Source organism: Suncus etruscus, chromosome 20 (genome assembly GCF_024139225.1).
Source record: "Suncus etruscus isolate mSunEtr1 chromosome 20, mSunEtr1.pri.cur, whole genome shotgun sequence".
Lineage (NCBI taxonomy): Eukaryota > Metazoa > Chordata > Mammalia > Eulipotyphla > Soricidae > Suncus > Suncus etruscus.
Genome location: NC_064867.1, coordinates 43315161 through 43375991, shown reverse-complemented (window position 1 = coordinate 43375991; position 60831 = coordinate 43315161). Strand labels below are relative to the sequence as shown.

Genomic DNA, 60831 nt, shown 5'->3' with positions numbered 1-60831 from the left:
ACACTACATAGAATGCTGAGGAGGAAGGATCCTCAAAAGAGGGAACATTTCAGGGGTTGGAGAGATGACAGCGAGTATGATGCTTGCCTGGCAGGCAACTGACCCTGTTTCAATCCTCAGCATCTCATATGGTCCCCTGAGCAACACTAGGAATAACTGAGTGCAGAGTCAGGAGTGACCCCTGCCTGAGCATGCCAGGTGTGGCTCCAAAACAAACAAAAAGAGAGAACATTTAACCCAGACAGGAAAATGCCAAAATACTGATTACAAAGTTTGAAGTCTATAAGAATATTAACTTCTTTTTAACTCAAGAAAATACACAGTACTTGAGAAGTACATACAAAGTCTTCCAATTTCTTCAACAATACAATGTTACTTTAAACTCTTCAAAATAAAGTTCAGTTTTTTATTCCAGTATTTCTCACTGGGGGTCCTCAGGATGAAAATTCCACAAATGGGCACCTATGGCATGAATAAGGGGTCAGTAGGACAGGGATCCACAGGAAGGAAACAAGATTAAAGGTGGGTAAGGGCTGAGAAACACTGATTTATACTGACTTTTGGGGGATTGGGGATATTGAAAGGTTGGGGGGGGGGTCCTCAGCAGTGCTAAGGACTTATTCCTAGCTCTGTACTCAGTGATTAGTCCAATCAGGGCTTGGGAAACCATGTGGCACTTGGGATCAAATCTGAGCTGACTGTACAAGGCAAGTACCTTACTTGCTGTACAAACTCTCCTGTCTGTAAATGGCCTTTTGGCAGATGGAGTACACTCAGCTGTGCTTGAAACCATGAAGTACTTGGGATCAACCCCACATAAAAGTATGTGCTCTGGCCCTTTGAGGCATCTCCCTGATCATAACAACTGCATTTTAAATAGTCCACCAAGAGATGATAATGTCCTAGTGCCTAGGACCTGAACCAATGCCTCTTAATTTTTTTCTTTTGGATTTTTGGGCCATATCCAGTGGTGCTCAGGGAATTCTGATTGAGGGACTTTGAAGTCCATTTCTTAAATTCTATACTTAGACAAGTTCCCAATAATACTAATGTTGCTGGTCTCTGATTATATCAATGTAAGATAGAGGATTGAACAATAGAAACTATGTCATAAAATACTAGATACCTGATTATGAAGCACAAGTTAAAATTGTATGATTTTTTTGTTAAAGTATGTTTCCATAAAATAAAGAAAACCAAGATAGCAAAAATTTGGAACCTTTGGTTATTGGGATAGCACAGGGGTTAAAGGATTTGCATTGCACATGGTTGGCCCTATATATGGTTGGCCCTGAGCAAACTAGTTGTGGTCAAAAAATTAAAAAATAAATAAAAGCTTAAGAGTTTAAGGAGGCCCCAGCAACAGTACAGTGGATAGAGCTCTTGCCTTGCATGTAGACAACCAGGGTTCTATGCCTGGTACCTCATGTGGTCCCTGGAGAATGCCAGCAGTGATCACTCAACACAGCCTGGAGTAAGCCCTGAACATTGCTGTGTACCCAGCCCTGCCCTCCCTTAAATATTACCGAAAAAGAAAAGAAGGAAAAAATATTTTTAGGCCTACAATTTTTTTTGGTGCCTTTATCTTTTATCACTGAGAATGCTTCATGAATGCCCTTTGGGCCTTCTGTTATATTCCCTACGAGGTTGAAAGGGTGATTCTGAAATGAAGCAAAACACCTAACCTCATAGAGATGCAATAATTTCAAGAACATAGCTTGGCGATAACTGTAGGGACTCTTCCCCACCCCAGATTGGAAGAGAAGTTAGAGGAGGCATCCCTGCAAGAACAGGCATCAAAATAAACTTTTTTCAGCTCTTTCACATGCTGGGGGCGGGGGGGGGGGGGAGATGAACTTAAACACGGAAACTAGCTTTCCATCTTATGAAAAAGAAAGGTACCGACACAATTGCTAAAATGCGACCTGTTGATCGCACACAGAGAGCTTCCCTGGACAAAAAGCCGAAAGTCACAGCCATCTTCCCCAGCAACAGAGAGGGGCCCATCAGCCTGGGCATCCAGGGATATGGTAGTAAGTGGTAATAAGGGTAATGAATATGTTAAGTCAGGCACACACAGCCCATCAATGAATTCAAAAAAAGTTTAGAGAACCTAAACTTTTTTTTGTTTGTTTTTTGGGTCACACCCGGTAGTGCTCAGGGGTTCCTCCTGGCACTATGCTCAGAATTCACTCCTGGCAGGTTCTGGAGGACCATATGGGATGCTGAGATTCGAACCACCATTCTTCTGCATGCAAGGCAAACACCCTACTACCTCCATGCTATCTCTCCGGCCTGGAGAACCTAAACTTTTTAGCATCAGTACCCCTCCAGGCAGGCATCCCCTCCTGTCTAGGCTCAACTGCCCCATCAGCCAACCTGGGGTACAAAGGTAGACCTCTGCACTTGATCTCAGCCCCAAGACCAAGTAGCCATTGAGGGTTGGTGGGGGGCATCCTTCAGGTCTCTGTCATCTGTCCATCTGAACAAAGCAGCTCCTAAAAACCTGCCTTGGGCCTTGACATTCTTCCTGCTGGCTCCTCCATTGGGTCTGTCAGGTTCTGTCACAGCGTGCAGCGCGTCATGTGTTGGGCCAAGTCCTTCATCTCGGGGCAGTAGAGCACTAAAGGAGGGAAGAGAGAACAAAAATGAAGGAATAGTTGAGTGGATGCAACCTCTCTTGCACCAGGCCTTTAGTCCCCCCCACACACCATGGCAGGGCAGAGGGCGTCTCCAGCGTCTTGAGGAGGCCTGGAAGCTGCCCCAGAGTCTCCTCAGGGCGCGCCAGCCCGAGCTCCTGGGCTCTGTGGGCTCTGTGGGCTCCTCAGGGCCATGCACTCCTTCTCCTGCTCCTTCCAGGGATCTCCCTTCTGCATCCTGCAGTTCCCGCTGCACCCTGGCATACACTTCCGGGTCGACGTCGACGTCCTCAACGCTGCCTCCGCGTGGGAGCGGCGTGACGGCGCGGCAGAAGGGGCACGTGACCACACGGCGCATGCGCACAACGCGCGCCGCAGGCCCACTTCCGGCCGCCATTTCGCGCAGGCAGGCAGTACAGAGCGTATGGCCGCAGCGTGCCCTCGCAGTGCCGGGCAAGCGACGGGGCGCGCGGCCTTCCAGGTCGTAGGGCCTGTAGCAGATGCTGCAATCGAGCTCGCCGTGTTCAGGCACCGAGGGCACCCGCATGAGGAGCTGCATGCTTGCACACTCAAGTCTCTCCTCAGGACTGGCTCTGCTTGCTTGCTTGCTTGCTTGATGCCTCAGTCCCTCCCTGAGGGCGAAGGCCGCCGCCTCCCGCCTCTTTTTATCATGGAGGCCCCGCCCCTAGAGGCGTAGGACTGTGAGGAAGGCTGTGTGTGAGGGGCCACTCCCTTGGGTGGCATGTGTGGAGGTGGCCAACCTGGAATGTGCGCCATGGCCAAGCTGAGGAGGAGGCCCAAAGGGTCCCTGACCAGGACTGAGGCTGGACAGTACAAGCCACTCAATGGCGGCCAGCCTCCATGGAATTGTGCGCCATAATCAAGCTGAGGAAGAGGCCCAAGAGGTCCCTAACCAGGCCTAAGGCTCGACAGGACAACTGAGGAAGAAGCCCAAAGGGTCCCTGACCAGCCTAAGGCTGGACAGGACAACTGAGGAGGAAGCCCAAAGGGTCCCTAACCAGGCGTTAGGCTGGCAGGACAACTGAGGAAGAAGCCCAAAGGGTCCCTGACCAGCCTAAGGCTGGACAGGACAACTGAGGAGGAAGCCCAAAGGGTCCCTAACCAGGCCTGAGGCTGGATAGGACAAGCCACTCAGTGGTGGCCAGCCTCCATGGAATGTGCGTCATGGCCAAGCTGAGGAAGAGGCCCAAAGTGTCCCTAACCAGGCTTACGGCTGGACAGGACAACTGAGGAAGAAGCCCAAAGGGTCTCTAACCAGGCCTTAGTCTAGCAGGACAACTGAGGAGGAGGCCCACAGGGTCCCTAACAAAGACTGAGGCTGGACAGGACAACTGAGGAGGAGGCCCAAAAGGTCCCTAACAGGCCTGAGGCTGGACAAGACAACTAAGGAGGAGACCCAAAGGGTCCTTAACTAGGCCTTAGGCTGGCAGGACAACTAAGGAGGAGGCCCACAGGGTCCCTAACCAGGACTGAGGCTGGACAAGACAACTAAGGAGGAGACCTAAAGGGTCCCTAACAGGCCTGAGGCTGGACAAGACAACTAAGGAGGAGACCCAAAGGGTCCCTAACCAGGCCTTAGGGTGGCAGGACAACTGAGGAGGAAGCCCAAAGGGTCCCTAACAGGCCTGAGGCTGGACAGGACAACTGAGGAGGAAGCCCAAAGGGTCCCTAACCAGGCCTAAGGCTGGAAGGACAACTGAGGATGAAGCCCATAGGGTCCCTAACCAGGCCCAAGGCTGGACAGGACAACTGAGGAAGAAGTCCAAAGGGTCCCTAACCAGCCCTGAATCTGGACAGAAGCCACTCAGTGGCGGCCAGCCTGGAATGTGCGCCATGACCAAGCTGAGGAGGAGGCCCAAAGGGTACCTAACCAGGCCCGAGGCTGGACAGGACAACTGAGGAAGAAGTCCAAAGGGTCCCTAACCAGCCCTGAATCTGGACAGAAGCCACTCAGTGACGGCCAGCCTGGAATGTGCGCCATGACCAAGCTGAGGAGGAGGCCCAAAGGGTACCTAACCAGGCCTGAGGTTGGACAGGACAAGCCACTCAGTGGTTCCTTCACACCTTCCTTTGAGGAACACACCTTGCTTCTACTTACTGTGTGAAAATCCCCAGCTCCCTTCCTGCTCCTCCTTTGTTTGCCCTCAGTCTCTGGTACATACATGTGTTCTGCTGCCACCTACGCCCCCATTGCTTCAGAACATCCATTTCACAACCCAAGTGAAGACGCTTCCACCCAGATTTCAGTGGGAGGTCTTGACATCTTTTAAAACCGACGCTAGCTAGCAATGAGTAGTTATCCTCAATTCTCCTTCCTATGCTTCCATTAGCTTGCCCTAATGCTCAACTCCAGGAACCTAGAATCCAGAATCAAGGCTTTAGGTATGTTGGGAATCCTTTCCTTCCAGAATGGTCAGGCCAGGACACCCACACACTGTGATGGTTTCAACAAAGCAGCCCAGCATGAATTCTGACTCAGGGGTCTGACTTCCCCCACAGGTAAACAGGACATAATATTCACAGCCCACGTTGCCTCATTAGGCCACACCTAACCCAAGCTATCTCCTCCTCTCTTCTTCCAGATCTGCAGGTCAGGTTCTGTTGTAGAGAGTCAAAACACAGACTCCAGAGCCAACAAATCTATCCTCTTGTTGTGACATTTGTGAGCAACTTACTTAACATTGGTTTCCTAATCTCTACAATATAGATAATAATAGGATTGAATTAATTTATATATGTAAGAGCTTAGAATGATGCCTAGTACAAGTAAACATCAGATAAGTCTTATATTAACCTGTGTTTTATTAACCAGACTATATACAGAGTTCAACCAACTCCTCAAGAGCCAAAATTTCAGCACCCACTTTCTTGGTCAAGATGTGTCTCTGCCATAAAATCTGTATGTTATAATAGGCAATCATGTGCTTATTTTGTTTTTTAAATATCATTAAAACCTTACAGGGTAAATTTTATGATGAAGTATACCATCACTGTTATTTGTTTAACATATAATTCTTTTTTATTTGTTAAATTTCTGTCACTATTGTTTTTTTTTTTTTTTTTTTTTTTTTTTTTTTTTGTGGTTTTTGGGTCACACCCAGCAGTGCTCAGGGGTTATTCCTGGCTCCAGGCTCAGAAATTGCTCCTGGCAGGCACGGGAGGACCATATATGGGACGCCGGGATTCGAACCGATGACCTCCTGCATGAGAGGCAAACGCCTTACCTCCATGCTATCTCTCCGGCCCCAAATTTCTGTCACTATTGTTATGGGGCCACATCACGCAGAGCTTGAGCTTGTGCCCTTAAGTCACTTAAGTCTCATATCTGGCCTAACGCATGCTTTTCTTTCTTTAATTAATATTTTTTTTATTTAAACACCTTGGTTACCAACATGATTGTGGTTGGGTTTCAGTCATATAAGATGACACCCCCCATCACCAGTGCAACATTCCCACCACCAATGTCCCAAATATCCCTCCTCCCCTCCCCGCCCCCACCTGTACTCTACACAGACCTTCTATTTCCCTCATATATTCTCATTGTTAGGATAGGATAGTTCTCAATGTAGTTATTTCTCTAACTAAACTCATCACTCTTTGTGGTGAGGTCCTTGATGGGGGCTCCTCTCTTTTTGTCTCTGAAAATTGTTGAGAAATGTCTTTCATTTTTCTTAAAACCCATAGATGAGTGAGACCATCCTCCGTCTCTCTCTCTCTCTCTCTCTCTCTCTCTCTCTCTCTCTCTCTCTCTCTCTCTCTCTCTCTGACTTATTTCACTCAGCATACTAGATTCCATGTACATCCATGTATAGGAAAATTTCATGACTTCATCTCTCCTGATGGCTGCATAATACTCCATTGTGTATATATACCATAGTTTCTTTAACCATTCATCTGTTGAAGGGTATCTTGGTTGTTTCCAGAGTCTTGCTATGGTAAATAGTGCTGCAATAAATAGAGGTGTAAGGAAGGGGGTTTTGTATTGTATTTTTGTGTTCCTAGGGTATATTCCTAGGAGTGGTATAGCTGGATTGTATGGGAGCTCAGTTTCCAGTTTTTGGAGGAATCTCCATATCGCTCTCCAGAAAGTTTGAACTAGTTAGCATTCCCACCAGCATGCTTTTCTTTCTAAGCAAAAATTTTAGAAAAATTGGAGTCAGAGCAATAATGGCACAGCGGTAGGGTGTTTGCCTTGCATGCAGCTGACCCAGGACAGACCTCAGTTCGATCCTCGATCCTCGGCGTCCCATATAGTCCCCCAAGCCAGGAGTGATTTCTGAGTGCATAGCCAGGAGTAATCTTTGAGCTTCACCAGGTGTGGCCCAAAAATAAAAAAAAATAGAAAAATTTTCTTTTCTTGGGAGTAAGGGTTCTAGGTTAGATCACTTTATCCTTATGGCTTACTCTTGACTCTGTGCTCAATGGTGCCAGGGATTGAACAGGTTAGCCTTATGCAAAACCTTAACCACCTGAACTACCATATTTTTTGCTCTATAAGATGCACTGGACCACTAGATGCACATAGTTTTTAGATGCTCTCCTCCAGGCTTCAGCTCCAGGCAGCATTCACTCCATTAGATGCACTTTGGTGGGGGGGGGGAGTGTGTATGTACGAAAAATGGTATCTCTCCAGTCCCTCTGAATCTGTGTTTTATTATTGTCTTGCTCACTTGGGGGAAGTTATGTAATTCCTTTGATGATGTCATAATTTAGCACGTTTTTAATCTTGTCTTTGTAATGTGTTAGGATAACTCACATTTACATGTTTTTCACTTGGTGATGAGTATTTTAAGGCATATATGATTATATAAATACTACCAAAGTGTTTGACAGTCAGGGCTTCTAAGCCCAATGGCTGCTATCAAGTTGCTTGCTCACTCTCCTTATTTAATTATCTTCAAGAAGCCAAACAACATGATCTACCTGGACAAATGAACATTTCTTTTAGTACTTCTTTTCTCGGGATCCACAGTATCATCCAAGGTTCCTTCCACTTATCCTCTCTTACCAACTTCTATGTTCATATGCCTTCTAAATATTTCTCTATTTTATTCATTTTTCTCAACATCTAGTTCAAGCTGCCATCATTACTTGGTTATATTCTGGTAGAACCATGTTTCCCAACTGGAGCCTGTGTGTCCACCCCTATGATATTCCAAAGGAGCAACAGATGAAAGTTACAGATGAGTGACCATGATATGAGACTAGGTGTTATACCGGTAGGGGTGGAGGCCCAGGAAGGAAAGCAGGTTGGAAAGGGGCCATGATTGAGAAAAAGTTGAGAAACACTGGTTAAAGTTTCTTAACCAGATAGCCCAGAGACATTCTGACTTTCTATAGTCTTCTCTCCATGCTGCTTACAGTGGTCCTTCTAAAAACAATAATTTTTTACTTCTGATTCCTTTTTTAAATAATCTAATGCCGTGGTAATTAATTGCCTCAAGTTCTCATGCAATGTAATGTTGCTGCTTCTATAAATATTGGAGTTATAGAGGAATTGGGAGATAATTCTGACTAGAGTGCCTGCCTTGCAAGCTTGAGGCTGTGAGTTTGGTCCTGACCCTGCCAGCCTGTGTTGAGTATGAACCTGGCAGCTATGCAGAAAGAAATTTCAGGCGACAGCATAGCCAGGTGTGTATGAACACTTCAACTGAAGGGTGTGACGCCGGATGAGCATAACAACTAACATATGTGCACAGCCAGAAGTATGACCCCTGGAAGCAGCAGGTGAGCATCACAATCTGATATGTCACTCCATGTGAACACAGCTAAGCATGTGTGGGACTCTTGTCATCATAACAATAGGAGCAGAAGGAGAATAATGGGAAATAATTTTTGGTTTTGTGTTTCGGTTTTGATTTTTTGGGCACTCAGAAACACTGTCAGGCTCTGGGGGAACCATATGGAATATCAGAGATCAAACCCAGGTTAGTGGCCGGAGTGATGGCATAGCAGTAGGGCATTTGCCTTGCATGCAGCTGACCCAGGACAGATGGTGGTTCGATCCCCCCATGTTCCATATGGTCCTTCAAGCCAGGAGTGATTTCTGAGTACACAGCCAGGAGTAACTCCTGAGTGTCACTGCATGTGGCCCAAAAACCAAAAAAAATAAAAACAAACAAACAACCCTACCCAGGTTAGCTGCTTACAAGGCAAACACCCTACCCACTGTTTTATTGCTCCAGCCCCAAGGACAATAAAATTTAAGTTTCAAAACATAGGGGATGGGGTTAGAGCAGAGAGGTGAGAGGGCCGAAGCCTGGATTGGATCCCCCAGCCACCATGGAGAATAATCCCAAAGCATCGCTAGGTGTGACCCAAAAACAAAATAATTAGGGTCTAGGGCCCAGGTATGTGGCTTAGAACATGCCTGCATTACTTGCCTTCCTTGGCATCATCTCACATTATCAAGTGCAATTTTTGGCATCACAACAAGCATTCGATCCTATTTACACAAAGGGAAGGGAAAGAAGAAAACAAAAAATTGGTGTCTATTGCCATGCATTGGTTTGTTGTTGTCATTGTTGTTGTTGTCATTGTTGTTGTTGTTTTGGTTTTGGGGCCACACCTGGCATCGCTCAGGAGTTACTCCTGGCTCTGTGCTCAGAAATTGCTCCTGGCAGGCTTGGGGGGCCATATGAAATGCCAGGGATTGAACCCAGGTCCATGCTGGGTCGTCTGCGAGCAAGGCAGATGTCCTAGCACTGTGCTATCACTCCAGTCCCATTGATTTGTTTTAGTTTTGTGGCCAGACCTGGCTGTGTTCACTCCTATCTCTGTGCTAAGCTATTACTTCTGAAAGTGTTTGGGGGGAACCATGTAGAGTGCCAGGGATCAAACCCTGGTCAGCTGTCTGCAAGGCAAGTGCTTTACCTGCTGCTGTATACTCTAATCCTCACTGTGCTTTTTATCTAGAAACCTTGTGACTTGGATTAATACGGCAGAACTGATGTGTGAGTTCTGGATTCTAGTCCTTTAGAGGCCTTGTAGTTTCTGCTAATGTCCTTTTGGAACATTGCGCCGGAACCACTGTGAAAGGAATTCTACTGGTCTGTACAAAGAGCAAAGCACGTCAGTGACGCCATCTTGGTTTTTCTGCCTTTTGTTGATCTGACAGCTGAATATAATGACATGTATGAGCACAGGTTAAAACAGGAAATTCTCACCCAATTTACAGAATCATAGGAAAAGTAAAGTTAAAAAAAAAAACAACAAAAACCATACTATTGGACCAGAGAGATAGCACAGTGATAAGGCGTTTGCCTTAGATGCAGGAGGACGGTGGTTCAAATCCCGGTCTCCCATATGGGCCCCCAAGCCTGCCAGGAGTGATTTCTGAGCATAGAGGTAGGAGTAACCCCTGAGCGCTGCCAGGTGTGACCCAAAACCACACACACACACACACACACACACAACTATTTGGGGGCTGAAGAGATAGAACAGTGGGTCAGGCATTTGCCTTGCATGCTGTCAACATGGGGTCTCCTGAGCACTACCAGCAGTGGTTCTTGAGCCAGAGCCAGTCCTGCTGGGAGAGCTCTGCAACTGAGCACAGCTGAACAAATCACCACACCCACACCCCCAAATTTTTGTTTCAAGTCATATTCAAGTTACTAGATTTAGGTGGTGATATGATAAAATTTACGTAATAAATAATCTAGACTGTTTCCTACTGTCTTTATGAAAAAGATACTTTTCTAAGGTGCCCTAGACTGCGGTCAACCTGAGCTCAATCCCTGGCATTACATATGGTATTCTGAGAACTACCAGAAATAATTCCTGAGGGCAGAGACAGGAGTAACCTTTGAGCACAGGCAGGTGTAGCTCAACCAACAAACAATAGTGTCCTGGACTTTCCTGAGTGTTCTGAAACTACCCGTCTCAACTTTCTGTTTCTGTTAGGTACTTAACTTTGAGGCTTTTGATTTGCACCTTTCTTCCTGCTACCAGGATTTTTGTGCGCTGTTCCCCTTGTTCCTGCTTTAATCTTCAGTACACCAACTTGATATTCACTTCAGTGCAACCTCACCATGTCAAATAACCTGTTGTGACTTCACTAACACTGTGCACTTTCCGATGGCTTTTTTTTAATTATTATTTTGTAGCTTTATTTAAGCATTATGATTACAAACATGTTATTTTTTTAACTTTTGTTTTGTTTTTGTTTTTTTGGGTCACACCTGACTGCGCTCAGGGGTTACTCCTGGCTTTGAGCTCAGAAATCACTCCTGAGCCGGAGCGGTAGTGCAAGCGGTAGAGTGTTTTCCTTGTACACGCTAACCTAGGATGGACCATGGTTCCATACCCCGACGTCCCATATGGTCCCCCAAGCTAGGAGAGATTTCTGAGCTCATATCCAGGGTTACCCCTGAGCATCACCAGGTGTGGCCCAAAAACAAAAGAAAGAATAAAAGAAAAGAAGAGAAGAGAAAAAAGAAAAAGAAAAGAAAAGAAAAGAAATCACTCCTGGTAGGAATGGGGGACCATATGGGATGCCCGAATTCAAACCACTTTCTGTCCTGAATGTTTGTAGTTGGATTTCAGGTATAAAAAAAAGGACACCCCCTTTCACCAGTGCAATATTCCCACCATCAATGCCCCCACTTCCCTCCTCCACCATCCCTGCCTGTCTTCGAGACAGGCATTCTATTTCACTTTGTCACCACCATTGTCATGATAGTTGTCACTGTAGTTATTTCTCTAACTGCACTCACCACCCTTTGTAGTAAGTTTCATACTATGGGCCAGTCCTTCCAGCCCTTATCTCTATTGTCTCTGGGTGTTATTACAATAATGACTTTTATTTTTCTTAAATCCCAGAGATAAGTGAGACTATTCTGTGTCCTCTGGCATTTGTTAGGCTGAATATGGGTCGTTTGTCTCTTTCATATGTAAATTCCACAGAGGTTCATTCACCGTTGTGTCTATGTGTCTATATTACATTAGTCTTCAATAAGTAAATACTCTCAGGTATCTCCATGATTGACCAATACTTAAAATTTTTATTGGAAAGGGGACACCATGTAATGTCAGGGATCGAGCTTGGTTCTCCCATTGCAAAGCATACACTCAAACTAAATATATTTTTAATGAATGAACAAGATTAATAAGAAGATATGGCAATAAAGGTTTATCTTTTACCCCCTCCCTTTTTTGTTTTTGGGTTGGTAGCACTCAGGGCTTACTCCTAGCTACTCAAGGATCACTGTTGGCAGGGCTGGAGTACTATTTGGGGTGCCGAGGACAGAGCACAGGTTGGTTGTATGCAAGGCAAATGCCCTACTCATACTATCGCTCCAACCCAAGAAAAGTTTTTTTAACAGGGGTTATCTAAGCTGCCTCTGAAAGTAATTCTAAGGGGAGTTTTTTTTTTTAAAGTGATTTGAGCAACGGGGCTGGCATCATTAAAAATAAGTGCATTACACTAATGTTTGCACTCATTTAAAGAGTACTATTTTGAATTTATAAGTTCTTTATGCTTGCTACAGAATACCTAGTCATAGTTTAGTCACATATTTTACCTCTTTGTTTCCTCCAGTCTTTCAAAATGAGTGGGAGATGATCGGAGAGAAGTGGATGTAAGTATTCATTAGTTTATCCGGTTGTTGCTAATCTAGTAAATGGCATACTGCTGACTATTCTCTTTTAGAAAACAGTTTTACTCTGCTCTTAAAGTTTCAGGGCCAAGGAAAAATTAGAATAGAACAGAGAGAAGGAAAATGGTGTGGTTGTATTTTAAGGAAGGCAAGGCTCATCCTTCTCTGTCATGTGATCTTTAAAGATTGTAACTTTCCACCCACTTTCTGTTCTTGGAAAATTAATACTTTGGGGAAGAATAAATGGCAGTATCTGACATAACTGTTGAGTTTCTTTCTCTACTATTCTGACATCACTGGTTTTGTTTGTTTGGGGGTTACATCCAGCGATTCACAAAGGTTACTCTTGGCTTTGCACTCAGGAATTACTCCCCTGGTGCTCAGGGAACCATATGGGATGCCAAGGATCCTGGGTTGGCTGTGTACAAGGCAAATGCCCTTCTCACTATGCTATCTCTCCAGGCTCCTCTCATTTGTTTTAAAATAATTTCTTTCTGTGTGTGTGTTTGTGTGTGTGTTATTTTAATCCTTTTCACTTTATCTTTCAACAAATCCCAAAGCTTTAATCAAGCTCAGAGAAGTCCCATCCACCTCAGCCACAAGAAAACCATCCAGACAGTTCCTCGGCATAAGTGTGGGCATCAAGTAAGAGGAAAGAAGAAGTATAAAGCAATATAACCAATACTACTTTAAAAAATCATGCAAGGGCAAGTACCAGAAGGAGGAGCAACAAACTATGAAGCCACATCTTTAGGTTCTCAGGAATATGACTACTGATGGAAGCAAGAAAACCGGGGCCTTGGATGTCTAGGTGTAAAACACTGAGGCAAGTGAGTATGGACAGAATGTTGGTAAATCTAACAGTAGGGATAGTCTGAAACTAAGATTCTTAGATCCTAACCGCCAAAGTCTTCTAGTCTGACACAGGTGAGTGAGGATCAAATTGAGATTTTATTTACAGTTCCAAACAGGGACCACTGTTATTGCTTTAAGATTATTGCCAAGAGGAAGAATGCAGTCCTCTACTGCCAGGTAGGAAATTCAGTTCAAGGATCCAAAGTCTACCTCCCATTTTTTGCCAGCAGCATTATACGTTTGCTTTCTTGTCATTCTGCAGAACAAAACTTGAACACTGCATGGCATTTTAACCACTCCTCACCTCCTGGCTGGGAGGCAGGGTCCTACTGGTTGATGAAAGAGTCATTCATTTACTTGTTGCCAGGACCAGCCTGGCTTCCTTCAACAGGGTTAACTTCAAAGCTCCATTTCTTTTGTACTGTAATGACATCTTTATCACTTCTTAGCTGATGAATCCTTGCTAGTTCAAGGACTCCTTTGGAGGTTTCTAACATGACTCTTTTACCCCTCAACACCACCACTTTGATCCCTCCAATTCCCTGGGCCTTGGCCTTGATTGGTTGGTTGGTTGGTTGATTGGTTGGTTGGTTGGTTGGTTGGTTGAAGGGAGTGAGACCAGGTGGCAAAGAGGTGCGATCCAGTAAGTAGCTCATGCCTGGGAGAGAGCAAAGAAGGCCTAGGACTACTTTCTCTGCCAGCCCCACTGCGGAAGGATATGGCTTTGTTTGGCTCATGCGCATCGCTACTCGAAGCCGGGACTCTTTAGGGGCGGGGCCATCCCCGCTGCAGGCTCCTCAGTGGGGACGAGGCTGCACGGGAAAGCGGGTCTCTCTTCTCTCAACGGGCTATTTCTTGGGGTGCGGCTTGTTGCCCAGAAGCGCATCGATCTCCATCACCGTCTGAGGGGTCAGCTGGCTCAGCACCTGAGGGGAAAAGAGCGAGGAGAGCTCAGGCTTGGAGTTGGAGGACACATAGAGCAGGCCTCAGAGAGAGGTCAATGGCAGACACAAGGAGTCTTATGGTTGGTGGCCCCACTGGCCCTAGAGAGACTGACTGACTGGAATCCTGGGGGATGCAACTCGGCAACTCTCTATCCCCAGAATCACAGCTGTATGAACTTGAACTGCGCATTCCCCAAAGGAAAGCCTTGTGGTGGGTGACCCCACTGGCCCTTGAGAGACTGACTGACTGACTGGAATCTTTGGGGATGCAACCCTGCGACTCGCTCTCCTCAGAGTCACAGTTGTGTGAACTTGAACTTTGCATCCCCCAAAGGAAGACCTTGTGGTTGGGGACCCCATTGGCCCTGAGAGACTGACTGGAATCTTTGGAGATGCAACTCTGCAACTCACTTTCCCCAGAATCACAGCTGTATGAACTTGAACTGCGCATCTCCCAAAGGAAGGACCTTATGGTTGGTGACCCCACTGGCTCTTGAGAGATTCACTGACCGAATGGAATCTTTGGGGATGCAACCCTGCAACTTGCTCTCCTCAGAGTCAAAGCTGTATGAACTTGAACTGTGCATCCCCCAAAGGAAGGGTCTTGTGGGTGACCCTGTGGGCCCTTGAGAGACTGACTGATTGACTCCTGAGGGATGCAACCCTGCAGCTCACTCTCCCCAGAGTCACAACTGTGAACTTGAACTGTGCATCCCCCAATGGAGGGGCATTGTGGTTGGTGACCCCACTGGCCCCTGAGAGACTGACTGACTGGAATCTTTGGGGATGCAACCCTGCAACTCATTCTCCTCAGAGTCACAGTTGTGAACTTGAACTGCGCATCCCCCAAAGGAAGGCCTTGTGGTGGGTGAGCCTGCTGGCTCTTGAGAGACTGACTGACTGAATGGACTCCTGGGGGATGCAACCCTGCGACTCGCTCTCCTCAGAGTCACAGCTGTGAACTTGAACTGTGCATCCCCCAAAGGAAGGGCCTTGTGGTAGGTGAGCCCGCTGGCCCTTAAGAGACTGACTGACTGACTGACTGACTGACTGACTGGACTCCTGGGAGATGCAGTGTTGCAACTCACTCTCCCCAGCTCACCTGGAGGGCGCCCAGGTGTTCTACCAGCTGCTCAGCACTGGACACCCCCAGCAAGACTGAACTGACTCCTTCACTGCGGAGACACCAGGCTGGGACCAAGAGGAAAGAGAGAAGGAAAGAGGAAAATGTCTCTTGAGAAAGATGTCTTCCCAGCCATGAGCTAGTGTGAAATTTCCGAGCAGTCTTACCAATAGCTAGCTGGGCTACCGTGCAACCCAGCTGGTGAGCCATGGGCAGAAGGTCCATGATTTTGGCTTGTTGTTTCTTTCCATCTTCACTCTGCACTTTTTCTTTGAGCCACTGGTAGCCCTGGAGGCCAGACACAGTGAACAAAACCTCTTGACCCCTCAACTCCCTACTCACACCCCAGTATCACAGATAGTCTGGTCCTGCTATCCTGAGCTTCCAGATCTCTCACCTTGATGGTGGTTCTGCAAGTGTCTGGGACTCGTCCATCATATTTGCTAGTGATCAGGCTGTAGGCCACTGGAGACCAGGTGACTGAGCCAACACCTAAGAGAAATGGTATTGGATTTGGAGGAAGAGATATAAGAGATGGAGAGGCTTAGGGGGATATAGGCTTGTGAAGGCTGCAAACCAATCTTGTGGTAGAGCTCTGGCAGTTGCATCTCCACCTTTTCTCTCTGAAACAGGTGATGCTCAGCTTGTTCACACACCGGAGGAATCAGATTGAACTGTCTGGCCATGGAGTAAGCCTCCTGCATTGGATTGGAAGAGACAGGTTCAGAATACTCCTTTCTTTTTCTTCCCCACACCTCCCACAATAAAGTGGGGTTTGGAGTGGCCGTGTGACAAGTGGGAACCAGATGGGGCAGGGCAATGTAGGGTGGCACACTCACCATGATTTCTGCAGCCCCCCATCGGGATGTCCCCCAGTATAGGGCCAGGCCCTGGTTGATGACATAGGTCATGGCTCGCACAATCTCTAGGCACATGGGAGAAGGAAAGCCTCACTTTCAGACCCCTGGAATATAGTGCTCCAAATTTTCTGATTTGCCTACCCCACCAAAACTCGAGGCATCTTTAAAGGGCCAGTGGGGCTCGTTTTGTGCTTTACCACCCTTCCTATCCAAGTCCTGGTAAGGTCCAAGTCTCCACTGTGCAGCTTAGGAAACCTCCTGAGTGTAGACTTCCTCTTTGAGAGCATGAGGAATGTGCTGAATTTTAAAGGACTATAGGAGCTGGGGTACTATTTTTACCCTCCATAGGACTGTTAGGGTCTGAGCGATTGGCGAAGACAATGTCCACATATCCAAGCTGGAGACGTTCCAGGGAGCCTCGTAAGCCTAGGAAGGGTTGGAGAGAGGAAAGAAAACACCTCAGCTTCAGTTTTCTAGAATTTAAGATCAACCCCCCCCCCCAGATGTTAGATGTTCCCCAGATCTTTGATTTCCTACTCAAAGCATCTAACTCAGATGTTCCCAACTTCTCTAGCTCTCATACCCAGACATTTCTTTTTTTTTTTTTTTTTTTTTTTTTTTTTTTTTTTTTTTTTTTTTTTTGGTTTTTGGGCCACACCTGGCGGTGCTCAGGGGTTACTCCTGGCTGTCTGCTCAGAAATAGCTCCTGGCAGGCTATGGGACACCGGGATTCGAACCAACCACCTTTGGTCCTGGATCGGCTGCTTGCAAGGCAAACGCCGCTGTGCTATCTCTCCGGGCCCATACCCAGACATTTCAAGTTCCCAGTCTCTAGCTCTCACCCTCAATGATGTGTTTGCGGCTCAAGCCTCGTTCAGTTTCTGCCCTGTAGGAAAAGGTAAGTCAAGAGTGAGAATTGATTACGATAGGTGATCAGGACTGACCTGGTGATATTAGAAAGAGGGATTACACAAGTCGTCATAGGTAAGATGCAAAGCTGAAGTAACAGATGAGGGGACAATTGTCTCTATTCCTACCCCATGTGCCTTCACACATTAAGTGTAGCTGTATAGTGCGAAACTCACTTACTGTCCTCCCCAAAAAATCTTTGTGGTGATGACATAACTTGACCTCCTGCAAAATAGAGAAATGGCAGAATCAACACAAAGGATTTCTGGATGACTGTCTCCAGAATCCCACCTAAACACAGTCTTACCTCCAGCCTTTGCTTTTGAGGATATTGCCTAGAGTTCTTTCAGCCCTGGAAAAAAAGACAACATAGAGGTACTCATACCTCCAAGATAGCTTAGAGCTTAGTTCCTTCCTCTACTCCCCACTATTTCCTTCAATTAATTTCCCCTTAATTAATTTACTGTCTTGTAGAGTATAAACCATTACACACATCCATCACAAAACAATGGGTGTAGATGTATAATTTTTATTATTAAACACATATCAATTATGCATCAACTATGCTATTTTCTGGGTGCTGAAAGGATAGACTGGGCTGAGAGAAATGGGACAAAAACACTTCCTTGTCTGGTTCTGACAATATGTGTTGCCTCTCTATTTTTAAACTTCAAAATCCTCCCCGCTTCCCAAACTTAGCACAGATGCTCCCTCATTTTATGAAAAATATTCTGATGCCATAGTCATCTTCAGCTCTTGTTTGCTACACAGGATTGGGAAAACCTCCTTCCTTGGAACATGTCCACTTAAACATGTCCACTTGGAACATAACCACTTAAAATGAATTTTTCAAGAGCATGTTTCTGGCACCTCATAAGAAATGCCTACTCTGGGTCCGGAGAGATAGCACAGCGACGTTTGCCTTGCAAGCAGCCGATCCAGGACCAAAGGTGGTTGGTTCGAATCCCGGTGTCCCATATGGTCCCCCATGCCTGCCAGGAGCTATTTCTGAGCAGACAGCCAGGAGTAACCCCTGAGCAATGCCGGGTGTGCCCCCCACCCCCCAAAAAAAAGAAAAAAAAAAGAAATGCCTACTCTGTACTAGTCTTTGTGTAGTTATTTACACAGGGAAGACATGATGTGGGGAAGAGCAAGACATGTTTCAAGGAGTGTGGATTTCCCAACTAAGCAGAAAATATGACTACAAAAACCATGAATTAATGATCATGTATCAGAGTACTTTGGCAGGAGAGATGATTTCTGACCACCTTTGTGAAGACACAGGTCTCATGAAAAGCTGTTATTTGGGTCAAGTGTTAGGTAATTATCTAAGAGTTTGCAGAAGGAAAAGAGGCAGGGATAATTCACTTTCTGTTTTAACTAATTCCATTGTGAATCTATGGGTGTGCAATGATGTATTTGAATAATCTGTTCTGCAATCGTCACATAGTTGTACATAATTGACATCCAGCATACATCTGTTGGTTTGATTTTAATTTGCACAGTATGCCCATTGCCATACTGGAGGGGGACCGATGTTGAGACTCCAATTTCCATAAGACTTAGGAATAGTAAGTTGGCTGATAGATTGGCACATAGAGTTCCCAGAATTTATAGGGTTGTCTAGAGGGAAAACAAGAAATCTTGATGTTCTCTCAGCTTTCCAAATATAACAGTTCTTTCGCTCCAGTTCTTACTGTCCTGCTGCATAGACTTCGGCTGTGTCAAAGAGGCTCACACCATGCTCATAAGCTACTGTCAGCACATCCTCTGCTATCTGAGGAGGTGAAAGAAAAAGTTGAAAATTAACCACTGGCCCTCAATTATCTCCCTCACTGCATGCTAGCCCATCCATTTCAGTCCTGGTTTCCATGTTTTCTCCCCTTTTCTACATACTACCCTTAGGTTCCGACATATTACTCTCCATCCAAGTCTTTTTTAACTCCCTCAGACCCCTTCATTCTGCCCACGGATCCCATCATTTATACCTCATCCGAGATCTGAGAACCAAATGTGACCCAGGTACCTGCAAGAGAGAAGCCAGGTACATGAGAGCTATGGGAGACAAGCCATGAAAAAATACCCTGTACATTAATTCATTTTCTTTGTAACTCACCTAGGCCAAGACAGGATACCCGAAGACCAGACTTTCCTAGATTCCTGCAGAATACAGAAGTAGTAGGTAGGGGGATAGCTTCTTTAAGGAGGGACATCAATTATCAGCCCTCAGTTCCTCTCCTTCAAGCTGAGAAGCCTCAGGATGCTTCCATCCAAAGAAATGATCTAGTTGGGCTTATAGAGTTGGGTAGTAATATGCTCGTAGTATAAAGTGAACAAATAAGAGACTTTCTTTGGAGCACTGTCCAATGCTTTTATTCCTTCCGAGCACAATGAAAGGTGCTACCTAGTTTATGCTTCATCTGGCTGGGATTATGTCTGTGTTTCAGTCATCACTGAAATGTGTAGAGTTAGGGGCTTGAAGGAATATGACCATCTGTCTCATTATAATAAAATTTGGGAAAAATAATACAATTTGGAAAACAGAGTGTCTAAAGTGCAGACACCAGAGTAGGAGGGATAAACCAAGTCAAATTCAAGCACTTGGGCAGGCAAAGTTCCTTGGCAAGGCTCAGCAGACGAGGCTCCAGCAAACACAGGCAGGAAACCTGGGAAGGACCTGACAGGAAAGGCCAGTCCCTCCGTGACCCCCTCCACTCCCTCCTCTCCTCTTGTGAAGTTTGTCTCTGAACCAGCTAGCTCCCTTTTTTCAAGGCATTCCACCTCAGCAGTCTGTAGGCTGAGCTCTGGAAGAGGGGCTTGGATTTATGGGACAATGCCAGGTCAGAGGAGCAGCTTATCTGTGTTCCGTCCCAGGCAGAACCCCAACATTGCCGCTGCCGCCGCCACCATTGTGAGTTCTAAGAACCCAGATGTTCTTTGTTATTCAGTCTACCTTTTCCACCTAGCCCTATTCCTCAGGAATGTTCAGCTTCCCACCCTGCTAAAAAAGACAGCAGGAGGCCCGGTCTGTCTCTGGGGCAGGTGGTGACAGACAGTATCTGGGGCAGGCACCCTCAACAGGACAGAAGAGATTTGCTTCGCAGGACACAGACCCAAGGGCATTCCAGCCGAGGAGTTGGGGAAGGAAGAGGCCTGGGGACTGGGGTCTAGGGAGTGGGATTGGGGAAGGGATCTGGGTTTGGGGAAGGAGCCTGTAGACTAGGGATTGGGGTTGGGGAAGGGGACTGGAAGTCTAAGGATTGGGGAAGGGACCTTGGAACTGGGGGTCTAGGGACTGGGATTGAGGAAGGGTCCTGGGGATTGGGATTGGGGAAGGGGACTGGAGTTGGGGAAGGAGCCCCCCTGGGGACTGGGATTTAGGGAAGAGGATTGCAGCAAAAGAGCCAAGGGGGGCGCTGGAGCTCAGGAACTTCCCCAGGGGTCTGGCTGGACCCATTCAACCTTGGGAAACTTGATTCTGTCCTGACAGCAGGCGGGCATGGGGAGGGGGGGACCAGCTAAACGAATTTGGGGAGGAGAAGAGGCGAAAGGCTCTTGCACCTTCTCAGTAAAGTTTGAGGGGGCTCTAGCACCACCTCAGGAAGCCTCCAGCCAGGGTCAGTCAGGGTGAGCTCAGGAGGACCTAGGCCAGGATGCCCAGACACCCCCATACCTGTATTTCATGCCAGTGCTCCTGCCGGTGCTCTCTCGGAGGGCCCCCGCAGGCCCTGGGGGTCGGGGGACCAAGGCTGCCCGGGCCTTGGGGCCGGACCCTCCGCCCCCCGGAGGGTTGCCATGACCCCCGCCGACCGGCCCCCCGTTGCCACCACCCCCAGGGCCGGGTCGGGGCCCGCACAGTCGGTCCTCGCTGCTCCGGCTGCGGAGGTTCTGCTCCGTGCAAGCGATGGACACTTGCATGCTGGGGGGCCCTGGGGTGCAGGAGGAGGAGGAGGGCGCCGGGAATGGGGGAGCACAGACAATCGAGGAGGAGGCTGCGGCTGGAGGGGCCGCGGGGGCGGACTGCTGGAGGTCGAGGGAGGGATGGGGACAGTCGGGGACTCCCCAAAAGATGCAGGGAGGAGAGATGGGTGCGTATGAAGGTCGAGAGCAACCCTAGGGGGCCTGGACCACAGCCCAGGGGGCCGGAGGGGATACCCCTGGAGCCCAAGAGCAGCCAGCGGGGACCGTTAAGTCTGCCAGTCCGGTTGGCAGCCAGCCCAGCCCATCGACTGGCAGGCACCGCCTTCCCCTCTGCTTGAAGCACCGCCTCCCCACCCACCCAAAGGGCTTCTCATCTGCATAAGCCCCACCCCAGTGAGCCAGGAGAGGCAACCCCCAAGCCTAGATCTGTCTTTGGGGAACCCCCCCCCCCCCCGGTATGAAGTCAATTGGGGCCTTTGGAATAGTTCCCATTTTTATCCAATATTTCTCATTTGGATCTTAATTGTTTTCTGTTGGTCTTGTTTGCCCATTGCCTTTCAGCTGGTATTTTTGCCCTCCCCTTGGGGAGGGATTTGATTTGGATTTCAATAAAGGGAAGGCAGGAGAGTTTAGCAGGAGCTGTCATCTAGGCTTGTGGTTCCCTGTTGGAGCGACTGCCTTATGGGTGAAAAGCTTGCTTTGTGAGTTTTCTTGCCTGTTATATTCTCCAGATCTGTGTGGATTACTTATTGCAGAGAATTGCTCACGAACCATCTTCTCCTATCCTCCCTGGATTAGGGGGTACAGAATATTCCTTTCTCTTTTGGGAATTTTGGAATAACCAAACCTCTACCCAACTCCCCCCCAAATTTTTTTTAAATACTAATTGGATACTAATATTCATCACTATTGGATATTTTCTTGGATACCAATAACATAATGAGTGAAGACGCGAACCATCTTCTCCTATCCTCCCTGGATAGGGCTACAATCTCTCTCTCTCTCTCTCTCTCTCTCTCTCTCTCTCTCTCTCTCTCTCTCTCTCTCTCTCTCTCTCTCTCTCTTTCTCTCTCGGTTTTTGGGTAACACCCGGCAGTGCTCAGGGGTTCCTCCTGGCTCTACGCTCAGAAATCGCTCCTGGCAGGCTCGGGGAACCATATGGGATGCCGGGATTCAAACCACCATCCTTCTGTATACAAAGCAAACATCCTACTTCCATGTTATCTCTCTGGTCACATCTCTTTCTCTTTTGGGAACTTTGGAATAACCAAACCTCTACCCAACTCCCAAAAGTCTCATGTTTTTAATATAATGGGTATAATATCTATCACTATTGAATATTTTTTAGGATACTAATAAATAATGAGTGAAGACTCTAATCTTATCTGAATCATATTTCTAAAGTACCCATTTCTAAGTATCATTGCATTTGGTACTGGCCCTTCAACTCATGAATTTTTTACATTTTATTTAAAGAAAATGCATCACAAGGTGGACATAGTTGACCATATTACATTTGTTTCTGGATAAGTGAGAGCACAGTTATTAAAAAATACTAAAAAGGAATAAAAGGTGTTTTTTTGTTTGTTTTTTTATGGGTCACACCTGGCAGTACTCAGGGGTTACTCCTGGCTCTACACTCAAAAATCACCCCGGCAGGCTTGGGAGACCATATGGGATGCTGGGATTAGAACCACCGTCCTTCTGAATGCAAGGCAAACACCCTACTGCTGTGCTATCTCTCTGGCCCGAGAAGAATGTTTTAAGATTAAAAAGAAAACAAAAAAGAATAGCAAGCGCATTTGTGAAAATGTCTCATGACATCCAGGCAGCTCTCCCTTTTTCTAGGCTCCTGAGTCTAACCAGGGTGATTCTGTTCCTCAGAGGACATTGGCAAAATCTGACACGGCGAGGAAGGAGGAATGGGTAATGATTGTGCCGCAGTGCCTAAGATGTGCTGGACGGAGAGCAACCCCATCCCTACCCCAACCAAGGAATGATGTACACCAGAGTGTAACTTTGAGAGATCCACAGATTGTGAGTCTTTGTCATTTAAGGAATGCAGCCAGCTGGTTCCCAACGTGGGTGGGGCTGGACCCTGACCCATGAGTGAAAAATGAAAAGCTCAGGATGCGGAGGGTGACAAAAAGTTTATTTTGTATTTCTGCAGTCATGGAGGAAATAAAACTGGAGCGAGGGTTTGTTCCTCTTGTCATAAGGAGGGCTACAGAGTTGGTTTTAGGCTGTTGATCGGCTGGGGCTTCCAGTGGCTTCAGGATACAAGGGCTGGCAGTAGAGTCCCTTGTGTGAACTGTTGTCAGGAAGAGCCCCGGACAGTCTTTTGAGGGAAGGGAGAGGAAGGACGCTTTCTTCAGCCAGCTCGGGCGGAGAAGAAGGGTAGCGAGCGAATGTAGGAATCCAATCGGGAGCGGAAGAGCTCGCTTTGCACAGTTTGGCCCAGTGGGCAGACGGGGTTCTTCACCACCAGCTCCACGTACAGCTATGAAGAAGGAAGGTGTTAGAGCCCGTTAGTGTTGGACACTCTTTATTTTTCTTTTGGGGCCACATCCAGCTGTACTCAGGACTTACTCTTCACTATGCACTCAAGAACTGTTTCTGGCAGTGCATATGGGATCATGTGGGTGCTGAGATCAAATCCAGGTTAGCTGAATGCAAGGCAAGCACCCTACCTGTTGTACTATTGCTCTGGTCCTGGAAACTTTCATGAGGGAGTGGTACCTACATCTGGCTCTGCTCAGGGCTTACTCCTGGTTTTGGGCTTAGAGATAACACTTGGCAGGGCTTGGGGAAACATATGGGTTGCCAGGGACCAAACCCATGTGAGTCGCATACAAGGCAAATTCTTTAGTCTCTATTCTACTGCTCAGAGTTCACTTAGGGTATTTCTTGTTTTCACCTCCAAACCTAGCATAACTTTAAGGGTGGGTGAATACACAAGGCACAGCTGCTGAAATGCATGCTCTCTAAGAGAAATTGATGTTTAAGGACCATAACAAGGACCTGCGCAAACGCTTGCTATAATATGGTAGGGTTAGGGCAGAGAGGTGAGAAGTTGGACTCTAAGAAACCATGCTGTTAAGGAGCTTTGAGGGAAGGGTCCCAGGGATTGGCACTGACCGCACTGTAGATGTGGTGCAGTACATCTCGGATAGGTCCCACTCCCAAGTCAGTATTCATGACCACCTTGATCCCAGTGGGTGTCTCGTAATAATGGAGTTTGTAACGGCTAGTTTGGAAAGCCAGGAAGCCGTCCTTCCTGCAGAAATGAGGTGGATGTTAAGGAGTGGAAGCACAATCTCTCCCAGAGAGATATTTTAATCCCTTCTATATCAACTCCATCTTCTCTAAACATATTTGTACCTGCTGGTTGTGAAAGATACCCACTTCTCAATATAGTTCCCCAAATCCCAGCCTCTTTAGCTTTAGAACCTCTCCTATAACCAACCAGTTCCTGCTAAATGCAGCATGTTGCTCAGAACTCAGCCTCTAAACCAGTGTTTTTCAACCACTGTGCCACGATACACTATGTGCTGTGATATACTGTCTGGTGTGCCATGAGAAAAATTCCAATTTCATCTAAAACATGCGGCTTTGGCATGATTGGTCTATTTGTGAGCCGAAGCACATGTTACGGACTATAAAAACGAAAGACACAGGGAGACTGAAAACTGTTGACGAAGAGCTACGTGTGTGTCTTTCTTCGATTCCTGCCAGAATATCAGCTTTATGTTCGGCCAAACAGGCCCAGGTTCGCACTAAGTAAACAGAAATATGAACAATTATAAAATGCTTTATTATTTCATAATAAAGTAATTATAAAATAATTTCTTTGTGTTTATTTGATTCCTAGTCTAGAGAATTACTTTATATATAGTCACTATAGGCACAGAATTAATTTTTTTCTTTTGTTTGGTTTTTGGGTCACACCTGGCAGCATTCAGGGGCTACTCCTGGCTCTATGCTCAGAAATCACTCCTGGCAGGCTCGGGGGCCCATATGGGATGCCAGGATTCGAACCACTGTCCTTCTGTATGCAAGGCAAAAGCTCTACCTCCATGCTATCTCTCCAGCCCCAGAGTTAATTTTATTTATTTATTATTATTATTATTATTATTATTATTATTATTATTATTATTATTATTAGTTTTTGGGTCACACCCGGCGGTGCTCAGGGGTTACTCCTGGCTGTCTGCTCAGAAATAGCTCCTGGCAGGCACGGGAACCATATGGGACACCGGGATTTGAACCAACCACCTTAGGTTCTGGATCGGCTGTGCTATCTCTCCGGGCCCATGTTAAATTTTTTTTTAACATTTTCTAATGGTGATGTGTCTTGTGATTTTTTCTTTTTCATGAAAAAAGTGTGCCTTTGCACAAAAGATTGAAAAACACTGCTCTAAACCCTTTCCTCTCTGGAAGCCAAGCCCCCCCTCGAGCCAAGCATCTCCCATTCCTAAGGCTTCATCCCTCCTCCCTCAGCAGAATCCCCTGCAGAATCCCTGCATACATGTCTAGGGGAGACATCTTGCTGACAAAGGAGCGGATAGAGAAGAGCATCCCATACATCAACTTGTATTCCTGGAGAGGGGGAAGAGAAGTCAAATTAGTTCTCGAATTGGGAGAGAATGAGAAAGGAAAGGGGATTAGGAAGAAGAAAGCACTAGGAGCAACTTGGAGATGGGAGATGGGGGGGGGGGGTTCACCTCTTCTTTGGGGATTCCTGCTTGCTTCTTGCGATGCCATTCGCTGTAATGCAGACACACCCCGTTGCGATCAAACAAGTACAGGTTGTGGACGGTCATCTGCAGGCCAGAGCTCACCCTATGCCGGTACCAATTGGCAAGACCAAGTCTCCCTTAAGAAGGCCCAGCCAGGCCCCTTCCTCAGGCCTCACCGGAAGTGCACCTGGGACTTGTCTGGGACCACTTCCGGTTTCTCACCGCGGGACTCCCAAGACGGAGCAATAAGCCCGCCCATAAACCCGCTCTCAGCCAATCAGCGGCTGTTACGGCGATTCTTCAGCCAATCAGCGGCGGTCAGAGACTGCGCACGCGCAGAGTCAGTTCCAGGCAGGGCGCAGGGCTGTGGCGTCATCCAGCGCGCAAGGATGCTCTGAGACTGTGGGAGGGAAGCTGCCAACGGTTTTTGGGAAATTTTTTGGGGGGAGATTTTTATTTTTGTGTGTGGAAAACAGGCGCTCTTGGGTCTTTTCTTGGTTCTGGAGATGTGTGGCTGGAGAGTAGTGGGAATGGATGGGCAGGATGTGGTGTAGGGCCTAGTCTGAGAGCCTGATTGAATTTTGCTAATTTTGGGTTTTTTGTTTTTGTTTTTGTTTGGGGGAGGCTCAGGGAACCTGCTCTGGAGTTCTTGACCCTGACTAGGGTGGAGTATGGTGTGGGGAGGTGAGAAAGACAAGGCCTCTGCCTCTGAGATATCCAGGGCCCAATTTGACAGTTGCCTGGAACTTTTGGGGGTCCTGATGGATTCGAACCTGTTTCACAGCAGTGGTGAGCAACTCAGGGCTCACTTAACCAGAGGACTCCCCTCATCAGAGTTGGTGTGATTCCTCAACTTTCAGCTTTCCAGGGGAACTGCAGTAGGTCTTTGAACCCCACTCCCTCTTTGCTGAACTTTTTCACCTCCTTTTTCCACCATCTGAGCTGTGGGAAAAAAGAAGTGCTCTTGTCCTCCTTTCCCATGGACTCTGGAGTGGAAGGAAAGCTTTTCTTTAATCAGAAAGCCTTCAAATCCCTACTCAACACAGATCCCCAGCTTGGCATTTTCTTCCTTTCTCCCAGATCTTTCCTCTCTATGTATTTGCTCACCTGGACACTCCCAAAGCAGAACCTGTGCCCGGCTCTTGGAGCTCCAGTTGTCGCTTCCCTGTAGTCATGGCGACGTCAGCCACTAGTCCCAGTTCGCCTCTGCGGGCAGAGGATCTAATGAGCGAGTCCTCAGACATCGCTGGGCTGAACCAAGTGTCTTCTGAGGTGACCTCCCAACTCTATGCTTCTTTACACCTCAATCGCCAGGCCGAAGCCACAGCTCGAGCCCAGCTGTATAGATCCAATACCTCCCCACCTCCTCATGAGGTCTTAGATGGCTTGGCCCAAGAGCTCAGCCATAGCTTGTCAGTTGGATTGGAAAACAACTTGAAGAAGAAGGCGAGGGAGGTGCGTTTTTGTTCTTTCTATGGTCTTGGGTGGGATGGTTGACAGAAAGTTTCCTAGGGTCCCAGAGATAGTAAGTTGTTAAGGTGTTAAGTGCCTATCAGTGCACCTGGCTCAGGTTTGATCCCTGGCACCACCTATGGTTTCTCAGCACTGCCAGGAGTGACTTCTGAGTACATCAGAACTGCTAGGTATGTTCTCCAAATAAGAATAGACAGCATGAGCACTGCTGGGTGTGGCTCCCCCCAAAACAAACAAACAAAAGTTTCTAAAACTGGAACTCTTTTTTGTTTGTTTGTTTTTTGGGCCACATCTAGTGATGCTCAGGGGTTACGCCTAGCTGTGTGCTCAGAAATCGTTCCTGACTTGGGGGACCATATCGGATGCCGGGGGATTAAACTTCTGTCTGTCCTAGGTCATCCGCATGCAAGGCAAACACCCTATTGTTTGTACCACCGCTCCGGCCACTAAAACTGGAACTCTTATTATTAGGATTCAGATTCCTTTTGACTTGAGTCAGTCCTGCTTGTTTCTGGAAAACAATATTTTTTAAGGAAAAGAGTCTGGGATACCATAATTTGGAAAATGGTGTAGCTTGCTAGTGTTTATAGAATAGCTAGAAATCTATTTACCTCTTAGAATAAAGATACCTTATTTTCACTCCAAGGCATAGCATCTACCAGGGAGAAACAGAATTAGATTAAGACACAAACAGAAATTAGATTAAGACCTGCAGCAAAATATGCTATGATCAAAATATGATCCTTCTAGGTCAATTATAAGGTTTGAGATTTTAACAATGTTAAATCATCAAAACAGTTCAACAAACTGTACATGTTACAGAGAAAATAGTTATTAATGTTTGAGAAAAAAGGTATAGACCGGTTAGGTTTTCTCGAGTTTTAAAAATTGATAATTGTGTTCTGCATGGCCCTTAGAGAGAGTATGCATTCTCTGGTTGTCAAGAATTCCCCCTTCCCTCCCCCCTCTTGCCTTAATCTACCCACCTAATCCATTTGTACTACTGTGTTTGGCTTCTGTACACATTTACGTTTCTGGATTTTGCTGTATAAGTTCTACTTTTTTCTTGCTTTCCTAGGAAAGCAAGTAAAAATTCTTGGGTTTAGGGGCCGGAGAGATATCATGGAGGTAAGGCATTTGCCTTGTGTGCAGAAGGACAGTGGTTCGAATCCTGGCATCCCATATGGTTCCCCGAGCCTGCCAGGAGCGACTTCTGAGCATAGAGCCAGGAGCAACTCCTGAGCGCTGCAGGGTGTGACCCAAAAACAAAAACAAACAAACAAAATTCTTGGGTTTTAAGAATACCAAGATGGGGTGGAAGTAGGTTAAAACAGAAAGAATACCCTGGATACTATGTACCCTGGTAATAGATAGAACATATATTGTATAGGTTGCATAATATTTCTGTTGGTGTTTTTGGAGGGTGGGCTGAATATTAGGGCCACACCTGGAAGTGTTCAGGGCATAATCCTGGTAAGCGCAGGGATTGCTCTCTGATCTTCTGTGTTGCTTTTCCCCCCCCAGGATGGTTCCAAACATATCTTTGAGATGGAAAGTGTTCGGGGTCAACTCCAGAGCATGCTCCAAACCTCGCGCGATCCAGTCTATCGTGAGTAAACCCCTTTTCTAGAAAAGAGAACCTAGATTTCAGGGTTAGGAGAACGTGGAAAGAATAATGTATACATTCTGGGAGCAATACTGGACCTTTGAGATGAGATTTCAGGAGAAAGGGTCGTTGGGAGAGGGGCCATAGGAGTAGGTAAGGTAGAATGGAAAGCCCTTGGGGTTGGGAATGTTAGATTATATACCTTGTATGTGTGAGGCCCAGGGTTCAATCCCTGGCATCCCAAATCAAAAATAAAACAAAGAAGCAAAGTCTCTTGTCTCTCTTCTTCACATGATTCCAGTCCCTAGCCTTATCTGACCTGTTTTTGGGGTCCCTCTGGCTGCCTACAGGGATCCCCCTTACCACAGGTGCAGTTACAGAAAGACGGGAAGAGGACTCTTTTGAGAGTGACAGCACAGCCACCTTACTCAAGTGAGTTCTTGCTGGGGTTCTCCTAACTTGCTTGCTTAATACAAAAGTGTTTTGAGTTTTCCCTTTTATTGCTTTTTGTACCACTTAATGACCCAAGGCACTTGTCATTGAAGTTTCAATAATTCTTATAGGGAAGAGAGCTTCCCAAGCACTGTTCAGGGGACCTGGACAACACCTGACCTACCAAGTTGGTTCATACTTGAGCCAGGTAATGAGGTCAGGTCCAACAGTGTTGGGGGTCACCAGGGCCATACCTTGTGCTGCTGGAAGCAGGATGGGGCGAGAGGAAGGAGAAACAAATGCCAGTTATCATATTAGGCCTCACACGAGGCACATGTCCAGTCCTTTGAGCCTTCTCCCTGATTACTTTACTTTCACTATTTTTTATTCCATCTTTATTTTCCTTTTCTCTTTTAAATCTTCTATCTTTTAATCCTTTGGATACACAGACATCTGCTGCCTAGTTCTTGACTTTCTTCCGACCTCTAGTTAGCTTGTTCTGCTGAGACTTACTGCTGGGGAAGCAAATGGGGGTGAATCATCAACCTATGTGCTATTTGTATCCCTGCCACTACTCAGTTTTATGACATATATAGGGCATACATTTTGCCCATTTGGGGTTTCGGTTTCCTCATTTGTAAAATCGCACATTTGGACTAGGGGATCTAAAAGCTTTCCCAACCCTAATGTTTTGTACCTGATTTGGTTAGCATCCGGCCTCTGCAAGAATTATCTCCATCCAGCTCAGCCCAAGCCTTGGAGGAGCTGTTTCCCCGCTACACCAGCCTTCGATCAGGGCCCCCACTCAATCCTCCAGATTTTCAGGGCCTGAGAGATGCACTCGACTCAGAGCATACTCGTCGCAAGGTAAGCTACAAACGAAGACTTCCTTTCGAAAGCCTCCAAAATTAGAAAGGCTGAGGGCCTGGAGAGCTAGTACAGCAGGTAAGGCACTTGCCTTACACAGAGCCAATTTAGGTTGATCCCTAATAACACATATGGTCCCCCATGCACTGCCAGGATGCTAAGCTTAGAGCCAGAACTAAGCTCTGAGCACAGTATACCCCCAACACAAGCAAACCCAAAAAGAAGAAATAAGAGTGAGACCTGAAGGATTGGGGTTTGGCCAAGGAAGATTGCTTAAAGATTGGGGTACAGGCTTTTCCTGTGGAATCCTTTGGATTTAGTCCCTAGCATCTCTTGGGGTGACCCTTCCTCTCCAAAGAAGAGGACTGAGGGTTAAGTACTGCATAGAGTGCTAGGCTGAGACATAGTTCAAAAGAGTCTTCAGGGAGGTCATCCTCACTATCCAATCTAAAATAACATACCTCCCTTACAGATGTTGTTCTCAGTCATTTCATTTATATAATTTATTGTTGCATATTTTTTATTTCTCCTCTCTAAAATCTAACCCTATCTGTTTAATACTTTCTTTTTTTTTTTTTTTTTTGTGGTTTTTGGGTCACACCCGGCAGTGCTCAGGGTTTACTCCTGGCTCCATGCTCAGAAATTGCTCCTGGCAGGCACGGGGGACCATATGGGACGCTGGGATTCGAACCGATGACCTCTTGCATGAAAGGCAAACGCCTTACCTCCATGCTATCTCTCCAGCCCCCTGTTTAATACTTTCTTTCTAAAGTTTAGAATAGAATACATCAAGTGATAAAACACCAGTAAGTGTTTGGTCAATAAACAATCACATTTTATGGTTCATCAAAAGTTTTATAGCTGCTAGTAATATAAGCCTTTGTCTTGAATGTTTGAAGGGGCAGAGAAGGACAAGTTAGAAGGAAAGTTAAAATCATTGGTTTTATTCTGCTTTAAACTGCCTTGTAATTTTGTCTTTGATGTTTGTTACCCAATAAATTTATCAAGAGTGAAAGCAACTTTTCTTTTCAGTGTATGCTGGAACACTTCTGCCAATTTTTTTTTTCCTTTTGGGCCACATCTGGCAGTGCTCAAGGATTACTCCTGGCCCTGCACTTAAAAATTAATCCAGGGGGCCAGAGAGATAGCACAGTGGTTAGGCATTTGCCTTAGACACAGAAGGATGGTGGTTCGAATTCCAGCATCCCATATGGTCCCCCGAGCCTGCCAGGAGCAATTTCTGAGCATAGAGCCAGGAGGAACCCCTGAGCGCTACTGGGTGTGACCCAAAGACAAAAAAAAAAACAACAAAAAAAATTAATCCTGGTGATTTTCAGAGGACCATATGCAATGCCAGGGATTGAACTGGGTTGGCTGTTTTTGAGGCAAACACCTTACCCCACTGTACAGTCACTGTAATTCCTACCAAAATTTTTAGCAGTTTTTTTCTCTGGATATCTAGGAAAATGAAGATTAATAGAAGCTATGGAAGCTAAGTCTTTATTTCCTGAGAAGGTAGAAAGTTCTTGAGCATCAGGGTTCCTACTTAGGAATTCCTGATTTGGGGCCGGAGAGATAGCATGGAGGCAAGGTGTTTGCCTTGCATGCAGAAGGACGGTGGTTCGAATCCCAGCATCCCATATGGTCCCCCAAACCTGCCAGGAGCGATTTCTGAGTGTAGAGCCAGGAGGAACCCCTGAGCGCCGCCAGGTGTGACCCAAAAATCAAAAAAAGAAGAAAAAAAGAATTCCTGATTCTTTTTCTTTTGGGGGGGGGGGTGCACAGCCAGTGATGCTCGGGTTACTCCTGGATATGTACTCAGAAATTGTTCCTGGCTTGGAGTACCACATGGGACACCAGGGGATCGAACCACAGTCCGTCCTAGATTAATGCATGCAAGACAGACACCCTACTGCTTATGCAACTGCTCCGGCCCCCTGATTATTCTTTTCTGCACCTGTCCCCCCACCCTCTCTCTTTTGTCTTTTTGGGCCACACCCACTAGTTCTCAAGGCTTACTCCTGGCTCTCTGCTCAGTGGTCACTCCTGAGACGGTCTAGGGGACCATATGTGGTACCAGGATCAAACCCAGTTTGGCTACATGCAAAGCAATCACCCTACCTACTGTACTATATTGCTCTAGCCCTAAACCTGTTCTTTTCTTGCAACCTATCTCCCTCTCTCCAGCCTGTTTTCTAGAGGAGCTGAAAAGTTGGTGCTTTGATCATACTAAAGGTCTCAATACCTGCTCTCTTTTTCCCAGCATTGTGAACGCCATATCCAGAGTCTACAGACCCGAGTGCTCGAGCTCCAGCAACAGTTAGCTGTGGCTGTGACTGCTGACCGCAAGAAAGATATTATGATTGAACAACTGGACAAGGTACCAGGGTATAAGAATGGAATGTAGGTTAGTCTCTTCATGGTGGCAGGCACAAAAGATTAATATATAGGAGTTGGCCAACCATTATTTCTTTGTCCATACTAGGAACAAGGGTTTACTGACTAACTGGAGATGACGGGTGAACCTGCCCCTGTGGGCAGAGGGAAGGGGACATAAAGTTAATTTTAAATTCCACCTGACATTTCTCTCCGAAGACTTTGGCCCGAGTAGTGGAAGGCTGGAACAGACATGAAGCTGAGCGGACCGAGGTGCTTCGGGGACTCCAGGAGGAACGCCAGTCCGCTGAACTCATGAGAAGCAAGCAGCAGGAGGTGGGCAACCTGGGTCCTCTCTATTCCTTATCCTTTTACTGGTTTATTTCTGCTATCAAATTTGTCTTCCCAACTGTCCCCACATCATATAGTCTTCCCAGTCATTTAACTTTTATTTTTAACAATGGCCTTATGAATGCTTTTGAAATATAGTAGAGAGGAATTTTCCTCATGTCCTCTCACCTTTGTCTTCCTATCCCTCAAAGACAGTAACCAGCTTAGAACAAAGTCTTTCTGAGGCCCTGGAGTCCCTGAGTCGTGAGCAGGAAGGTGCAAGACTACAGCGAAGGGAGAAAGAGACACTGGTGAGACTGCTGGGCTGGGTTAATTTTTCTGGCGTTGTTTGTTACATCTTTGGGCTATGGGTTTTTTTGTGGAGAGAGTTTATAAATTGAATTGTACCAGGGTCTTGTTCCCCTGTGTGTTCCCTACAAGATACTTTAAAAAAGGGGAGGGTCTTGGGGGGCTTGGCCACCAAGTAATTTCAAAACACCAAAAATTATATTCTCATTCGAATCACCTAGGGAATTATTTTTAATATACTTTGTAAAATAATTTATTAATTATTTTATAATATCTTTATTTAAACACAATGGTTACAAATATATTTATAGTTGAGTTTTTTTATGACTATAAAAAGTACACCCCCCTTCACCAGTTTACTCGTTGTTTTGATTCGCATCTCCCTGGTGAATAGTGATGTGGAACACTTATTCATGTGCCTTTTGGCCATCTGTATTTCTTCTTTGAGGAAGTGTCTGTTTATTTCTTCTCACCAGTTTTTGATGGGGTGAGATGGTTTTTTTTTTCGTTTTTTTTTTGGTTTTTTGGGTCACACCCGGCGGTGCTCAGGGGTTACTCCTGGCTGTCTGCTCAGAAATAGCTCCTGGCAGGCTCAGGGGACCATATGGGACACCGGGATTCGAACCAAGCACCTTTGGTCCTGGATCGGCTGCTTGCAAGGCAAACACCGCTGTGCTATCTCTCCGGGCCCGGTTTTTTTTTTCTTGATAAGTTCTGTCAGTACCTTGTATATTTTAAATGTTAGCCCCTTATCTGATGGATATTGGGTGAATAGTTTCTCCTATTTCATGGATGGCCTTTGTATCTTAGTCACTGTTTCCTTTGAAGTACAGAAGCTGCTCAGTTTAATGTAGTTTCATCTGTTTTCCTTTGCTTCCACTGGTTTGGACAGTGGTGCTTCCTCTTTGAAGATGCCTTTAGTGTCAATGTCATAAAGTGTTTTACCTATGTGTTCTTCTATATGCCTTATGGCTCAGGGTCTGATATCAAGGTTTTTAATCCATTTGGATTTGATCTTTGTGCATGGTGTTAGATGGAGGTCCTAGTTCGCTTTTTTGCATGTGGCTGACCAGTTCTCCCAACACCACTTGTTGAAGAGGCTTTCCTTGCTCCATTTTGCTTTTTTTTTTTCAGCCACACCGGTGACAGTTCAGGGATTACTCCTAGCTATGCACTCAGAAATCGCTCCTGGCTTGGGGGACTATATGGGATGCTGGGGGATCGAACCGTGGTCTGTCCTAGGTTAGCACATGCAAGGCAAACGCCCTACTGCTTGTACCACCGCTCAGGCCCCCATTTTGCATTTCTTGCCCCTTTATCAAAGATGAATTGTATGTCTGAGGAACATTCTCTGAATACTCAAGTCTATTCCGTTGATCTGGGGTCTGTCCTTCCAATACCATGCTGTTTTAATATTTATTGCTTTGTAGTACAATTTAAAGTTGGGGAAAGTGATGCCTCCCATCTTCTTTTTCCTCAGGGTTGCTTTAGCTACTTGTGGGTGTTTATTGTTCCAAATAAATTTCAGGAGTGTTTGATCTATTTTTTTTAAAGAATGTCCTGTGTATCCATAGAGGAATTGCATTGAATCTATACAATGCTTTGGGGAATATTGCCATTTTAATGATGTTAATCCTCCCAATCCACAAATAGGGTATGTGTCTCCATTTCCTTGTGTCCTCTTTTATTTCTTGAAAGTGTTTGTATAGGTCCTTCACCTCTTTAGTATAGGTCCTTCACCTTTTTAGTTAAGTTGACTCCAAGATATTTGAGTTTCTGGGTTACTAATGTGAATGGGATTGTTTTTTAATGTCTATTTCTTCTCTACCATTATTTGTGTATAAGAAGATCATTGATTTTTGCATATTAATTTTGTAGCCTGCCACTTTGCTATATGAATCTATTGTTTCTAGAAGCTTTTTGGTAGTTTTTAGGGTATTCTAAATATAGTATCATGACATCAGCAAACAAAGTTTGGCCTCTTCCTTTCCTATCTGGATACACTTGATATCTTTTTCTTACCTAATTGCTATGGCAAGTACTTTCAGTTCTATTTTAAATAGGAGTGTGACAGGGGGAAGCCTTGTCTTGTACCAGATTTTAGCAGAAAGGCTTTTAGTTTTTCTCCATTGAGTTTAATACTTGCCATGGACTTGTGTAAATGACCTTGACTATATTGAGAAAAGTTCCTTCCATTTCCATCTTGTTGAGTTTTTATCATGGAAGGTATTGGACCTTATCAAATGCTTTCTCTGATCAGCTGATATGATCATATGGTTTTTATTTTTTCTTTTGTTGATATGGATATTACGTTGATTAATTTGCATATGTTAAACCATTCTTGCATCTCTGGAATGGAACCTACTTGCTCATGGTGTATGACCTTCTTGATGAGGCTTTGGGTCCTATTTGCTAGGATTTTGTTGACGATCTTTTCATCTGTGTTCTTCAGGGATATTGGTCTGTAGTTTTCTTTCTTTCCTTTTTTACAGCATTTCTGTCTGCTTTTGGTATCAGGGTGATGTTAGTTTCATAAAAACAGTTTGGTTGTATTTTTGTTTCTTTAATTTCTGAAAGAGCCTGAAGAGTATTGTTAATAGGCCCTCTTGGAAGGTTTGAAAGAACTCTTTAGTGAATCCATCCGATCCTGGACTTTTGTTTTTGGGAAGACTTTTGATTACCATTTTATTTTTTTCAATAGTGCTGGGTTTGTTTAAATATGCTAGATCATCCCGGTTCAACTGTGGAAGATTATAAGAGTCCAAGAACTAATCCATTTCTTCTAGGTTCTCCTGTTTTGTAGCATAGAGTTTCTTAAAGTAGTCTCTGATTACCCTTTGCATCTCTGTAGTATCTGTAGTGATCTCTCCCTTTTCATTTCTAATTTGGTTTATTAAGTTTCTTTCTCTCCCTTTCTTTGTGATTTTTTTCTTTTTTCTTTTCTTTTTTTCTTTTTCTTTTCTTTTTTTTTTTGTTTGTTTTGGGGTCATACCCAATGGCAGGAATTACTCCTGTCAACTTCAAGGCAAATGAGGAGATAGGTTCTTTTAAGGGCATACTAAGGACTTAATCTTTTCTTGTGACTCTAGGAAGAAGAAAGGCAAGCGCTAACTCTGAGCTTGGAACTAGAGCAACAGCGATCCCAGGCCTTGCAGGAAGAACGAGATGAGGCTCGGGCAGGACAAGTCAGTGAGCATCGGCAGTTAGAGACACTTCAGGTTACTCTAGAACAAGAACGGCAGACTTGGGCCCAGCAAGAACAACAGCTTAAGGAACGCTACCAGACACTGCAAGAGGAATACCAAGCTCAGTTGGAGAGGGAAAAGGTAAAAGTGGAAGTTAGAAAATAGGGAACAAAAGGACAAAAAATTTAAGGATAGGATCGATAGATGTCAGAATTCAGGGTGAAGGGACCGGGGTGGAGAGTGAAAAATCATGTGTGAGAAAGGAATGAAAGCATAGGAGCAACAGGAGGGTGTGGTGGCATCAAATATATGGAAAGCCAAAGAACAAGATGAAACAGATATGAGGAAAGAGAACAAATGTGATGGAAGTTTTTGGGTTTGAGAGGATAATTTGGAGAATAGAGGCAACCAGGACATAGGAAATAATATTTGTGATTATTTGACTTTACTTACTTAGGACACCATCCAACGGGAGACCCAGACAACCCGAGAGGCACAGCAACAATTGGTGTTGGCTCAGTCTGAGGTGCGGCGATTGGAAGGGGAGCTGGACACAGCCCGTCGAGAGAGGGATTCCCTGCAGCTGGAAATGAGTTTGGTGCAGGTGAGAAAACATAATTCTTTTTTTTTTGTTTGTTTGTTTGTTTTTGGTTTTTGGGCCACACCCCGCGGCGCTCAGGCGTTACTCCTGGCTATCTGCTCAGAAATAGCTCCTGGCAGGCATGGGGGACCATATGGGACACCGGGATTCGAACCAACCGCCTTTGGTCCTGGATCGGCTGCTTGCAAGGCAAACACCGCTGTGCTATCTCTCCGGGCCCGAGAAAACATAATTCTTGAGGTTTTCTTTTCTGAGAAGTAGGTTTGGAGTAACATTTACTCTTAAAATAATTACTGATGGGGGCTGGAGAGAGAGCACAGTGGTAGGGCATTTGCCTTGCATGCAGAAGGACATTGGTTCGAATCCTGGCATCTCATATAGTCCCCTGAGCCTGCTGGGGGCGATTTCTGAGCACATAGCCAGGAGTAGCCCTTGAGCGCTGCCAGGTGTGACCCAAAAACAAAGACAAAGAAACAAACAAAAAATTATTGATGAATCCAGGGAGCTTAGTTCAACAGGCTGAGCACATGCTTTGTATACAGAAGGCCTGAGTTTGATCGTTGGCATTTTTAAAATCCCAAGCAGAGAGACAGGAGTAACCCCTCAGCACTTATGAGTGTGACACTCCCCTTTCCAGAAACATTACTGATAAAGGCACAAATAACACTTTTCTGTTTTCTGTATATGTTCTTTTTTAAAATTATTTTCCCTTGGGCTCCATCATCTTTCCCTCACAGCTGTATAGTATTCCATTAAGTATATGTACCACAGTTTCTTTATCCATACTATCTTTCGGTAGAAGTTTGGTGTGTTTGTGTTGTATCTTATCTTAAAGTAGCCCCCTTAGTTCTTCTCTTAAGGGTGGTTTCGAGTTTGTTGAGCTATTGTTTATCTATAAAGTTGTTTATAATTTCTTCAAATCTATATGAGAGTTTGACTGGGTAAAGTATTCTTTTATTTTTATTTATTTAAAAAATTTTTTGGTGGGCCGGGCGGTGGCGCTAAAGGTAAGGTGCCTGCCTTGCCTGCGCTAGCCTTGGACGGACCGCGGTTCGATCCCCCGGTGTCCCATATGGTCCCCCAAGCCAGGAGCAACTTCTGAGCACATAGCCAGGAGTAACCCCTGAGCGTTACCGGGTGTGGCCCAAAAACCAAAAAAAAAAAAAAAAAAAAAATTTTTGGTATTTTTTGGTCACACCCTTCAGAGCTTAGGGGTTGCTCGTGGCTCTGTGCGCAGATATTTTTCCTGGTGGTGTTTGGGGGAATCATCTGGAATGCCAGGGATCAAACCTGGGTTGGCTGTGTGCAAGGCAAACTTCCTACCTGCTGTGCTATCATTTCAGCCCCCTAGGTAAAGTATTCTTGGTGAGAAATTCATTGAGTTTTTTCACTATATCCTACCACTGTCTTCATGCCTGGAGATTTGCCTTTGATAATGTGCTATAAATCTTAAGGATGTGCCTTTGTATGTAATTATTTGTTTAATCTTGCTGCTTTCAGTATTCCACATTTGTGTTTTTCATCATTGTGATTAGGATGAGCCTTGGGGTGTTTTTACTTGAATCTCTTTTAGCTGATAACTCTTCAGGCATCCAGGATATGGGTACATGCATTCTCAGCTCTGAGAGCTTTTCAGCTAATGATGTCTTCAATTGTTGCTTATTCATAGCAGATTGTCTTCCTGGCTCTCTGGGATCCAGCAATTCTTTGGCTGTTTCTGTGGAATTTATCTCCAAGTCCTTTTGTCTTTTTACTTGTAGTCTCAAGGTGCTTTCCTTTGTCACTATCAGTCTTCCCCGCTGCCAGAGAGGTCTCTGGAGTTTTTGTGGGTGAGAGATTATAATGGACCCACTAACTAAGCAGCTGCCTGCCTTCGGCATGGCCTCTCCCACAAGTCCATTTATTCAGGCTTATCTGGCAACTTTGCTGCTTGCCTCACAACATCCCCTCTCTCTGCTCACCAAGGAACTACCTGGGCTGCAGTCAGGAATAACTCCTAGTGGGCTAGGGGGAATCATATGGGGTCCCAGGGATTGAATCTAGGTCGGCTGTATGTAAGCCAAGCACTCTACCCACTGTACTGCCGCTCTGCCTCATGCATATAAATTTTATAATTTTATAATTGGTGTATCTTCCTTATAAAGGAATGCTTTATCCTTATGAAATCTCTTACAGTGCATTTGCCACTGAGTTTATTTTTGCTTAGAATTAATATAACTATAGGCTCCTTTTTAAAAAAATTTTAATTATTTAAGCACCTTGGTTACAGGATTGTTCATTGTTGGAGTTCATTCATACAGTGTATATCATTTCTCACCGGTGCACCCTGTACCTTTCCCATCACTGATCTCTCCTATTTTTCTCCCTCCCCCTTGTTCTAGGACAGGCAACTTGCCCCCCTCCCTCTCTCTCTCCCTCCCTCCCTCCCTCTCTCTCTCTCTCTCTCTCTCTCTCTCTCTCTCTCTCTCTCTCTCTCTCTCTCTCTCTCTCTCTCTTCTTTTTTCATCAGTACTCAGTTCTCAGTTCTTGTCTAGAGCGATCAGCTCCATCTATCATTGTCCTAGAAGGCCCTTCTCACTCCAACTATACTCACCATTCTTTGTCATGAGCTATCTACAAAACCTGGGCTGGACCTCTGACCTTTGTCCATTGTCTCTGGGTATTATTATGACCTTGCTATGTCTTGATTTTCTTAAATCCTACAAATGAGTGAGACTATAGACTTCTTTTTTTTTTGTTTTGTTTTTGGGCCACACCCAGTGGTGCTCAGGGGTTACTCCTGGCTGTTTGCTCAGAAATAGCTCCTGGCAGGCACGGGGGACCATATGGGACACCGGGATTCAAACCAACCACCTTTGGTCCTGGATCGGCTGCTTGCAAGACAAACACCGCTGTGCTATCTCTCCGGGCCCGAGACTATAGACTTCTTTGTTGAAAAATGTCTTGTTAGTCAAACATTTTCTTTTTGTTTGTTTGTTTGTTTTTTGTGTTTTTGTTTTTTGTTTTTGGATCACACCCGAAACATTTTCTACTCTTTTTACTTTCATCTCTTTGTCTTTTGCTGAATAATTAAATTCTGTAAAGTCATTCATAGTTGAACCTATTTCTATACATTTTACTTTGTTTTTTTTTTGGGGGGGGGGATCACACCCAGTGATGCTCAGGGATTACTCCTTGCTCTGCGCTCAGAAATTGCTCCTGGCTTGGGGGGACCATATGGGACGCTGGGGATTGAACCCAGTTTCGACCTCATGCAAGGCAAACGCCATGCCGCCGCACTATCATTCCAGCCTGAATTTTACTTTATCTATTTAATTGTTCATAATTCCCTACTCATCTTTTAGAATCACTTTTTTTTTCATTCTTCTTTTTACTCAACTATTTTTTTTAAATAAATTTTATCATAATACTGTGATTTACCAAATTGTTCATAATAGTTGTTTCAGGCATTAACTGTTAAAGCACCAATCCCACCACCGGTGTGACATTTCCACCCACTGTGTCCCCAACTTCCCACCTACCACCTTTGCCTGCCCTCTTGTAGGCACAAACAAATTCACTTCACATTGTGCATTATAACACAAAGGCAAAACTCAGATAAATAAGGGTCAATTGAAAATAATTGTGTCTCTCCATAGTGTTAGTAAGATCATTATCTAAGGATTTACTGCGTTGTTCTTTGTGCTACTTGAGCTCTGTTACTGGTGAGGCTTCCTGAGCTTGATTTCTATGTAACTTTCCCATCAGATTTCCTGTGATACTACAGGTCTGACACTAGTATGAAATTTTGAGTTGTCCCGAGGCTGGACCTATAGATCTAAAACAGAGTTGATGGCTTGGCAGTTTGATAAACTGTGCCTTTTTGTCAGAGGGTGTTGGGCATGCTGTGCCTGTCATTTTGAGAATGCCCCAGAGGTAGCAGCTTGGACCAGATTATAATGCTGGGAAGAGTGGGCATCTGTTAATTTTTTTTTTTTTTTTGAGCTTGCTAGAGGAGCTGGGCTGCTTTTCTGCCAAGAAGATCTCCAGCTGCTATAAAATCATAAACTCAGTTCCTCTTTGTTTAGTGACTGCTTTAGAAATCACAAAACTGTACTTAGATGATCAAAGTTTGCCTGCTGAGATATCAAAGTGAAAGGAGCCACGGGGCCAGAGAGATAGCATGGAGGAAAGGTGTTTGCCTTGCATTCAGAAGATCGGTAGTTAGAATCCCGGCATCCCATATGGTCCCCTGAGCCTGCCGGGGGTGATTTCTGAGTGTAGAGCCAGGAGTGACCCCTCAGCGCTGCCGGGTGTGACCCAAAAACAAAGAACAAATAAACAAAAAAAAGGAGCCACGATCCAATTTTTTTTTATTTATGATAAAATTTATCTGTAAAGTGAGTTCACATGGCATGGGAGTAAAAAGTGTTATCAAAAGACACTTGACATGTGTTTTTTGTTAATCTTTTCCTATATGGGTTGGTACTTAATAAAAAAATAAAAGCAAGCATATTCTGCATTTGCTGCAACTTTTTTTTCCTTTCCCGCACTTCATTTTTTGTTGCTGTTGTGACATTGAGGGCTCATGCCTCTAGTTATTGTGATGCTCTCTGTTGTTGGCTTTCTTATTTTTTGATTGGGTCATGCCTGGCATTGCTCGTGGTCTACTCCCAGCTATGTTCTCAAGGATGTCTCTCTCTCTGCAGCACTGGAGGACCATGTGGCGCTTTGGGTAGAACCTGGATCTTCTGCATGCAAAATGTACATTTATATAAAGTCATTTTCTGAGCCATCATTTTTTTGTTATAACACATCAGTCAATTATCCATGTCAGTGCACACAGAAGTGCATTTGCTTTCTGTTGTTGTTTTGTTGTTGTTGTTGTTTTGATGGCTTAGACCTTGTGGTGCTCAGGGGCTACTCCTGGCTCTGCACTCAGGAATTGCTCCTGGCAGACTTGGGAGACCTATGGGAAGCCAAGGATTGAATCTGGACCAGCCATATGTAAGGCAGGCACCCTACCCACTCTACTGTCTCTTTGTACATAATTCCTTCTTCAAGTTGTTTATATATATTTTTTAATTTTGGGGCCACACCTGGCAATCTAAGGGATTATCCTGGATCTGCACTAAAACATCACTCCTGGCAGGCCAGGGGACCATACGGAATACAGGGGATCAAACCCGGATCAGCAGCCTACAAGGCAAATGCCCTACCCACTGTGCTATCACTCCAGCCCCTTTGTACATAATTTCTAAATATTATATAATATTTCAATGACTGTTTACCAAACAATGAACAGAATGGTGTATGGTGAACATATGCACAAGAAGACCACGGACAGGTAACTTTTCATGTTTAGGAGTGAATAGAAAGAGTAGTCAACTGAAAATAAGGAGAGTCACATAGAAGAATATGGGAAAATTTTGGTTTTGGGATGAGGATTTGACGGTGAAATCATATAGGTTAAAGATAGAGAAATAATTACTATTAGATTTTATTTTTAATTTAAAATATACATATGTATATATTTTTCCCCATCCCCCAAAATATACATATATTTTTTGGTGTTTGAGCCACAGCCGGTGATGCTCAGAAATCGCTCCTGGCCTGGGGCGCCATATGGGACACCTGGGATCGAACTCAGTCTGTCTTGGGTCAGCCTCATGCAAGGCAAACACCCTACTGGTGTGCTATTGCTCCAGCCCCAAGATTTAGAAATTTTTTAAACCATAAAAATAGAAATCAGGGGACAGGAGATATAGTGGGTAAGACACTTTCATAAGCCTGACCTGGGTTTGATCCCAGGTATCCCATGCGGTTCCCAGAGCACTGCCAGGAGTGATTTTTGAGTGCAGATCTAGGATAATCCCTTAGATTGTCAGGTCTTACCCCAAAATTATATATATAGTGAATTGAAGAAGGAATAAACAAAAAAGGAGACAGCACTTACTTGCCTGATGACTCAAGGAGTAGAACACTGACATTTGTTGAATGAGTCCTGAATTTCTAGGAAGACTCTGTTATCTCAGACATACAGAACAGGTTTACTTGTTCTACCTGTCTGCTAGTTAAGACAAAGCTATTTGTTTTGTCGAAGGTAGTTTGCTTTATACTCATATGAGGTAGGCGTAGCTCCTGGTTTAATAAAGGGAACCTCTTTCCCTCCTTGTAGGAAAGTTCTTGTTTCTTCCTTTCTTAGGCATTGGAGGGAGACGGTGGATCAGTTAACCTGTTTGTGGATTTTATATCCTTCATCATCTTCTAAACTCAATATGAGCTGAGCTGTTTTCTCCTTCCTTCATGCCTAGGCCCGGTATGAAAGCCAGAGAATCCAAATGGAGTCAGAGCTGGCTGTGCAGCTGGAACAGCAGGTGACAGAGCGGTTGGCACAGGCCCAGGAGAGTAGCGTGCGTCAGGCAGCTTCCCTCAGGGAGCATCACAGGTACTTCCTCCATGCTTCTCCCCAGCAGTAGGGATGGTTAGTGCCCTGTCCAGAGTTTCTTGGATTCCTTTACACTGAACCCTGTTAGCCTATCAAGGTTGAAACCTGTCAAGGATCTAAGGAAGGAAAGATGCACAGTGTACCTGATACTTCCATCATGTATGGAAATTTAATAAGTATCTTTAAAAATATTTTTTGTGGGGCTGGGAAGGTGGCGCTAGAGGTAAGGTGTCTGCCTTGCAAGCACTAGCATAGGACGGACCGTGGTTCGATCCGCCCGGCATCCCATATGGTCCCCCAAGCCAGGAGTGACTTCTGAGCGCATAGCCAGGAGTAACCCCTGAGCGTCACTGGGTGTGGCCCAAAAACCAAAAAAAAAAAAAAAAAAAAATATATATATATATATATATATATATATATATATATATATTAAAAACCATGGTCCACACAGTTGTTTCTGTCATTCCATGTTCTAACATCAAACCCACTACCAGTGTAAAATTTGTTCTACCACTGTCCTCAGGTTACCACTTATCCACAAGCCTGCCCTGTTGCCAGGCACAAAGTAATTCACTTTATATGGCTTGTTTACAACTAAGTGGTAATAAAAATTTAAAAAACTACAGCAAAATTGTGAAAAATTATTATGTCGTAATGGAGTCTTTAAGTCATTATCTGAAGGGGTAATTGGTTTTGTTCATTGACCATAGGTGGCATTTATGCTACTTGGACTTCTAATTTGGTTCTCCTACTGGGTTGTCAGTATTGAAAAATTTGGACATGTCTCAAGTTCCAGGAATTCCAAGTTATGTGGTTGACACAATGGCAGATATGTGGTATAGCTATGGCTGCCAGAAAAAAATGAAGGAAACTGGGGAGATGCTACCCAAGCTCACTCCCAACAATGCCCTGGGAATTTCAGTCCAAATACCACCATACCTGGAATTTTTGTCAGTTAGGTGTCTCTATAGAGATCAGTAGTAAAGCAGTGGGCCATTGGCTTGGCGGTGATTGTGGGTTGTGGGTGCAAGTATCAATGCTTTGGCAGGGTGGGAACTTGGCCCACCTCTCCTCCCAAGCCAAGAGTGACCCTGATTTCAGCTCTGAGACTGGTTCACCCATGGTCTTTCAAGGCTGGCTTATATCTCTTTTGAGAATAAAATGAGTCTATCTAGCTGGCAATGGCTGACATCTTTAATCAGTAACTTATAGAAACAGGTATATTATTTATATCAGTTTCCTCAGAGCGCTGGGAACTAGGATGGGCTCCAGGAATGGGCACACAACGATTAGTGATGTGCATTATCTCCCTAGCCTCCCTGGGGATTGAGGTCCTAGTCCCATTTTGCAATCCATTTGTCCAACCATTTTTCCTGAAAAGGCTTTATTTGTTTTTAAACTTATTTGGGGTGGCACTTTTGTCAGTTCTTGGGGCTACCAGGGCTACATCCAGCTGTACTTGGAGTCACAAATTATTGGTATCAAATTCAGAGTCAATCTATTCCACCCCTTTGAGTTAGTTCCCTGGCTCTGGAAGCACATTTTTGCTAGGAAGGAGTAGAGGGTCTCTTAACCAGTACTCAAGGACCTGGGAATTGTTACCCATGATATTTGGCCAAGTAGTCTAGATGACTCGATATAGGGCCTAAGAATGAAGGAATGCTTGGGACTAGGGTGTCAGGCAGTCCTCGGGATCTATGATGCTAGGCTGCACTTGCAAGCTTTTGCCCTGACTCTTGTGCTGTTGCTCAGATCTGGAATTTTGTTGGTCACACTTGGCGATACTCAAGGATTATTCTTGAGTCTGTGCTGGGTGCTGGGTCCCTTTTGGTGTTGCTAAATATAGAGGAGGCCTCATACCCCAAGAAACAATGCCAGCACAGGAAATAATCCACACCAGGTTAGGGAGTCAAAATAGGTTCAGGAACTTCCACCACAAGCTAATCGCAAGCTGGCAAAAGGGCATCAGCAGACAGAGACAAAAATCGGTTGAAGTCTCTGTGACCCGAGGTCTTAAGAGGGAAGAGTTGGACAATCCCTCATGAATGGAGAACAGGTATGGGTTGGGGGGCCAATCCAGAGGTTTTTCCCACACAGGTGGGACAAGCACATGCAAAGAAAAATCATCCAGATTAGGGTGAAACCAATTCCTCCAAGAGCTCAGGAAATCATGAAATGTCGGAGGTCGAACCTGTTTTCCAAGATGCAAAATCCACACTCAGCTCATTGAGCCATCTCTCTGGCTCCTGGAAACACTTTTTCAATGAATCACTTCTCTACTAATCCTACTCTCAAGTTCCCACTTCTGGCTGGATCAGCCTTATTCTGGCCCCACCTGTCACGTCGATGGCTAACTCCAACAAGAATACCACCTTGATTCTCCCCACTTAAGTTCTCTTGTCCCTTTTTTCAGTTCCGTCCTTTTTTTCTCATCTCCGTCCTCAGGAAGCAGCTGCAGGACCTAAGTGGACAGCACCAGCAGGAACTAGCGACACAGCTGGCTCAGTTCAAGATGGAGATGGCAGAACGAGAAGAGCGCCAGCAGCAGGTGCTACAGGACTATGAGCTCAGGTACTGGGTCCAGGTATTGCTCGGTCGTAGATCATTTTCTGTGGTAGATTCCAAACGAGGACTTGGGTGGATCTGCGTCTAAATTGATCGTTGATTTCAGAATTCCATGTTTCGGTTTATTCCATTCTGGGTCCTCTTGGTTTCCAAGGCTGCTTTCCTCTGGCCTCGTCTCACCTCTTGCATCTTTTCTTCAGACTGGCCCGGGAGCAGGCAAGAGTCCGGGAGCTTCAGAGTGGGCACCAGCAACTGGAGGAGCAGCGGGTGGACCTGGTGGAGCGACTCCAAACCATGCTGCAGACCCACTGGGAGGAAGCAAACCAGCTGCTGAGCTCGGCTGTTCTACCTCCCAACCCCCCGGTACACATCTCCCTTGGACTGAGCTGTTCAGAGTAGGGTTCAGATGGGTCACACCCCAGGAAGTTTGGCTCCCTCCCAAGGGAAGTTTTAAGTTCTTTGGTTTTGGATTTGTGCTACACCCTGGCAGCACTCAGGGGTCACTTCTGGCTCCGTGTTCAGAAATTACTCCTGGCCGGTTCAGGGGACCATATGGGATGCCAGGGGTTAAATTCAAGTTGGCTGCATGCAAGGCAAATGCCCTACCCACTCTGCTATCACTCCAGCCCCGTAAATTCAATTCTTATAATCCACATTAGGGAGGAAAAAAAAAATCTGTGAATGTTATCAAAGAGTAACTGTCTCTGTCTCTTCACCAAAGAAATCTCTATTTCACACCCGTAGCTCATGCAAAGTGGCCCCACTGCATAGGGCTTTACTCTCCTCTTCAGCTGTGAGGTGACGAATATAATTTTTGCTAAAGGACAAACCATTAATGAATTAATGATGATTTTAAAGGACAAAAAAACTTCTGTCATGTCTGACCTAGAACAGGGCGGAGAGTCTTATCCCTAAATTTGTTTATATGCCTCTCCTACTGCTTATTTTTGGAGGGAGTACAGCAGGGAGGGCGTCTCCCAATTACTGCTCTTAGGTGACCTGGGGGAGGCCATTCCCAGTGGGTCTCCTGCCACTGTGAGGGCCCAAGGATGCGAACCTGCTCAGGCCCTGCAGTCTGGATTATCCAGGCCATCGAAGCAATGCTTGGGGACAGGAGGGCTCCAGGGCTGCTCCAGTGATGCTCTGGGGTGGCAATGTTTTTTGGGGGAGGGGGTTGGGACACACCTAGTGATGCTCAGGAGTTACTCCTGGCATGCTAGGATTGAACCCATCCAGGTTGACTGCATGCAAAGAAAATGCCCTCCCTGCTCTACCCTCTGTACACAGTGTTTTTCCTTTGTTTTTCTTTTTGGGCCACACCCGGTGATGCTTAGAAGTTACTCTTGCTATTCGCTCAGAAATTGCTCCTGGCTTGGGGGACCATATGGGACGCCAGGAATCAAACGCAGGTCCGTCCTGGGCAGCCACATGCAAGGCAAATGCCCTACTGCTGTGCTGTCATTCCGGCCCCTGTACACAGTTTTTATTTAACCATTGTTTTCCAAAAAGGCTGGACCAGTTGACATTGTCACCTTAGTGAATGAGAGCCCTTTTCCCCACTCATCCATGCCAACACTAGTTGTTCTTGTTGTCTCGTTTTTTGGCCACACACAGTGGTACTCAGAGAGGTTACTCCTGGCTCTGTGCTCAGAAATTACTTTTGGCTGGCTTAGAACCATATGGAGTGCTGGAGATCAAACCCAGGTCAGCCGATTGCAAAGCAAATGCCCTACCCGCTGTGCTATCACTCCATTCCCTTTTCTTGTTCTTTGTGGTGTGTGCCAGTCTCTGTGGTGTGAAATGATATTTCATTATTGTCTTGCTTTTCATTTCCCTGATGATTAGTGGTGTGGAGCATTTTTTCATGTGCCTTTTGAGCATTTGTGTTTCTTTTTTGAGGAAGTTTTCGTTCATCTCTTCCCATGTTTGAATGGGGTTGGATCCAAAAGCTCTACCAGTACCTTATATATCTTAGTATTAATTTTTTATCAGGTAAGAATTGGGTAAATAGTTTCTTCCATTGTGTGCAGTCTTTGTATCCTGGTCACATTTCCTTTGAGTTGCAGAAACGTCTTAGTTTTTGATGTAGTCCCATTTACTTATTTCTTTTTTTTCATTTGCTAATTTTTGCTTCCATTTGTTTGGTAAAGGTGTTTTATCCCTGAAGATACATTATCGTCAATGTCAGGGAGAGTTCTACCTAAGTTTTCCTTTATGATTTTAGTTCTGATAACAAGGTCTTTAATCCATTTGATTTGACTCTTTTGTACAGCGTTAAAGAGAGTTCTGAATTAACTTTTTTGCATGTAGCTGATCAGTTTTCCTAACACTTACTGAAAATGCTTTTCTTGCTCCACTTTATTTTTCTTGTCTCTTTATCAAAATTAATTGGTAATATACTAGACAGAACTTTTTCCCCCATTTCCATAGATAGAACTTTTAATAAATGTTACTACATAATTTTTCCCCGTAAGAAAGGTTTCTATTAGAAGTTAAGAATATGACTCAAGGGGCCGGAGGATGCGGTTCAATCCCTCGGCATCCCGTATGGTCCCCCAAGCCAGGAGCGATTTCTGAGTGCAAAGCCAGGAGTAACCCCTGAGTGTCACCAGGTGTGGCCCAAAAACCAAAACCAAAACAAACAAACAAAATGTGGTTCAAGAGAACCAAAGTGATAGTTAAGTAAGCAGGTAGGACCATTGCCTTACAGGTATCCAACCTAGGTTTGATCTCTGAGCCCAAAAATCAAACAAAAAAACAAACTTTTTTAAAAAAGGAAGAAGGGGCTGGAGCAATATCACAGCAGTAAGGCGTTTGCCTTGCATGCCAGGACGGATCTGGGTTGGATCCCCGGCATCCCATATGGTCCCCCAACCCCAATCGATTTCTGAGCATGTAGCCAGGAGTAACTCCTAAACGTCACCAGGTGTAGCCCCAAAACTAAATACCAAAAAAAAAAAAAAAAAAAGAGTGTGACTTAAGTGATAGAGCTTTGGGTTCGATCCACTCTCTCTTTGTAAACCCTGAGCATCACTGGATATAGCACCATAACAATAAAAATATTTTGTTTACTTTTATTTATGTTATTAAATTATTTAATTTTATTTATTCTTTATGTTGAGCAGAGTTCCTCTGAAGCAAGATAAATGCATATATACAAAATGTTCTCATTATGTAAGCATTTATCAGAATTTGTTTTTTTTGTTTTTTTGTTTGTTTGTTTGTTTTTTTTGGGTCACACCCAGCAGCGCTCAGGGGTTCCTCCTGGCTCTATGCTCAGAAATAGCCCCTGGCAGGCACAGGGGATCATATGGGATGCCGGGATTCAAACCACCATCCTTCTGCATGAAAGCCAAATGCCTAACCTCCATGCTATCTCTCTGGCCCCAGAATTTTTTTTTATTATTTTTTGTTTTTTTTGGGGGGGGGGGCAGGGGATACAGCCAGCTATGCTAAAGGCTTTCTCGTCTCTCTGTGCTCAGGAATTATTTCTGGTAGGCTTGGGGGACCATATGGGGTACCAGAAACAAAACCCAGCTGTCTACATACAAGACAAGTGCATTACATATTGGAGTTTTTCTCCAGCCCCAGGATTTGGTTTTATATAGCAGAAAATATAACTGTGGGAACATAAAGATAAAATCTGAATGTTAAATTTTACTCTGGAAAGAAACTGCATGAATTACCAAATTTACCTTTTTAAGGAAATTCAACTAATTTGTTATCTTATTATATCATATACTTCGTCTTTTCTCTTAAAATGTACTGATATTTGTTTCTTCTCTTCGATTCAATCTTGTGCCTAGGTTTCTGTTGCCAACCCTTCCAGCCCTGGACCTCAGGAACCAGAAATGGGGGATAAGAGGACCTGGAACATGCCTCAGGTAGCAGTGGCCCTGAAGCCTGCAATGCAGCAGAGCCGGGAAGCAAGGATTGAACAGCCTGGAGTGCAGCCCGTCCTCTGTAACTCCTCCTCAGAGCTTAGCCTTCTGCTTGGTCCCTCTTTCCAGAGCCAGAATTCCTTCCAGCCCCTGGAACCAAAGCCAGATCTCACTCCATCCTCAGGTAAATGGAACAACTTATTATGGATCCCACAGTTGACGTTTTATGACTCTCTATAACTTGAGCATTTTGTTTCCCAGATGTCAGTTACCATAACTTGAGAGGAGCAGAAATAGAGTCAAGTTGGTTCAAATAAAGGGCGTGAGAGGCTGTGAGATAGCTCAAAGGGCAAGGGAGCCTACTGGGAGAGTTGATCCCAGGACTGCATGATCCCCCAGGTACCATGGGGCATGGCCTCCAGCATTAAGCCAGGAGTCGCTCCTGAATACCATGGGGTGCGGCCCAAGAGCAAAAATCAAGGGAGTGAGATCTAAAGGAAATGAGAAACTGAGGCAGCTCATCCTCTTTTCTCTCTCTCTCTCACTCTGCTTCTTGCTCTCATAATTTTGACTTGAATGGGTTTGACTGGATATGACATTGACTCTTACCAAGATTCTAGAAAACCTTAGCGAAGCATTGGTGTCTGTTCCTTAGGTCCAGTTTAGATTGTAGTAAGGCAGTGTAATGGGTGAGTAAACACTCCCTGAATGGACTGACTTTGGGGGAGGCGTCTTCTAGTTTAGTTGGCTCTGACTTGGGCGAATGTGGATTCTATGAGTGATGGAAACATATACCCCTAGTTGAGTTAGGACTAAAGGGAGGCATGCTGGGGTTATGACTTTGTGGGAGAGCACATCCTTTGGCATTATTGTATCTCTGAGTTTGATCCCTGGTGCTGCAGAAAATAAAAAATGTTTCTACAATTAAAAAAATTTAAATTATAAATGTACAGTGGATACAGTGCTTGCCTTGCACATGTCTGACTCAGGTTTTATCCCCAATCCCACATGGTCCCCTCAGCCCACCAGGGTGGTCCCTGAGCACAAAAACCATGAGTAAGCCCTTAGTACCACCAGGTAGGCTCTAAAACACAACAAAAACAATACAAATTAAAATGATATAATAATAATAAAAAGAATGAAGGTATTTCTGGTGAAGGGACCAGGACAAGTTTATTAATCCTAGATCATTCAGTATATTGGGTTTTATTAGGATAGTTCAAAATGTAGTTATTTCTCTAACTAAACTCATCACTCTTTGTGGTGAGCTTCCTAAGGTGAGCTGGAACTTCCAGCTCTTTTCTCTTTTGTGTCTGAAAATTATTATTGCAAGAATGTCTTTCATTTTTCTTAAAACCCATAGATGAGTGAGACCATTCTGTGTTTTTCTCTCTCTCTCTGACTTATTTCACAATGGCACACATCACAAAGAATGAGAATAAACAGTGTTGGTGGTGATGTGGAGAGAAAGGAACTCTTATCCACTGCTGGTGGGAATGCCGTCTAGTTCAACCTTTTTGGAAAGCGATAATGGAGATTCCTCCAAAAACTGGAAATCGAGCTCCCATACGATCCAGCTATACCACTTCTAGGAATATACCCTCGGAACACAAAAATACAATACAAAAACCCCTACCTTACACTTATATTCATTGCAGTACTATTTACCATAGCAAGACTCTGGAAACAACCAAGATGCCCTTCGACAGACGAATGGCTAAAAAAACTGTGGTACATATACACAATGGAATATTATGCAGCTGTCAGGAGAGATGAAGTCATGGCCTTGCTTTTATTTCTTTTCATTTTTCAGTTTTGGTGCCACACTTGACTACCCTGGGCTTACTGCTCATGTGATAATGGGGATCGAACCACATCTTCTGCGTGCAGAGCATGTGTTGCTTTTTTTTTTTTTTTTTTTTTTGGTTTTTGGGCCACACCTGGCATTGCTCAGGGGTTACTCCTGGCTGTCTGCTCAGAAATAGCTCCTGGCAGGCACGGGGGACCACATGGGACACCGGGATTGGAACCAACCACCTTTGGTCCTGGATCGGCTGCTTGCAAGGTAAACGCCGCTATGCTATCTCTCCGGGCCCTGCATTTTTTTTTAACCATGTCATTGGCCCTTATTATTTTACTAACTAAAGCAGTGTGTAATTGCTTTAGTCACAATAGCCCCAAATTGGAAACAGCTGAAGTATTCTTTAATCTCCAGTCGTTTAAACTTTGATATTCATCTTCTTCTAGCTGTGATGCCCTCCTTATGTAGTTAATAGACCTGTTTTCTGCTGGGCATTTGGTGAGTCCCCTAGAACATATACATAGTTTCACTTTACATCTGGAGACACACGGTTTCACTGTACATCTGGGGCCTTCTCCTTTGCAGTTGGGGCCTTCCATTGTGATCTGGGCATTTGGTGAGTCCCTATGACATATACTTGGTTGCACTTTACATCTGGACACACACACACACACACATGCACGCACGCACTTTATATCTGGACAAACACACACACACACACACACACACACACACACACACACACACACACACGGTTTCCCTTTGCATCTGGGCCTTCTCCTCTGCAGTTGGGGCCTTCCATTCTGATCATGCAGCAGAACGGCCATTCCCCGAGGAGGAGCCTATATCTGACAGGGATGGCTTACTAAAGCAAGGGCTGCTCCCTCCTCCGCAACTGGAGGGCCTCAAGAATTTTTTGCATCAGGTAAGAGAGGGTTCATAGGTCCACATTATTTTCCTTTTATCTTTCTCTTTCTCTTCTTCTGCCCTAGGACTCTGGCTATCCCCCTTTTGGTACTAATATCGCAACTTTTTACTTTCCCAGTCTAAAGTTCGATTTCAAAAATTATTTTGCAATTGAATCAGCCTGCCTTAGTCCTTAGTTCCCCTCTCTGGCTTCCCTCAGATACTTGAGTCACTTTCTTGGTCCTCAGGGGACCTTTCTATTTTGTTCCCCCAGCTACTGGAGACAGCACCGCAGAGCAATGAGACCCCTTCTGTTGACCTGTTGCCCCCCAAACCTGGTGAGTGCCAACTCTGAAGGAGGTTAGGGTTGATCCTAGAAAAGATGGAAGGTGGTTATCAGAGGGGTTTTCAGTTTCTGGTAAGGATGACAGAGTACAATGAAGGCTATGCTATGTCATTGCAGTTTTACCCCATTTCTTCATTGCTGGGACTCTTCTTTGGGGGGCTGTTGCTATAGACTGATCCTAGGACTTTGTTGCAAGGCAACTCCTTTCCTGCTGAGTTACATATCTTGGCCCTCTGGATCTCTTTCTCTTTGCCAGGTCCTCTGACTGTCCCGTCTTGGGAGGAAACCTCTCAAGTACCACGTCTTCCACCTCCCGTTCATAAAACTAAAGTACCCTTAGCCATGGCATCTAGTCTTTTCCGAGTCCATGAACTTCCCTCAGCCCGTTCACAAGGCAATGGTCCCAGCGGTGGCTCCCCAGAAAAAGGTAAGCTGCTCTTGGTTTACAGAGAGAGATAAAGGGAAGGCGTAGAGCCAGTACCTGGAACTGAAGTCCCTCCAAGATGCTTAGATGTGATTTCTTAGATGGGAAATACAGGGTGAGGGATGGCAACAGGACCGCAGGGTGATGACCATTCCTGACGTGTCTCTCTCAGGTGGAGACGAACTCACAGTCCCCAGGCAGCTGATGGAGGTGTCCCAGCTGTTACGACTGTATCAGGCTCGGGGCTGGGGAGCGCTGCCCGCTGAGGATCTGTTGCTTCACCTGAAGAGGCTGGAACACAGCGGGTGAGGACCTGGGAGGGAAGGGGAGGCAGAAGAAGTTCACTAGTGAAGTCTACAGTACCAGTTACCAAGGCCACACCCAGCAGTACTGGGGCTCCCCCAGGGCTGCACCTCATAATGCGTATTGAACCAAATGATGCTGAGTCTTGAACTGGAGTTGCGTGCCCTCATCACTCTTCTGCCTCCTAATTCCTCTGCAGCCTTTCCAAGCAGTGCCTATGGGTAGGCTTCTCCCAGCAATCCTGAGCTTTGTCGTATGGACTTGACTCTAGTGGGCCACCTGGGCTCCCTGGGAGCTGAAGGGGAAGAGAGACTATGCCATGTTAGCTGTCACACTCAAAGCCTCCTTGCACCTTTAGGCCTGTGCTCTACCAGTTTGAGCTTTTTCCTGGCCCCAGATTTTTTTTTTCTCTCTGTTCAGCAGTTCCAAATTCAGAATTCTGGGCTTTGACCATCTAGAATACCTTTAATTCCATTATTACACTGTTTCCTCTTATTTGGCCTCCGGGTCTGTCTTGTTTGTTCTTATTCTAAACTTAGGGGATAGTTCTTTTTTTTTTTTTTTTTTTTTTTGGCTTTTTGGCTTTTTGGGTCACACCCAGCAGTGCTCAGGGGTTCCTCCTGGCTCGTTGCTCAGAAATTGCTCCTGGCAGGCTCGGGGGACCATATGGGATGCTGGGATTTGAACCACTGTCCTTCTGCATCTAAGGCAAACGCCTTACCGCTGCGCTATCTCTCCAGCCCCTTGTTGTTATATTCTTTTTTGTTTGTTTGTGGGTCACACCCGGCAGCGCTCAGGGGTTACTCCTGGTTCTGCACTCAGAAATCACTCCTGGCAGGCACGGGGGACCATATGAGATGCCGGGATTCGAACCACCATCCTTCTGCATGCAAGGCAAACGCTTTACCTCCACGCTATCTCTCCGGCCCCTGGAGAGATAATCTAGTGTTGGGGAACTGTAGGAGGAACACTCTCTCATCCCCGTTTTGTGATTTCTCTGACAGGAATGAGAGTCGTGGCGAAAATGTCCCCAAAAGGAACGCAGACTCTCGCTTGGGTGAAATCTCCCGGAAAGAGGTGAGGAAAAGGGGGAAAAGTAATCAAGCAGGGATGATGAGGGAGGAATGGAATGACTCTCACCAGGCCTCTACTGCTGAATGTGCTCTCCCACCTCCTCCAGCTCCCGTTTCCATTTTCTGTAGCTTGGTCATTGCCCTTTTCTGATCGACTCTGTCCCCTCTCTGCACAGTCCCTTTCCTCAGAAGGGTAAGGGATGGGGGATTCCTGTGCTAACCTTTTCTTTTCTTTCTCCCCCTCTTTCAGATTCCCTCCCAAGTTCTCCCTCGTCGCCTTGCTACTACAGCTTCGAAGATAGAAAAACCTTCAGCGCGGAAGAAAAGTGCTCATCCTGCGCCTAGTAGCATGAGGGGTCGGGGGGGAATCTGGAGATAAGCCCATGACCCTCTCCTCTTCACTTAATTTTATTGTTTCTACCACCATCATTATTTTAACAAATGTTCAGTCATATGTATCAGAGGTTCTGATTTAGGGATTTAGAAAATGGAGGTTTGTTAGGAAATAGGAAACTTCTTTGTAAAGAAATTTTACTTTGTTACACTTGAGTGCATTTTTTATGTTATATGTTTCTTATATCTGTTTAAAAAATGACAAAATTCTTTAAAAGAAAATGCTCTAGAACTAAAGCTCAGTGTTTCAAGAGGAAAGCTCTGGTTGGTAGAATTATTGATAAACCCGTATTTTTCATCTTTGTACTTTTCCGTACATCCCAAAATTTCTGGAAAAGGTTATATTATTAATCACATACGGAAATATTTGACTTTCTATTTTATGCTTCAATGTCCTACTAATAAAAACCCTGAAGGCTGGGAGATGTCTCCTGGATCAAACAAGTTTAGCCTCATTTTGACACTAGGAACTGAGAAAGTGCAAACAGGAAGAGTCCTGCCACAGCTGAATAGGAGCTTACTTGACTTCAAAGCTAGACCTCAAAGGAACTTGCTGTTTCTTTATCACTGTTAGTCCACAGCTATGTAAATATTTCTGCCTTTGTTCTTATATGTGTTCACTAACTTGTAAACAATGGCCCACACTTTGGGATCCAGGGAAAAGTAGCTGCTGTACAAATAAGAAGCTGGGCAGACTCTTCTAGAGGCTGTTCAGGTGATTTTGTTGCTTTGATAGTGTTTGTCTCATTCTCTGCTGGACAGTTTGGTGGTGACCATCCAGCCAGCCACACTTCAAGCACCAAAAATTAAATTGACCAAACTTATCTGTGCTAGCCCATCATCATTGGTAGGAGATAGTTTTATGCCATTTTTAAAAGTTGGTGAAATGAATACACAGTGTTGCCTCATTATCTCTCAGATGTCAAACCTGCCACCATCAGTCAACTTGCCCTATATTTTTCTTGACATAAATTATCTGAATAGTATTTTTTAACTCTCCAGAAAAAAATTAGGAAAGAGCACATAGCTGACTTAAGAATTTTGTGAGGGGCCAGAGGAATAGCTCAGCAAGTAAGGTGTTTGCCTTGTCTTCTAAGCCTGCCAGGAATGATTCCTGAATTTAAAGCCAAGAGTAACCCCTGAGTATCACCGGATGTACCCTCCCACCCCCAAATAAACCAGTATAAAAGAATTTTGGGGCTGGAGCGATAGTACAGTGGGTAAGATATTTGCTTTGCATGCAGCCAGCCCAGTTTTGATTCCCAGCATCCCATATGGTCACCCAAGCCCTCCAGGAGTGAACCCTGAGCACTGAGCCAGAACTAAGCAGTAAGTACTGCTAGGTGTATCTCCAAAACAAAAACATTCTTGTTGGGGCTGTAGAGAGAGTACAACCCCAACTGTAAGGGGTAAGGTGCTTGCCTTGTGTGCACTGCAGGTGTGACCCCCCCCAAAAAACAAAATTATTCTGGCCTATCACAAAATTGTTTTTTGGGTCAGACACTAGACACTACTCGGGTTATTCCTGGCTCTGCCTCAGGAATCACTCTGGCAGGGATTGGAGCACCATATAAAATGCAGAGATCAAACCCAGGTCAGCTGCATACAAAGTCTTTATAGCTTTCTGTCCCAAAAGAAATTAGAAAACTATGGGGCCGGAGTGGTGGCACAAGCAGTAGGGAGTTTGCCTTACACACGCTAACCTAGGACGGACCACAGTTCGATCTCTCAGTGTCCATTATGGTCCCCCAAGCCAGGAGCAATTTCTGAGCGAGTAACCAGGAGTAACCCCTGAGTGTCACTGGGTGTGGCTCCAAAACATAAACTAAAGAAGCAAACAAGCAAAAAAAAAGAAATTAGAAAAATATATTTACCCAAATTAAGAATCTATTTCTTCACCAAAGACTATCAAGGAGGCTGAGGAGCCTGTGATCAATCACTAAGAATATTTTGAAAGGTGGGGGAGAGATTTGGGAGAATTCCATGAAAGCTCACATCAGAGGAAGGGAGGGTGCAGCCGGTTAAGCTCGGATTTCACAGGATACAGTATGGAACTTTGTCTTTCAAGAACACTTACAGCAGTCGTGGTTGGGTGGGGGTGGTTCTGGTAGATGAATTCCACAAACATAATGTTGGTTGGGAATGGCAGATTGCAGAAGAAAACACACACCACACTATTTATGTGAAGTTTGAGAACAGACACAGCGTGGTCCAGTCCAGTGTAGGGTATTAAAACATGAAAAGAATGAAGAGGAGGCCTTTGCAAGGCGAATTAATCCAGCGCCATTTGGCACGTATCAGAGTGTGGGTGGAGTGATACTGGTCATCTGCGAGAGGGAGGAGACGTGTAGATTTATTGCAAGTAATGGGAGTCAGGTTACTAACTTCTGGAGGGAGAATTTCCAATATGGAAAGGGAGAAAATAAATTTTGCGGTGCTAGGTTAGGACTGAACTTCTCCGTCTAGATGGTGTTCTCTAATATTAGATATATATGGAAATATCTAGATATAAATTGTCTTATGTTCTTCACATATTACTGGATTATACACTTGCACTAGTTTGCTAGGCTGAGCTGAGCCACAAATTACCACAAATTAAGCAAAATAACAGAAATTTATCTTTTCAGTTCTGATATCAAGATATTAGAAGCACCATTTGTTGGCACAGGCCAATCCAGAGCCTCTAATGTCACACAGGTTTTGTGTGTGTGTGTGTGTGTGTGTGTGTGTGTGTGTGTGTGTGTGTGTCCCCATCTGTCTGCTTGTGTTCTTCTCATGAAGACACCAGTCACTGATTTTACCATGCTACAATCCTATCTGATTTCATTTTGACTTGATGACATCTGCAAATATCCTATTTTCATACAAAGTCTTATTCGGAGGTGCTGGGTGGTTAGGATTTCGACATCTTTTGGGTGACACAATCTAATTCACAATAACAACACATTAACAACAAGCACACCTACCATCCAGCTCTTCCTTTCCAAATACTATTGTGAAATGGCACCAGGACTCCTTAAAGACAAAGCATCAGAATATAACTTCAAAAAGCGCGTGTATTTTAGCTATTCTTTCCCTCTACCCTACGCTAAAAATTGGCTATCAGTGTGACCAATAACAATGGGAAAATTATAAAAATTCATGTAACTATTTCCATAAATGACAAAAGGGAATTCTTCATTGAAATTCTTTTTTAAAACAATCAAATGTTGGTTTTTTTAACATGACAAAAAGACTATTGAAGACCAAAAGTTAAAATTGCACTTAATGGAAAAACATGAATTATTCCTCTTTGAAACAAATAAAACATTATGAACACTAAGTTAGCCCTAAAAATTCTGACAAAGCTACTTGAGAAAAGAAAGTAAGACATATACAAAGAAGGAAGATGTAAGCTATCATATTTTATGTAAAAAGAACCTCAAAATTACTAGAGATAATAAATGAAAGCATCAAATAAGACAAAAGCTAATTTATGGGGATAAGTTTTATTCACAATAAATATATTTATTAATTTGGGGTTGTTATTTAATATATCTTCCTCCTCCTCCACCTCCTCACCGCATTACTTAGGATCTACTTCTGATTCTGTGTTCAGGGATATCATCACTCCTAGTGGCCTTGGAGAACCAAGGAGTGTCAGGAGTCAAACCCATGTGCAAGGCAAACACCTAACTCATTGCTCTCCTTGACCCCATTCCTTATCTTTTTTAAAGGTGTAATATAGCAAAAGAAGACATTAAAGAAAAATTAAAGTATTGCATTATGCAGGGGTCCTCAAACTTTTTAAACAGGGGGCCAGTTCACTGTCCTTCAGACTGTTGGAGGGCCAGATTATAGTAAAAACAAAAATTATGAACAAATTTCTATGCACACTGCATATATCTTATTTAGAAGTGAAGAAACAGGGGCCAGAGAGATAGCATGGAGGTAAGGTGTTTGTCTTTCATGCAGGAGGTCATCGGTTCGAATCCCGGCATCCCATATGGTCCCGTGCCCGCCAGGAGCGATTTCTGAGCCTTGAGCCAGGAGTAACCACTGAGCACTGCCGGGTGTGACCCAAAAACCACCAAAAAAAAAAAAAAAAAGAAGTGAAGAAACAAAATGGGAATAAATACAGTATGTGGCCCGCGGGCCATAGTTTGAGGGCCATTGCAGCATCAAGATCTCAGGTATATCATTGAAAATCAACGTGTTGGGGCCGGGTAGGTGGCGCTGGAGGTAAGGTGTCTGCCTTGCAAGCGCTAGCCAAGGAAGGACCACGGTTCGATCCCCCGGCGTCCCATATGGTCCCCCCAAGCCAGGGGCGATTTCTGAGCACATAGCCAGGAGTAACCCCTGAGCGTTAAACGGGTGTGGCCCAAAAAACCAAAAAAAAAAAAAAAAAAAAAAAAAAAAAAAAGAAAATCAACGTGTTTCCCACTTTTCCTTATGTCTCCCCACATTTACTTTTGGGGGCCTCATCCAGTGGCTTTCAGGGGTTACTCCTGGCCCTGTACTCAGAAATCGCTTCAAGCAAGCTAGGGGGACCATATGGGATGCTAGGGAACAAACCAGGGTTGGTCACTTCATGCAAGACAAATGCCCTGCCTGCTATGCTATTGCTCTGATCCTCATATTTACACTTTAGATTTACTGCTTCCTTTCTACCAGTGTAAGAAGAGCCCTATTCTTTGAGATGCTACAGTGAGATAATTTTGAAAATTTGAAAATATGAATCAGCATAACAGCTGCTTTTCAATTGTCAAACAACCCACTTTTCTTCATTAGGAAGACTTCCCTCTCTTTAATGTTCAAAGATCCTGAAGCTCTTACACAGCCTGGCTGAGAACTTCCTGTCATTCTGTAATAGTGACTTTCCACTAAGCTGTTTTTATTGTTTTCTCATCACGGGTTTCCCTTTTCTAGGACTTAAAAGTTGCCATGTGCTCAGAATAAATTTGTTTGAAGCATTTTGGATATTTTGTAGCGTATTTCTAGTTCTCTGTACATTTTATGTATATTGTAGTTTCTTAATATTTCAGGTATACATATATTCTATATGTCTACTCAGTTTTATTTATGTTTTCTATATATAGTTTGATCTAATGCAAATGCAGTGATATATGCATTTCTTACTTTGAGTTGGACAGCTAGTGTTAAATCCCCAGTTTTGGGGTTAACTGGAGAAGACTAAGAGAGGAAAGGCCACTGACTACAAACTGAACCACTAAGACTTTAGCAGTTGAGAACTTTTGTGAGGATAAATATGGGACTTGAATATGTATAGATCTTAGTAAGGTTCTCCAAAGAAAAAGAACTGTGTAGGGCCAGAGCAGTGGTGCAAGTGGTAAGGTGTTTTCCTTGAACTCACTAACCTAGGATGGACCACAGTTTGATCCCCCAGCGTCCTATGATCCCCCAAGCCAGGGGTGATTTCTGAACACATAGCCAGGAGTAACCCCTGAGCATCAACGGGTGTGCCCCCCCAAAAAAGAACTATGTGTTTTTGGGGAGCAGGGAGGTGAGAGAAAGAGACTTGTTTTAAGGAATTAGCTCATTGTGGGAACTCTTTTTTTTTTTTTTTTAATTGAATGATGGTGAATTACAGAGTTACAAGGTTATTCATGATTGAGTCCAAGGGTAAAATGTTCCAAATCCAATCCCTTCTATCAATGTCCTAAAGTTTCCCGCCTGTCCCTGGCCTTCCTCTATTGCAGACATTATTTTCTTTCTCTTTCCCTATTTGGTACTGTGGCTTACCCTATTGTTACTGATATTCCCATATCATGCATGTTACTTTATCTCCTTTCAGTATCTGTCCTTTGTCATTGTTGTAGGTCCCTTCCTTGGCTTACCCCCCAACCCCACCCAATGGCAAGCTTCCAATCAATTCTACGCTATTTGTCTATTTTTGTATTTTGGGTCACATCTGACAGCATTCAAG

General features: G+C 44.8%; 4 protein-coding genes across 4 annotated transcripts; 1 reads left to right on the top strand and 3 right to left on the bottom strand.

Moving 5' to 3' along the window:
* Nucleotides 1-2564: 2564 nt before the first annotated feature.
* Nucleotides 2565-3198, bottom strand: RNF227 (ring finger protein 227). Its single transcript, XM_049766193.1, has 2 exons — nt 2712-3198; nt 2565-2623 (listed from the first exon to the last, which is right to left on the bottom strand). The coding sequence occupies exons 1-2, from the start codon at nt 3196-3198 to the stop codon at nt 2565-2567; spliced, it is 546 nt and encodes a 181-aa protein (XP_049622150.1).
* A 9990-nt stretch (nt 3199-13188) lies between these two features.
* Nucleotides 13189-21213, bottom strand: KCNAB3 (potassium voltage-gated channel subfamily A regulatory beta subunit 3). The gene is made up of 14 exons (XM_049766190.1): nt 20621-21213; nt 19064-19107; nt 18936-18973; nt 18645-18724; nt 17255-17299; nt 17128-17172; nt 16881-16924; nt 16378-16464; nt 16018-16103; nt 15756-15876; nt 15576-15670; nt 15346-15466; nt 15158-15246; nt 13189-14037 (listed from the first exon to the last, which is right to left on the bottom strand). Exons 1-14 carry the CDS (start codon nt 20863-20865, stop codon nt 13960-13962), a joined length of 1218 nt encoding a protein of 405 aa, XP_049622147.1. The 5' UTR covers nt 20866-21213; the 3' UTR covers nt 13189-13959.
* A 1786-nt stretch (nt 21214-22999) lies between these two features.
* Nucleotides 23000-25797, bottom strand: TRAPPC1 (trafficking protein particle complex subunit 1). Its single transcript, XM_049766195.1, has 4 exons — nt 25593-25797; nt 25397-25467; nt 24007-24145; nt 23000-23368 (listed from the first exon to the last, which is right to left on the bottom strand). The coding sequence occupies exons 1-4, from the start codon at nt 25689-25691 to the stop codon at nt 23240-23242; spliced, it is 438 nt and encodes a 145-aa protein (XP_049622152.1). The 5' UTR covers nt 25692-25797; the 3' UTR covers nt 23000-23239.
* A 445-nt stretch (nt 25798-26242) lies between these two features.
* CNTROB (centrobin, centriole duplication and spindle assembly protein) lies at nt 26243-54942 on the top strand. Its single transcript, XM_049766198.1, has 19 exons — nt 26243-27062; nt 28605-28689; nt 29037-29118; nt 29829-29985; nt 32249-32365; nt 32581-32697; nt 32904-33002; nt 36090-36326; nt 36643-36789; nt 43080-43213; nt 45659-45784; nt 45979-46141; nt 49585-49843; nt 52249-52385; nt 52641-52704; nt 52969-53139; nt 53309-53441; nt 54444-54516; nt 54763-54942. The coding sequence occupies exons 1-19, from the start codon at nt 26781-26783 to the stop codon at nt 54889-54891; spliced, it is 2712 nt and encodes a 903-aa protein (XP_049622155.1). The 5' UTR covers nt 26243-26780; the 3' UTR covers nt 54892-54942.
* Nucleotides 54943-60831: the final 5889 nt, after the last annotated feature.

Coding starts and splice junctions, on each gene's coding strand:
- RNF227 (XM_049766193.1), bottom strand. CDS start 3,198: ATGCAGCTCCTCATGCGGGTGCCCTCGGTGCCTGAACACGGCGAGCTC. Junction 2,624..2,711: donor ACGCCCTCTGCCCTGCCATG/GTGTGTGGGGGG, acceptor TCCCTCCTTTAG/TGCTCTACTGCCCCGAGATG.
- KCNAB3 (XM_049766190.1), bottom strand. CDS start 20,865: ATGCAAGTGTCCATCGCTTGCACGGAGCAGAACCTCCGCAGCCGGAGC. Junction 17,300..18,644: donor GAAGTCTATGCAGCAGGACA/GTAAGAACTGGA, acceptor CTTTTTTTCCAG/GGCTGAAAGAACTCTAGGCA. Junction 15,671..15,755: donor AGAGCTCTACCACAAGATTG/GTTTGCAGCCTT, acceptor CATTTCTCTTAG/GTGTTGGCTCAGTCACCTGG.
- TRAPPC1 (XM_049766195.1), bottom strand. CDS start 25,691: ATGACCGTCCACAACCTGTACTTGTTTGATCGCAACGGGGTGTGTCTG. Junction 25,468..25,592: donor CAGGAATCCCCAAAGAAGAG/GTGAACCCCCCC, acceptor CCCCCTCTCCAG/GAATACAAGTTGATGTATGG. Junction 24,146..25,396: donor AAGATGTCTCCCCTAGACAT/GTATGCAGGGAT, acceptor TCATTTCTGCAG/GAAGGACGGCTTCCTGGCTT.
- CNTROB (XM_049766198.1), top strand. CDS start 26,781: ATGGCGACGTCAGCCACTAGTCCCAGTTCGCCTCTGCGGGCAGAGGAT. Junction 43,214..45,658: donor TCCCTCAGGGAGCATCACAG/GTACTTCCTCCA, acceptor CTCCGTCCTCAG/GAAGCAGCTGCAGGACCTAA. Junction 53,442..54,443: donor AAGAGGCTGGAACACAGCGG/GTGAGGACCTGG, acceptor TTTCTCTGACAG/GAATGAGAGTCGTGGCGAAA.